This window comes from Bacillus rossius, chromosome 1 (assembly GCF_032445375.1).
Source record: "Bacillus rossius redtenbacheri isolate Brsri chromosome 1, Brsri_v3, whole genome shotgun sequence".
Lineage (NCBI taxonomy): Eukaryota > Metazoa > Arthropoda > Insecta > Phasmatodea > Bacillidae > Bacillus > Bacillus rossius.
Window position 1 is genome coordinate 272385021 of NC_086330.1, and position 72089 is coordinate 272457109.

The following is a 72089-nucleotide window of genomic DNA, read 5'->3' on the forward strand; positions in this document are numbered from 1 at the left end:
TCCGGATGTTCTGGCTCTGCTTCACATCGCCTTTTCCTTGCCTCTAAATATGAAACAAATGCACTGTCTATAGGATTTTGTTTATCTGTTCTTTTGCTCTTCTTCTGAGCGGTACTCTGCTATGGTGGCGACATAAGATAAGCATAACTACTTCTGTCATTCGCATCACATTCATCTTCAGACTGGGATAATGGCTCGCCATTGTCGAATGCGCTTGCCAAATTACCCGACTGCCTGCAATCACATAAAAATAATTTAATTGAATCAGCAAGGAAGATATACACTGTTTAAAGATAATTTCAGTTGTTTGACGGAAAATAGATGGTAAAAATATATCTAGAAGTGTCCGTTAATTTACATAAGGCAATTAGTTCCACTTATGGAAGATCGCATATTTTTGAGACTTCTTTAGAATGCAGATGCACAATGTTGAATGTTCGCATACTTAATTGTTTTTACGCGGGTTTATATATGTATAACTACTAATGGAACAACATTTCATTTTAATGCATTGAAAAAGTAGGACCCCATGAATTAAAGGAAAATTTCCGTAAAATTATCCGTCAATTAACAGTTATTTCGAACAGTATATTTTTATTTAAAAGGTCACAGGTTTCTTTGTACATGCTAACCTTCTTGACTTCGTGAAAGGTGCCAGGAACGACATATACTCCGACAAATAATATGGCTTTTTAGGTTTTGAAGCGGAACCACTAGCTTCTGTTTGTCTCAGGTGTCTGGCCCAGCAGTTTCGGGAGTTCCTCCATTTTTCTTTACAAATGTTCACTGCGAGAGAAATCAAATTAAAACATGGAAAAAATGTTTTTACAGAAATTAAAAACATAGATAATAGTTGCATATATATTTATAAATAGTTACGATGTTATTAACTATTATAGCTGACTCAACAATGTACTCTTTTCATCTCAAACCTGGTTTAGCAAAAAATATTTAGTTTATTTTGATCATAAATGCAATTTTATTTATTTATGTATAGAAAATGAACTTCAATATTAATTGTTTGTATGGGCTGTCATTCTTACAAGGTTTTATTTATAATTAAACAAATGAATGAAGTTACTCACCATTGAAACCAATTTATGTAGAAATTTCTCGCCAAGCTTTGTCCAATTCATCCTTATTAGAGTGACCTGCCATTGAATAATCATATATAACTGAAAAATTTTCCACCGCCTGCACAAGTTTAATTACTTCTTCTTCGCTCATCTTTACCTCCTGTGCCTTCCAAATCGCTACAACGTCTGAAGAACGACGTAAGGAATAGGATCCAGCCGTGTCTCTTCAAGTGTGTCTGAAACATGAAGCTGACGTCAGCGTCATGCTTCATCCCGGTGTGCGGTGATTTCTGTAATTCCATATATTTGCATTGCGTTCCTTTCCTTGCGTCACGTTTCAGACACGCTTGTCTTGACTCTTCCGTGACTTGACGCGTCCGGTGTGCGGCCTGCCTAACTGTGCATCAGATTCATGCCGTTCTGCGGAACACTCCCATGTTAGACTTTATCCCACGGTATTAATTATAGTCTTAGTTTCAGCTATCAGCCACGTGTTTTTCCTACCTATGCCAAGGGCGTGCTAGGTGCGGGGATAGCCGCCACGTATAATTTTGTAATTCCAGTTTTTCACCTATGTCAATTATAATTAGCTAATCAGAGTCATTCATTTGTTTCGCCGTCCGGCGCATCCTTATTCGCCGCCTCCAGACGCGTCACGCGCCTTCATCTCCACTACTACTACTCTCAGGATAGCCTGCAACCCTCGGTGGGGTATTTTCCGGGGAATTCCGCAAACCGTGAAACGGTGCCACCATTCGAGGGCTGTGTGTGCGGAGATTAGAAGGTAGACGATGATAAAGCCAGTTACGTGATAGCGCCCTGTACCAGGTGACGTAATGTACCGTGTGATGTGCAAATAAATCCAGTTATATTTATGTGTTCTTTTAATCGTTACGGCGTCCTGGGTGGCCTAAACAGCCCGGGGAGTCCTTTGTCGACGCGTCCCTGCCTGCAGCCACGAGGCAAAGAACCCCGCCCTCGAGTCAAAATTCTAGCTTTCACAATTTAAATTCACTAATTCTAAGACAGGCAGCGGGGACGGCGTCACTATAAACTATCACAACAATAAAACCAAAAACAGAAAATATTGTACTTATACATTACTGTCGACACTAAACTACTTATGTGGTCCCTTTGCTGTATATTATCATGAATGTACCCTAAAATAACCATTTATTAGAGTTCTTGGTTAAAGTACACTTACTTACAAACAATTGAAGCACACATCGTGCAAATGATCACCACACATCCATTACTTGAATTTTGGGCACCATCTTCTTGTTGAGCGGTCTTTTTTTCGTCCACATTCACGACATCGTCCTCTGGAACCCTGTTTCGGATTTTCCGAAGGCTTTCTTGTTGAAGTCACACCCAGTAGAACACATGCACGTCGCCTCAATTCAATAGGCACTTGTGGCAATGCTGATCTGTACTGTATCTGAGGTTTGATCATTTCCCACGACAACCTCTGCAGAATCTCTGTTCTTCTCAATGATTTGCATTCCTTTCTATTTGCTCGATATATACACAATACATTGATGGCAGATATGTTCAGTAAATTGTAGAAAATTACCATGGGCCACCTGCGAGTGTTCCTAGAAACCATTTTTTTGAATGAGCTGGTCAAGGAGATCTACACCAACCTTTGTCATGTTGTAAAATGTTACTATCTGTGGTTTCATAGATGTTCCTGTCTCCTCATCAATTGAATCGGAGTGATGTAATGTGGATATCAATAGAACAGCTTTGTTTACTTTAGGGCAGTGCGAGACTAAGGTGCAGTCATGTTGGAAACCAAACAGGGAAGAGTGTTGTTTCCGTTCCTTGTTGGCTAAAAATTCCCCGGGAATTTCTTTCTTGTTCTTTCTAAGTGTACCCACATAGGTAAGACCCTTGTCTGCTAGCAGGTTTTCAGCCAGAGGTATACTGCTAAACCAATTGTCACCAGTAATATTCCGGCGAGTCCCACTAACTGGTTCCACTAGTCTCATAACCACATCTGTAGGAGAGTTGCTCTGCTTATAAGGGCCGTGTGGTTTGTTTCCTGCGGTAGGTTTCTAAATTACATGTATAGGCTGTTTTAGCACATACCAAAGCAAAAGTTTTGATACCATATTTTGATGGCTTGTTTGGGAGATATTGTCTGAATTGACATCTACCGCGAAAAGCAAGCAGCTGCTCATCGACAGTCACATATTCACTTGGAATGAAATGTGCTGAGAAATTGTGAACAATGGTTTCAAAAATTTCTCTCACTGGAGCTAGTTTGTCGATTATTTTTCGAGTCTCTCTATCTTGAATGTCATCAAAACATAAGCATCTAAGAATGAATCTGTATCTCTTCTCACTCATTGTCAAATAACAGGATTCTAATCCATTCCCTTTGGAATTGTCCCACAGCATGCTAGCATTTTCCCTTGAACTTCTCAGAGTTCTAATAAGATACAGCAGTCCAAAAAGTGCCCTAATTTCTGTTTCATCGGTACATCTTGCATCTCTATCCCTTTGAAAATTACTTCTCAAGTGATTGATGTATATATTTGTACAACTTACTACAATCTTATAAACTTTAGAGTCCAGGAACAGATCCAATAACTTATCTTCTGAAACTATTTTTGATGCATGTTTTTTCGGACCCGGAAGATGAATGATTATATTCTCTGACCTTGTCCTGACACTTTTCTTAGGACACGATTTACACCATTTATTTATCTCATCCTTTCCCACATAATACGAATTTTGTGACTCACCCTCGCAGATCTCAACTTCATCTGCTGATTGCTCCGACTCAGTATCATGTTCACTCTCAGTTACATGGTCTTCTTCATTAGAATCACATTCTTCAGGGTCAACAATGTCTGAAGTATCATCTTCCACTTCCTCTGCAAGCCACTTCATCCAAACATTAGGATCAGAAGAAGTTTCTACTCTTAGTTTCTTTGGTGCATCCATCATTAAAAAAAATCAAACATTGTGTTAGAAAAAATATAAATAGATGGTTTATTGTGGTACACATTTATATTGAAGTTAAACTTAAGCACTACGTATAAATGAAAAGAAAGAAAAACAATGCAATAAAAAAATTCACTTACCAAATCCACTGTTGCATGCACAGGCGTGTGGGGGACAGGTGTCAACCAGCACACATTCACGTCTTGTCAGCACATGATTATAAGCCCAACTGCCAAGCAACCTCTAGAATCCACACTTCTAGGAAGGTACTGGGAAGGGGAAGGTCCAGAAAAAAAATAACAGGAAGTGCATGCCAGCAAAGTTGGCTGGGTGACACCTGTCAACCACGCGCCCACTCCAGGGTTAAAGGACTACCTGATGTTTGTGATACACTTTTAAAGCAAAACTTCCACGCTGAAGTAAATAATGTAGTATCGAAACTTCAAAGTGGTATAAAGATCAGATTCTCCAGTTATGAAAATAGTAATACTCGGGCAGTTTGTACTATTTTAGATCCCCGGCTAAAAATTTATGGGTTTTCACAAGAAGCGGCAGTTGAAAATGCAAAGAAGATTGTTACCAACATACTGGTACAGAATAAAATTGAAAAACAAAATGTGGACAATACATAAACAAATATTCAGCAAAGTGATGGGCCGGTGAATGAATTTTCCATCTGGGTGTCATTTGACAAAACTGTGTCAGCAGTGAGACCAACAGGTACACCATCTTCAAAAGCACTTATTGAAATGCGACGCTATCTTTAAGAGCCAGTTATTACAAGAAACTGTAACCCTTGGTTGTGGTGGCGTGAAAATCAATTTGTCTGCCCAAACTTGGCAGTTATCGTAAAAGAAAAATTTTGTATTCCAGCGACAAGTGTGCCTTGTTAAAGACTGTTTTCGAAAGCTGGATATCTTTTACAAGATCGTTGTATGCGCCTTTCCACAAGAAGAGTAAGCGAAATTATGTTCATAAACAAAAATATTAGTGTGTTAAGCAACAATTATTTGTGCTACTTGTTGCTTGTTAGTTTATTTGTATTAATTGCAAATTTGTACCTAGTATTTGAAATATTATATTTTAATTTATGTATGTGTATATCTAAATGTGCAATATATGTGTTGTTTTATGTTTTGCAGATTAAAACAAAGCAATGTTTGTAAAGTAGGTAGATATTTTAGAAATAATTTATTCAAATATATAAGTTCCGACATGGAATTGAAAGAATCATGACCTTAATTTAACTAAAAACTTGTTTAACTTTGACATTATTTGTTTGTAATTCATAATTGAAATTTATTAATAATTATAGTGTAACATAATCTCCTAATAGTTGTATATTTTTATATATGTGACATACAACATGTAATCATTGATAAACCAAATTAGTTCATAGTTTATCGAAATTATTAACTATGCATTTTTACTAATGAATTAAATATCTTCTATGTTATTTATAAATATTTTTAAATAAAATATTTTTATTAAAAATCAACCTTAATCATCACATTTTTTAATAATACTCAACACACGAAAACTGGGCAATATCCTAATTCACCGAATTAACAGTGATTGTTTGGCTTTTTTTTTTATTTTTTTTTTTTTTCAGTTTGGACAATAACATTTAGTCCAGATTCACAAATGATTTTGAACAGAGTAATTGGACACACCAGTGTCGCATACCTCGCCGAGAAAGTACTCGTGTGGCACGTGTCGCTGCTGCTTTATGTCACCATTAATTTCCCGGCGCCGTTACTCTTAGCGACCCGCGACCTACGCCGCAGCGACTCGCACCGCAGTGACACGCACCGCAGTGACACGCCCGCAGCGACTCGCGCCAGTGACACGCTCTGCAGCGACATGTGACCCGTGGCATGGCGACATGCCAACCGCGCCGATACTCTTAGGCGGGTTACACACATATGCATCTCGCACGGTGCGACTAGCACTTTTGATGCCAGTAGCACTGTGCGAGATGCATGCAGGCTGCATGGTCGTGGCACGTGCTAGTGGCAAGGTGAGAGAGGTGGGGACGTTCTGGCGCTCAGTTCATTGGAAAATGTCGTTGTCGTCGTCGGATGATGAAATGCTGCTGTTACTTACCGTCATTAGAAGAAGACGACGTCGAAGAATAAATATTCAACGTGAATATTGGGTACACCCTTATTGGCGCGAAAATGTTGAAAGTAGCCAATACATAATCAGTAAACAGCTCTTGGAACACCCAGAAAAGTTCCAGAAATTGTACCGCATGAATCCAGACACATATATAAAATTATGTGAACTTCTGAGAGACCATTGTGACATAAAGAATAGTAGATGGCGTGATTCTGTCGGTGTTGAGGAACGACTCTCTATTTTATTAAGGCATGTAGTATATGAAAGAATACATTAGAGTTTTTGCAATATATGATATATAGGAATGTTAAACGCCTATCGCTAAGTATTAACATTATACGTAATGGAATCAGCTGATTATTTTAGCGATAGTATTAATAAGAGTCTGTTTCTTTAGTTATTTAAGCAAAACCATTTTAGTGAATTTCACAACAATAAACAAAACTTAACTCAATGAATAATTGTGATTTGTACAGTAATAAATTGAATGTACAATTAACAATGGTGAATCCATTTCATTTAAAACGTTGTAAATAGAGTTAATTGGTAGGCCTACGGTAGTCCCATGTCAAGTAGGAAGCAGTAGCTCCATCTGCATCCGAAGCATCGTAAACTTGCATGTTGTTGAAGTTCTGAGAAGAGGTCATGGGAAATTCATTTGACATCGTTACTGGAACTGGTGGTGTGGTCGCGGAACGGTTGAAGTTTCTAGGAGAGTTCATAGATGCACTGGGAATATTTCCTCCAACCCTTTCTAATGGTGTATTTGCTGAAGATGAGCGGCTTGATGATGCAAGATCTTCTTCTACCAGCTCATCTATAAGATCCAACACTTTACGTTTAAACCGTCTTTTGGTTGGAGGTGTAAAACCCTTTATGTCCGGTAAAATACTTTTGAAGAAGTCGACGTCGGCTGATGATGTATCTTTTCTTTCATACCTGGTTGATTTCTTGTCTAAGTATGTGGAGACAGCCTTCTCTAATGAGTCTTCTTTTTTTTGTGCTTTTCTTAACTTCGAGCTCCGCCATGCTGATAAAGACGAGGAAGGCGTAGTTGAAGGATGGGTTTGTGAAGAATTACCCGTAGAAAATGTTGTTGTGGCCGTTTCAGTAGGCTGGTTCTGTTGTTCCTCAACATCGTCCCCTAACTCTTCTATCCCATCTTCTGTTTCCTCCTGTTGAGATAATTTACTTAAGCCGAGGTTCCCCGACTGAGATTTAGACTTGGTTTAGGGTCGTAAATATTGCAACTGGTCCCACAAGTAGTAAGGTTTCTTCGCTCCGCTTCCAGTATCGCTCATACTCTTCAAGTACCTTGTGAATCCACCACGGATGTTTTTCCATCGCAATCTGCATTCCGCCTCTGAAAAAATAATAACACCTATAGACATTTTAACCCTATAATATTTAACTCAAAACTTTAGAGTAGCTACATTGAAATTTTCTCAGATTTTGTAGTAGCAGCAGCAGAAGTCTTTTTGCTCCTCAATACCTTTTCATACTCAGAAAAATAATTGCTAAAAGTTACTTTATATGTTTGTATTTTCAGGTATTTATCTACGGGTTTGACCTTTACTGCGCTGGCCTACGAATTTTACCGTGGAGTGTGAACTGTAAGCGAAATTGTGGAACACATTGCTGAGTGTTTGTGGGAGACTCTTCAAACAGACTATATGCCAATGCCATCAAAAAAGATTGGAAAGTGATAAGTGACAGGTTCTACCAACAATGGAATATCCCGAATTGTTTGGGAAGCATAGACGGGAAACATGTGCGTTTGAAGTGCCCGCAGAACTCTGGATCGGCTTATTACAATTATCATGGATTTTTCTCCTTGGTATTGTTGGCCTGCGTTGATGCGAACTCCCTGTTCACATGGATAAGTGTTGGAGATTATGGTAGGAACAGCGACGGAAGAGTAATACAATATAGTGGCTTCCTCCAAGCTATAGAGAGTTATGATCTGCGTATCCCGGATCCGAAGCCATTACCAAACACTACAGACCCACCATTCCCTTACTTTTTCATCGGAGACCAAGGTTTTCCTTTAAAAGAGTTTCTATTTCGGCCGTACCCAAGAAAAGGAGACAATGATGTTTAGAGGGCATTTAACTATCGGTTGTCCCGTGCAAGAAAGAGTGTAGAATGTGCATTCGGAATGTTGGCACAAGTTTCGAATTTTCTTGGGCCAAATAGAATGTGAGCCAACAAAAGCAATTAAAATAGTAAAATATGCATGCGTTTTGCACAATTTCATCAAAGTTCATGATGGGAGGATCGGCAAACCTCAGTACGAGAATGAAGTTGGAGAAGCATACAACAACTTGACACCACTACAACAAACTCGCCCAATAGGACAGTCGTCTCGTGCCAAGGACCTTCGTACCATGCTGAGTGATTATTTTACAAGACCAGAAAACGCGTTGCCTTTTCAAAATATGTATAACTTTGTATGGATTTGTTATTTTAAAGAAGAAAATAACAAACAGCTTTCATTATGTAATAAATTATTCCTTATCTAATCTCATCAAATCTATATTACAAACATTCGAATCAGTTTTCCTAGTTTTTTCTATCGTTATATTGCCTAATTTAAAAATCTAAATATGTGGGGGCAAATCTTAAAATAAAAAAGCCTTATCAATTACAAAGTTTCCATGTATTGTATTACTAATAAAGTTGTTGATAGCGTGGTATGTAATTTATCATTAATAATAATTATTATCTACGTACCTTATTATAATAAAATATATAAATATCACTAACCTGAAGCATTGAACTTCGATGCAAGAAGACTCCATGCCTTGTCCTGCTCATTTCTGTTACTGTATTCTTTCAACTTAAAATTATACAGTATTAGAGTCTCCTCCACAGCTAACACAAATTAAATATTTGTTTTTTCATCCTCCGGAAAAGGCATTTCTAATTATTACAACAAACTATTCACACAATTTTATTCACTATTTAATTTCAAATTACTAATAACAAACTCAAGCTATTCAAAAAGTGACTTTCCGCACTTGTCAACGCAGTACACGTGGGAACGAGAGCGTCAGGGCTGTCTGCGATTGGCCATGCGACTTGGAAATGTGTTATGCGCATGCGCCAACTCAAGACGCACGCTGCATGCAGCGCAAAAACACCGACCGATCGGTTCCTGTGGTGCTGCACGCTGCATGCGACTAGCACTCGAGCTGCACGATGCCAGTAGTACTGTGCCAGTCGCATATGTGTGTAAGCTCCACGTGATTAACACAGGTTATTCTTCGAGCTGCATGCTAGTAGCAAGAAAAATGCTAGTCGCACCGTGCGAGATGCATATATGTGTAACCCGCCTTAAGCTCATCGCACACTACAGCGCGCCGCGCCGCGCAGCCTTGCGGAAATATCCGATGGTTCTGGAGGGGGTCGCACACTACAGATGCCGTTTTCTTATTCCGCGCGCTCAGTTCCTTCAGTGGTGACCTACAGTACAGGAGTACCGAGGGGCTAGTTTTGCTTCCGTTTAATTGTGTTGTTGGTTTTCAGGTTTAGTTTACTATTTACTTTAAAAGTCATGAGCATTTCTGAGGAGGAATATATGTTTATATATTGTTTACTGGAATCGGAAGAGGAAGAGAAGAGACAGAGGATGATGTAGGTTCACCCGATTAACGAGAAGAGAGAAATATACGGGGAATTCCACCACCTGTTTTCCGATTTACTTAAAGATAAGCGGAAGTTTTTCCAATACTTTCGAATGTCTTCGGAAAAATTCTATGAGCTTCTTGATATGCTTAGACCTGTGATAGAGAAACAAAACACTACATTTAGACGAACGGTATTACCCGAAGAAAGACTGGCTGTTTGTTTGAGGTAAGTTTTAATATAATTCTTGCCTAGGCTTAACTCTTCTTCCTGCTAATCGCCCACTCCACTTGTCTACTCTAGCCTATTATTTTCCACATTTCGCACCTGCCTCCATATCCTGCCTTTTACTACAAGTAAACAACCAACAAAAGTGTTTAGAAATTTATTTAATGATACTAAAGCCTTCAAAAAGGGACTTATCAATATATTTCGTATAGTTTATATTTCAGCCTATAGTTTGTAAAATAGGTCCTTAGCGAGCTCTACACAGCACACTTGGGCTCTACGCTAGCACCTGTTACCAAAATTGTGCATGTTCAGATATAAAATAAAATAACACTGTAATAAAAAAAATACAGTAATAATGCAATAAAAGTACTTAGTTTTTGAATAATAGTAATATGTAGGAGATGCCACTTCAGTATAGTTTAATTGATTAATTTAATGAACACTTAAAGTTAAAAAATATCACCAACTTCTTCAAAGATAGTACACATGGTCCACAAAGGATATTTCACAAGTCCTGGTTGATATTGTTATCGTCATAATCCACAGGTGACATTTGGAACGTAGATGCTGCTGGGCTTGAGATGTTAGATGAAGAAAAATTTCTTGATCCAGGAGAAATTTGGTTTGCTGAACATTGTGCCTCTTCTTGAGTTCTCTCATAATCTCAAATCTGAAGAAAGGATGTTGAATTTTGCTGGGGAATATCAAATAGTTGTGTTTGAGAAGCGGGTGGCACAGAAATTGATGACGTAGCTGGGCGTTGCCGAGGATAGTCAATGTTTTGTAGTGGAGCGGATGGCCGAGTAATTGCTTCCAGCTCTGCAGCATGAATAATATTTGAAATTTTAGACTCTACTCTAATTTGTATTTCCTTTGAAAGAGTCCTTACAGTTTCTTCAACTCCTTGGAAGTATTTGGTTAAATGATCCGCATGAGGCACGCCTGCTTGAATAGGCATGCTATTTGCTTGTTGTTTTTTGAAATTGACATATTCTTGAAATACAGCAGCTGTAGGGGTCATAGTTTTAGGTTTCTTCCAGCCGACATAAGCTGATCCCCCATTAGTAGGTATTTTATTTAATGATTTGGGACTTCGCTTCTCACTATTTGTGGCCTGCTCAGATTCCTTGATAATTTAATGTTGGTCCAGGCCAACGGCTGATCCCACATCTTCAGTAGACACACTTCCTTCAGTTTCTGAACTTTTTGCATTATTCTCATTTGGAGTATCACTCATTTGTTCTTGAGACTTCTCTTCCCTCGCAATTACCGTTTCTTCGTCAGAAATGTTACTTTACTGTTCTCTTTGAATATTAACAAATGACCTTTCGAATTACATCTGTAATTCCAAATGCCAGGGTTTTATTTTTTTGTGTGCTTGGCCAGATTTGGTTTCCCTTTTCTTCAGAGCCTTTCTATAGCATTCCCGCAATGATTTCCACTTCTGCTTGCATTGTTCAGCTGCAAATAAAAAAAAATTCTGATAACAAGTAATACATTTTACAGCATGCAACCAAAATAAAAATGTTGTTTCTTACAATTCATTGTTTTATAATAAATGTATACATAATTCTAAGTCAGCTATACGGAGGATCATAACAAGTGGGCACCCTTAACAAATTTGCCTACTCTGTTCACCCCATTCACCAACTTTACAAACTAAATAGTTATAACATTCCGATCCATATTTGTAGATCAATTTTTTTGGTAATATTATAAATGGTTAGTTAATAAGTAAATAAATTTTCAGAGTCAGTTCAATATTCTAATTGAAAACATTGTTTTCAGGTTCCTCTCTACTGGTGACACCTTTAGAACGATTGCATTTAGCTATTGGCTAGGTGAGACAACTGTAAGAAAAATTGTATACGAGGTATGTAAGGCCATGTGGTCTTCTATGCAACCTCATTTTATGTCTGAACCAGACAAAGTTATGTGGGAAAAAATTGAATAAGAATTCAGAACGAGATGGAATTTTCCCAACTGTATTGGAGCTATGGTTGGCAAGCATGTTCTTCTTGACAAACCACCCAATAGTGGATCTCTGTTCTACAACTATAAAAAAAACATTCTCAATTGTGTTCTTGCTCTGGTTGATGCTCATTATAAGTTTGTGTTAGTGGATGTTGGAGGTTTTTACGCTATTTTACGTAAGAGTCACGGAACTCGCCTAAGCGTGGAAAACATTAAAATAAAGTACAACCCAGTGATACATGAAGTTAATAATCGCCGAATGTATGATCTCACTGTGTTCATTCTATACATCAACATACAATATGGCCGTTACGAAATAAAACACCATGCTTTAATACCAAAAATTACATGTTAATAAAAAGTTACAGTTATGAATAGACATTATTAAATTAATTTAAAGTTATTGCGCAAACCAAACAATGTGATTTGAAAAAATCAATAATATTAACAAAATGCTATAGCAGTGTATGCGACAGATACACACATAGCTGTCACGAACACAATTGAGCGGAATGTAGATAACAAAAATACTTCTTACTCGCCATTCATAGAAATTAAAACGCCAGCAAAAAACAATAAACAATAAATTAATCAAAAATAACCCGCAACAATAGAACACGATTCATCTCGAGAAAAGACTCGCTTATTGAGACAGCAAGATGCAGAGAGTAAAATTCTAAACAAAATTAAGAGAAATAGAGAAAATTCATTACAATATAGGCTTTCATGTAAATAGAAAATAATAACATACTTTACAAAACAAACGTGGAAACAAAAGATTGAAACTCCATAACCACAAATTAATAATCTAAACAAGACCACCATAACAGCGAGATAACAACCATAATACGTTTTAAAATAGTGAAGTGGTCGGTGCGCGTCATTTGAACTTCGCGCCGCGCGGCGGACTTCGGCGCTCCTTCCCTTCCTACTTTCCCCCCCCTCTCTGCGTCTAGTGCTGTGTATGACTTCCCCTCGTGAGGTGTCCGCGCATGCGCGTGGCGCCCTCTTTCTTACTTAAAACTAGGTGTATTGCCTTGAAGGCTCTTCTTGTTCGTTAGCACTCAGTCGGTGCTGGTCGTGCGGTGCTGAATTAAGCATGTAGTCAGTTAATTGCTTTAGAGAGAGAGTGTGACAGCGGGGAGAATGCACGTAAGTGTTTTGTAAGGTGGTGACCCTTACAGTCATGTAATCGGTACTTGGTAATAGCTGTACTATAAATTCTTATTTCGGCCGTCACCTTCTAAATTCTATTTGGCATTTTTTTTTTACCTTGCTCGTTTTTGTATTAATACCACGTATAGTTTGTTTGACGTTTCTCCCCGTCATGTCTTCACTCTTGTTTTTACGTAATGTATTTAATCTATTAATTTGTGAGTTTTCTTTTTTATATCATGCCTTATCATGCTTTACAGTAAGCTTTATACCGCCTAGTGTAGGTCAGGCCGCGGACGCCTGCTTGTTCATTTAACGTTTTTTTGTATTCTCTAATGAGGCATTTGTCTGTGTTAACGACATTCATTATCCCTGTGTGTAAGCGTTATATTAATTGTAAAACTTCTATCCATCAAGTATCTATCAAGTTTCTATCATGTTTCTATCAAGTATTTAATCCTAAAGAAAACTTAGATATGCGTTCACGTATTCTGCCGTGACATTTGTACCGCTGCTTTTTCTTGCTATCAGTATTAATAAATACTCAGTATTACTTTTGTATGTGAAAGAATGATGAATTTGTACAAGGATTTACGTGAGGCTTTTGCCCAGGATTAAACGAAATGTATTAATTTCATTACGTGCTAATTTAACCTTTGCATCCATCCTTGGCTATAATTTATTAGATTACCATTTTGAACACTGTTTACTCAGCTTAATCATTTTTAGTATTTTTATGGATAGTGTTACACGCAGTTGAAGGTTCACGTGAATGTACTTCACCTGTTGACACTTTCCTATGAAGCTCATGGAAGCCTTCAACTGCGCTACTCTGCTTTGTTATGCTGAGCACTAAAGTGTTTGTTTTTCTCTTTTGTCTTGCATGCACCATGGGGTCACCGGTCACGGGATGGGTGTATCGTCTGCGCCGTGACGAGCTGGTTCAAATCCTCTCCGAGGAGGGCGTTTCCTTCGAGGAGGGCGCTACTGTTGCTGTTTTGAGGAGCCTACTCGTCCAGCATGTTCGTAACTCCTGGGAGTCGGCGGATGAGGTACCGTCTCGGCAGTTCCCACCCCCTTCTGGCCCCGCCTTGAACTCTAAATTTAATTCAAAAATATTTTTTTCCAACCTCAAGCTTCTTCCTCGGCTTGATAGCTGCGAGCCACGAGCTGTTTTGGATTTTTTAAGTGCGGCATCACGTCTTGAAGGGCTGAAATTAGTTAGTGAGGCAGAATTGTTAAAGGCCCTGCTGAGTCTCTGTGGAGCCGCATTTCTGCAATTACTTACTGACGCAATTACTCAGAATCTTTCTTTTGCTCAGTTCAAGAGCTCAGTTTTGCAATTTGCCTGTCCTCCACGTGTACTTGAGAGCTGTAAACGGGACTTAGTATTTAGGTTTCAATTGCCTAACGAGCCCACTCTTCAGTTTATTAATTCCGTGGCCAATTATGCCGCCGTTCTTAATTTAAACCTCACAGAAACTGAGTTAGTACAAACTATATTAGGGAATGTCTCTCCGCTTGTGCTTCAACATAGCGCCATGCTTAGTCCTCCCACAACTTTGAATGCTTTACGCAAGTGGAGCTCTGAAGTGGAGAATCGCTTGCTCGCAGTTAGAAAATATAAGGAGGAATTCCCCATTTCATCTACATCGCGGTTTTATAAGCCCAAAAACTTAGAATTTCAGCCTGCTGTGAATGTTTATTCTCAGTCCGCTCGTGCTACGCGCGTGCCGCAGCTCGTTGATTGTGCGGTTAGTGTAACCGAGCCCCTTGTCGGCTCCGGCCGCGCTACCGACAGGCGCCCCCCTCCCACTAATGCGCCCGGCCTTAAGGCCAGCCGGTCTAGGTGTGCCAACTGCGGGAAGTTCGGTCACGCGGTGTCTGAGTGCACGCAGCCCGCTGTGAGCCGCGATTTACGCAAATGCTTTAGGTGCAACCGCGCAGGGCACTATAGGGATCAGTGTCCGGGAAACGGGCCCCGATCGGGCGTATGAGCGGTCGCCGCGATCGTCGTCAGAGAAAAGCCGCCTTTCGTAAATTTTACAATTTTGTTCATGTTAATTTGTTTAGTGATATTGTTCCGGCTTTAGTGGATTCCGGAGCCACTCGTTCTTTGTTGAGTGCTGATTTTTTTGATTCCTTATGTAATAAATTTCCTGCATTGCAGAGCCGTGTGACTACGTGCCCTGACGTCATTATTTGTGTAGCTAACGGAGAAGTAGTACGCGCTAACATGACAGTTGAGCTTCACATTAAAATTGCCGGATTTTCCTGGAACTGGCATTTTTACGTTATTCCTGGTTTGTGTCATTCACTTATCCTTGGTCTGGATTTTCTGGGGAAAACTCGTTGTTTGATTGACGTGGCTAGTCAGCATCTTGTTTTTGGCTTTCACCCTTCATTAAAAATTAAATTAATTCCGCAGAATGCCGCCCCTGAAGTCATGTCTTGTCCTGACATGAGTGATGTGACCTTCAGAGACTCTCTGATTTCGGACGTTTTCAGTCGTTATCCTGACGTAATAAACAGTCGTATAGGTAGGTGTGATGTATTGCCCTACAAGTTTTATTTAAAGGATCGCACGCCTGTTAAGGCCAAAGGCCACAGAGTATCACCCCCTAAACTACAAAAAATGAAGATCATTGTCGATCGCCTCATGGAAGCTGGGGTCATTGCCCCATCTATTTCTGATTTTAGCTCGCCTACTTTTCTAGTTCCTAAAAAGGAGGCTGGAGAATTTCGCTTGGTTCACAACTTCAAATCTCTAAATGATAAGGTCATTCAGGACTCTTACGAATTACCAACGGTAGAGAGCGCTCTACAACACCTAGGAGAGGCAGCCATTTTTTCCGTCATCGATTTGAACGCCAGTTTCCATCAAATCCTCTTGCATCCTGATTGCCGTAAATACACCGCATTTTCTACCCCTTGGGGACAATTTCAGTTCAATAGGGTGCCCATGGGAGTTTCATTTGGTAGTCAGGCCATGAGCCGCGTGCTGGACCATATTCTTTCTGATTTAAAGTATACATTTGTCTTTAATTATATTGATGATATTTATTATTGTTTATAGCGCTAGCTTAGAAGAGCACAAACAACATCTAACTCAGGTGTTTGACCGTCTTCGAGCGGCTGGGTTAACTGTTAATCCTGACAAACTTCGTTTGGCCCAGGACCATGTTAAGTTCCTTGGTTACATTATTTCTAAGGGAAAGCTCATTATGGACCCTGACAAGGTTTTACCCATAGTTAATTTTCCGCCCCCTAAAAACGTCAAGGGAATTCAGAGATTCCTAGGCATGACAGGTTACTATGCACGCTTTATACCGGACTATGCTGCGGTCTGTGGTCCGTTGAATAAGCTGCGCAAGAAAAACATAGCCTTTGAATGGGGTGACGCACAACAGAAAGCCTTTGATAATCTTAAGGCCCTTGTCTCTTCTCCTCCCGTTTTGATCCTTCCGGATTTTCAGCGTAGGTTCGCACTTAAGGTCGATGCGTCTAGCATTGCTCTAGGAGCCGTCCTGGGTCACCTCGAAAATGATAGATTACGTCCCATAGCTTATGCTAGCCGATCGTTGACAGACGGAGAAAGGCGTCTCGGCGTGTATGAGGAGGCGCTTGCATGCTTGTTCGGCGTTGAGAAGTTCGCCTCGTACCTGGACTGTCAGGAATTTGACCTGTACACTGACAATCAGGCACTTAGCTGGTTATTTAACCACCCTAACCAGCTAGGAAAATTAGGGCGCTGGGTGTTACGGCTGTCCCGTTTTAACTTTAAGCTACACCATCTTAAGGGTAGTGACAATGTGGTCGCGGACACGTCACGGATGTTTACCCCTGAGGAGTTTGACACCAGTGCCTTGCCAGTATCCTGTTCTGAGCCAATTAGTGCCGCGGTATGCAAGGTCTTCCCAGAGTCTTTTCTTAGTATCCGTGATTGTCAGAAGGATGACCCGCTGTGCGTTCACATACGCAGGGATTTGCATCATGGCACTGTTACGCCCTACGTAGAGGAACAAGGTGTAATTTATTACACAGGGAAGTCAGGCAAGCAGAGGAAGGCAGTGGTCCCTGCCTCCCTTCGTCCGATGGTTCTTAAGTACTTTCATGACTCATTGTTGGGTGCTCACTTGGGTATCGAAAAAATGTTCCGCCGCATCAGCGCGCATCTGGCTTGGCCCGAACTACGAGCAGACGTGCGTCACCACGTGAGGTCCTGTGTTGACTGTCAGGTTTCTAAACCCCCGCAATGTGCCAAGGTTGGCCTGTATTGTGCAGATCCCCCAGTTGCTCCATGGCACGTTCTGCATATGGATATTTTTGGGCCCCTTACACGCTCCAAAAAGGGAAATATTTGCATTCTAGTGGTTCTGGATATCTTTTCCAAATTTGTGTTGTTACTCCCCTTAAAAAATATGAAGGCGATTAGTATTGTTAAAGCCTTAAGAGAGCAAGTGTGGAAATATTTTGGTGCTCCTGCTATGATAACCTGTGATAATGCCCGTTACTTCCGGTCTGTATTATTTAAGGATATGTGTTTTGAATGGGCTATTAAACCCATTTACAGTAGTCCCTATTGCCCCCAGGGTAATCAGTCTGAACGTGTAAACAAGGTGTTTAAAGCCACTCTTACTGCTTATTACAGGGATGATCAGTCATTGTGGGACAGTGACCTTGAATTCATCAACGTGGCGTTTAATTCTGCTGTCCATATGGCGACAGGGTTTCCCCCTTCCATTCCCTTCATGGGCCGTGAGTTGACCCATCCCTTGCTTAACTCCTGGGGACTGCCGCCTCTGGAACTCGCCTCTGACAGTGATTCCCTGGAGGCCATGCTTGACGATGTGAGTTGTAATCTTAAGAGGGCCCGCGAGGCTGTAGCCGCCTCTTATAATGCTACGCGGAGACCACATGGTTTTGTTGTTAATGACTTGGTTCTCTTAAAGAATTTTAAATTGCCAAAACTGGCTGATAATGTTAATTCAAAATTGATTTCTGCTTTTGTTGGGCCATTCGTGATTGATAAATTTTTGGGAGACAACACGGTCCTATTGCGTAAAACTTCTGGTTCTAGAAAATATAAAAAGGCCCATGTGGGTCAATTAAAGAAATTTCATCAATAACTATTTTTTTTTCTTTTTTTTAGACTTAGTTTTTTTGTTGTTGTTTGGCTGTTCGTGTTTCCTTCTCTTTCTTTTTTTCCTTTCCTCCCACCGATGCTCCCGCCACGCCCAGAAGAGGACTTCGCGCCGCAGCGCACCCGACGCTCCTCGCCCTGCCCGAGATACCGTGACCGCAGCCGCCCGCCGGGTTCGTCGTGTCTGTAAGGTCACTTGCTTACTGGGACGTTGGTCGCCGTCACGTCACCGATGAGGAGCGGTGGCATGGAGTCGCCGCCGTCTCCTGCCCGTGAGGGGCCGTGACGCGTGCGTAGACTGACTCTTCTGCAGCGGCCGCTTCGGATGGCCCTGCCTGCCAGGCGCCGAGCGTGGGCAGGCGGTGGGGACGCCCGCCGTTCTTGCCCTGGGTTCGCGCTGGGTGAAGGCATGCTGTTCCTGCTACTCTGGGATGACGAAGATGCTGTTCGATATTGAATTTATTAGGGACGTCCCGTACTCTAAACTTTCTCTTCAACGCTGAAGAGTCTTTATTTCAGTGGAAACGCTGAAGAGTCTTTATTTCAGTGGAAACGCTGAAGAGTCTTTATTTCAGTGGAAACGCTGAAGAGTCTTTATTTCAGTGGAAACGCTGAAGACTCTTTATTTCAGTGGATACACTGAGAATCCATACTAGGTGTCCTACACGGAAAATTATGCCAGTCATGAACTCACTTCAAGAAATTGTTATTTAGAAACATTGTTTGTTATTGTATACACATAGAAATGTGTTGAACTCACTTCAAGAAATTGTTATTTAGAAACATTGTTTGTTATTGTATACACATAGAAATGTGTTGAACTCACTTCAAGAAATTGTTATTTAGAAACATTGTTTGTTATTGTATACACATAGAAATGTGTTGAACTCACTTCAAGAAATCGTCAGTTAGATACACTTTTGTTATTGTACACACATAGAATTAATTGTGTTGATTTGACATTTGAGTTACTTCAAGAGTGTTGTGATCGGACCTGCTGTTCCAGCTCGTGTCCTTGTGACTTGGTTGGCGAGGCTCGCGGTTGCGTTCGTCAAGGGTGGGGGAGTTGAAGTGGTCGGTGCGCGTCATTTGAACTTCGCGCCGCGCGGCGGACTTCGGCGCTCCTTCCCTTCCTACTTTCCCCCCCCTCTCTGCGTCTAGTGCTGTGTATGACTTCCCCTCGTGAGGTGTCCGCGCATGCGCGTGGCGCCCTCTTTCTTACTTAAAACTAGGTGTATTGCTTTGAAGGCTCTTCTTGTTCGTTAGCACTCAGTCGGTGCTGAATTAAGCATGTAGTCAGTTAATTGCTTTAGAGAGAGAGTGTGACAGCGGGGAGAATGCACGTAAGTGTTTTGTAAGGTGGTGACCCTTACAGTCATGTAATCGGTACTTGGTAATAGCTGTACTATAAATTCTTATTTCGGCCGTCACCTTCTAAATTCTATTTGGCATTTTTTTTTTACCTTGCTCGTTTTTGTATTAATACCACGTATAGTTTGTTTGACGTTTCTCCCCGTCATGTCTTCACTCTGGTTTTTACGTAATGTATTTAATGTATTAATTTGTGAGTTTTCTTTTTTATATCATGCCTTATCATGCTTTACAGTAAGCTTTATACCGCCTAGTGTAGGTCAGGCCGCGGTCGCCTGCTTGTTCATTTGTTTTTTTTTGTATTCTCTAATGAGGCATTTGTCTGTGTTAACGACATTCATTATCCCTGTGTGTAAGCGTTATATTAATTGTAAAACTTCTATCCATCAAGTATCTATCAAGTTTCTATCATGTTTCTATCAAGTATTTAATCCTAAAGAAAACTTAGATATGCGTTCACGTATTCTGCCGTGACATTTATACCGCTGCTTTTTCTTGCTATCAGTATATAAAATACTCAGTATTACTTTTGTATGTGAAAGAATGATGAATTTGTACAAGTATTTACGTGAGGCTTTTGCCCAGGATTAAACGAAATGTATTAATTTCATTACGTGCTAATTTAACCTTTGCATCCATCCTTGGCTATAATTTATTAGATTACCCTTTTGAACACTGTTTACTTAGCTTAATCATTTTTAGTATTTTTAAGGATGGTGTTACACGCAGTTGAAGGTTCACGTGAATGTACTTCACCTGTTGACACTTTCCTATGAAGCTCATGGAAGCCTTCAATAGTGTTAATGGAAAAGAATGCAACCCTAAAATATAAGCAACCAAAAACCATTGCAGACCTGCCAACTCTCGCGATTTTGGTGTGAGGCTCACGATTTTAAGGTCCATCTCACGCCCTCTCGCCAAAATAGTTTCTCCTCACGATTTTTTGGGGCCCCAAGATTTTGTTTGTAAAAGTTACAAAACAAGTTTTACGAAAGCTTACAGTAATGAGTTTCCATCAATACTCGAGTCACGTAAAGGAAGAAATTTTCGTTTTGTAGCATGTGCCGTGCTGATTTTTCTATCTCGCATAGTGGAAGAGGAGACATTGTGAAACATGTCGCTACAAAAAAACACAATTAACACGTGAAGTGTATTGCTTCCAATAAAAAAATTAATTTGGCTGTGAACAGTGATAATAGTGTTACACGAGCAGAATGTTATTTTACATCTTTTTTAGTTGCGGCCCTGCATGATCACTACACGACAGCGCTAAATTATGTTCAACTAAATTAAATCTTCATCCTATAATTTGTTGAAATAAATTTTGAAGCAGAGACCATGTAAAATATGTACAGGTATGTCACTTAAATTTAAAGATTCTCATGTGTTGTATTTTATTTCTAACTTGTATTTATGGACCTGAAAATTTTTATCGAGGACCTCATGATTTTTTAATTTTGAATGTTGGCAGGTCTGCCATTGAGATCAGACAACTCTAAAACAAGCCAAACATAATCGCAAGAAAGGTAAAAAAAAAAAAATAAATAATAATTCAGTAACACATTGAGGAAATAAATAATGCAGACATGTAAGGACGAAAGCGCCTATTCCCTAAAAAAAAAAAAAAAAACCAGTGTAGTGTTACTACGACACGACCATGTTATGCTATACCTGATGGGACCCAAAAGTAAATAAACACTTCGTTTATTCACAAACACAAGAATGCATGAATGGCAAATGACAGTTGTCAACACACGAGTGAAAAGTAAATACCTTGGTTTCTAACACTACCTTGCCCTGTTTGCCATGAATTAAAAATATAAATATGGAGACTGACCCGCAGTACAAAAAAACAATAACAATGAGTGATTTTTCAAGAGATTTTAATAATAGTAAGAAAATGAATGCAAACCATAAACATCACATTGGAATTACATTTAAACTGGCAGGTTCTGACTATTGCAAAAGTTCTCTGAGTGTCTACAGGCACAATGTTGTCGTCGACTGGTCAACTAGTCCCTGAAATGATACTATTTTGCCGGCTACTTAGGGTTCGGTAGGCCGCGTGGCCGAGGGACTTAGTCTCCAGAATTAAAATTAGCACAACTCGAATGAAGTTTCCTGGTTCTTTATGCACAGTAAAATGAACACTTTACATGGGGCTGCCGCGTTTCCGCCTGTGACTATTTCTATAGGGCGAAGCCCGGTTCTGCGCACTTATATTGTACTGAAAAATACGGGACGTCCCGCCCGTGATGAGTATTACCCACGCTGCAAAGACTTGTATTCGCTATGGCTTGCGTGCAATAAGATGACTGTCTGACTGTACGACACAATGTCCAGGAGGAAACATAAAACACAGTACAAGCGACGGCGAATGTCCAGTCTACAAAAATACTCAGCGACTCACAAAACTTAAGAGAAGAACATAACGTCGACCCAGAGGCCACCCTAGCTCCTGCAGGCCGTTATGGCGCGTCACCGCATTCTTCTGTGCGCAGCGTGTGCGGGAGCCAGTGGTGCCACCTTCAATAAACCAGTGTCCCTCCGACGTAGTTTTTTATGTATATTTTCTTTTCTTTCAGCAGGACATAATTTTTATTGTAAAAACTATAATATCGTCCATCATGTATAATTTAAATTAGAAGGGTAAATAACATGTATTTTATTATGCACGGGGTGAACAAGTCGCGGGTTCCCGTCCACGAGGACGTGAGGTGCTGCACGAGACGCGCGCGGGGAGGGGGGTCGGCGCGAGGAGAGTCGGCAGTCGTGTCTGGAGAACCGCGGTGCAGAGACGTGACGGCCGCGAGCTCTCGCGAAGACGAGTGAAACGGGTGAGCATAGAGACCTCCGGGCTTAACCAGAGTGACGTGGGGAATAGATCAGCAACAGTTTTCGAGTCGTGTCAGGCAGTTCGGAACTATGGAGATTAGTATGTCAACTATTGCCAAGGGGTCGCCTTATTGTAGATAGTTTAGTTTTTTTTTATTAGCGTTTCTTAATTTTTCTTTCCCTCTCGTATGTATGTATATATATATCTTTATTCGCTTGTATAGTCGTGAATTGCCTAGGATAAAATAGTACCTTCGTGTCATGGACGAGACCTCGCCATATTAATGGGACAATTCAGAAACTGTGTCTGCAGGTAGTGCTTGCCTGAAGTCGCTATAGGACAGGAAATCAAAGCCCTGCCGGTTTGGGACAAACGCCATGGGTTAGCGCCGCGACGCCGGCACCTACTACTTCCCACATAGGCGGCCGTGTAAGGGGAGATTCTCGTGTAGTCAGGCCTCGCCTAAGAACGGTCGTAGGCGGGAACTGCGATAGCCCCGTGCCAGTGCAAATAGTAGCCAATAAAAAGAGTGAGTGCCACGAAACCCTATGTAGTTTCATTATTAGCCGGCTAGATCCTCTTAACTGCCACGCGGCCCGAAACCCACCCCCAACTGAGCTAGCCCAAGAACCTTCACAACCAATAAGGGGATCAGCTCGCGCGACGACAAGTGGCGCCCAACTAGGTGGCAACGCATTTTCAAACTTTCAAATTTTCAAAACTTTCAAATTTTTCAAAACTTTCAAATTTTTCAAAACTTTCAAATTTTTCAAAACTTTCAAACTTTCGAAATTTTGTCTCAAAGGGCGTAATTTGGCAAAGAGTGCGGGTTGCCAAGAACACGGACAAAGTGGGCGGAAAGAACATCACGGACATTATACGGACTGGAGTAGCGTGCGACGTAGCGCGAGTTGCGTCACGCGAACGGCGCGGGAGCTGCCTGGCGCGGCGGAGCGGCGGAAGCAGGCGGAAGGAGCGGCGCGGGAAAGAGATAAGGAGACGCATCCACGCCGGGATCAGGTTCACGCGGGAGAGAGATAAGGCGGCGCGACCCACGCCGGGCTCGAATTCGCGCGGTATCGCGCTGCGTATAATCGCGTGCCGAGAGGCGAGTTCGCCGACCGAGCCGAGAAGGATCGGATAACCAAGTGAAGCCGTGTGACGACCGGAAAAATGGAGGGACCGGATGAGACAAAGGCGAGGGTGACGGACACGTGTGTGGGGTGTGGACTTCCGTTCAGGGGGAAACACGGACGGGACCTTTCGTGCGAATGCCCATGGGGACTAGCGGACGTGAAGAGTAGCGGGGAGAGTAATGACAGACAATGGGGGAGTCATTTACCGGGTCACCGCGACGAGGGCGTTAGAGAGCCCATAGGTCATGGTCATCCGAGTACAGTGATGCGAGTGGTCGAGGTGGCTAGCCCATTACCGGAGTTTGCGGGAGAACCGCACGAAGATCCGAGTGCGTTTGTAGCCGCGTGTGTGGACAGGCTTAGGGGAGTGCCACGAAGGGACTGGGTGACGAGAGTGTGTGGCCAGTTACGGGGCCGGGCGGCGAAATGGTGGACGGACACGGGGGACTATATATCCGAGTGGGGAGAATTCGAGCGAGCACTAGAGAGGTGGTTCAATGGACCACTGGCACAAGCCGAGTGTCAGCGACAACTTTACAGTGTACCACAGGCCACAGGGGAGAGCGCCGAATCATTTATCTATAGGAAGGTGCGGTTGCACCGGCGAGTGGGGCCGGAGAGAACAGTGAGCGAGGTCATGCCCGTAATATGCGAACAGTTGTTGCCGTCGCTACGCCTTTTTCTGCGACGGGCTGTGGACCTAGAGGTATCCGAGTTCGTGGAGCTGGCCCGGGAGACTGATATGGACTTGGCAGCAAGTAGGAGGGAACTCTGGGCAAGAGAGTCACGACGGGAGCCGAGGATGACACCAGTGATGTCACAAGAGACTGTGGCACCCGAGGACGCAATGACATTGGTCCGATACAGGGGCGGGACCACACCACAAGGGCAGAGGACGACAGGGGGACCCACGCGGGGGACCAGAACACGGTCAGAGGAGCGGAGTACGAATTAGCGGACGAGTGACAACCGTTTACCCAGGTGTCAGTATTGCCGCAGCCCGGAGTATCACTGGCACGCGGAGTGTCCAACCAAGGCGGAGTTGTGGAGGAAGATGGAAAGGGAAGGACGCCATCCGGGAAACAGACAATAGGGGGCAGGGACAGAGTCAGCCACTGCCTCCTAGATACGAACCCGGACAACATGACAGAAAAGACCTCACCGAGCCCGAGGATGAGTCAGCCCAACGACGCCCGCCATGACACCAGCCACATGGACAAGAGGAACACAGGGACGTCGCCCGCCAAAAGTGACAGCCCCACTGGGCAGCTCGGAAGAGACACGAGGGACCACGGGAACCGCAGCACGGACGTCACAGCAGACAGGGGAGCCAGTAGCAGTCCAACAGCAGGGGACAGGTCACCACCAGAGGAGCAGGGGGCTCCTCCAGCACAGCTGGGACAGCTGGGCGCGGACCAGGCGGCGCTGCTCGGGGTGCCAGTGCTCCTGAACGGCCGTCCCGTCCACGCGTTGGTGGACACGGCGGCGACCCACTCCTTTGTCGCCGCCCACCTGGTGCCGGACGAGGACTTGTAGCCACACGAGGACGAGGTGCAACTGGCAATGGAGGGGACAAGCGCGTCCACATCTGGACGCGCACAGGTAACCATCGGTGTTCGTGACTTATCCAGTCGGACTAGCGCCTTGGTGATGCGTGGACTGCGGGAGGAGTTGATCCTGGGCCTGCCTTGGCTGGTCCAGGAGGACGCTGCCATTGACATCAAGGACAGTAAGTTGCACGTGGACCGTCAGGGGCGCCGAACGCTGTACGGCGTGGGCCGGGCGGGCCCTGTTCCTCCCTCACCACAGATCCAGCTGGCAGACCTCATTCACGACGTGCCACCAAATTACACAGGGTTGTTCGAGGGCGTGTTGTCACAGCAACCGTTAGTGTTCGCGGCCACAGACATGCTGCGGCGGACAACGGTGACGGAACATGCCATCCCTACAAAGCCACACAGTCCCATATACGTAAAGCCGCGTGAGTTTGGACTCAAAGACCGTCAGGTAGTGCAGGAACAAATAACCGAAATGCTCCGGAATGGAGTAATAGAAGCTAGTGAATCTCCGTACAATAGCCAAATCGTCATGGCTAAGAAGAAGGACGGGACCTTGAGGTTCTGTGTGAACTTCAAACCCGTGAACTCTGTCACCATACCTGCCCCACCACCACTGATAAACATTGCAGACGCATTGGCAGGCTTGGGGGACGCCCGTATATTTACGTCACTTGATCTAAGGTCCGGGTATTGGCAAGTCCCCGTCAGGCAGGAAGACCGTCCTAAGACCGCGTTTACGGCCCCGGACGGACGCAGGTTTCAGTTCCGAGCCATGCCGTTCGGGCTGATGGACGCCCCCTCGACGTTCCAGACCATGATGGTCCGCGTCCTGGATGGGTTCATGGTCGACTTCGTCACGGCCTATCTGGACGACGTGATTGTCTGGTCACGGACGTGGGAGGACCATGCGCATCACCTGGCATTGGTCCTCGAACGGCTGGCCAGACACGGGCTGACCTGCGCCCCGCACAAGTGCCATATCGGGGCAACGGAGATCAGATTTCTGGGGCATGTCGTCAGTGAGAAGGGGTGCCGCCCTCTCCCGGAGCACCTGGACCTGATCGCGTCCAAGGCTGCAAAGACTCATGGGGCTCCTGAACTGGCTGCGGTCCTTCATACTGGACTTCGCAGCGGTGACGGCCCCCATGACGGACTTGCTATCCCCCAAAACAAAATACAGGTGGACCGCGGAGGCTGACCGCGCCCTGGCTGCTGTCAAGCGCTTGTTCAAGGACAGTCACACCCTCGCACTGCTGGTGCCGGGCGAACCCCTGTACCTACAAACGGACGCGAGTCAAGTAGGTATGGGGGCCGTGTTGTACCAGGTCGGACCCAATGGCGAGCGACGCGTGATGGAGTATTCCAGCGCCAAATTCGGGCCGGCCGCCCGGAACTACAATGTGAATGAACAGGAGTGCTTGGCAGTGGTGTGGGCTGTCAAGCGGTACCAACACCATCTGGAAGGGCGGGAGTTTACTCTTAGGATGGACAATCAGTGCTTAAAATGGTTGAACTCGATGCAAGGGAGGAAGAGTAAATTTACCCGGTGGGCTGTGACCCTCCAAAACTTTGCATTCACAGTGGAACACGTGCCAGGGAGGACTAACCAACTTGCCGATGAACTGTCACGACATCCTAACCCAGAGAACATCTTTGAGGACGAGGGCACGTGGGACGATCTGCTTCCTCCGTCAGGGCGGGCACCCGTCACGGGAGACCAGGTGGGGCCCGCGGCATTGTACGCGGTAACACAGGAGGAACCAGTCACTGAACCCGAGGCAGTGGATACTCTCTCCCAGCTGATTAGCGCTGTGCAGCAGGTTCAGCGGGGGGACGACGTCTCGAAGGCCGCCGTGGAGGCGTGCGGGAACCAGGTGGTACCGGACCAGCGCTGCGTGGACGGGGTCCTGCAGACGCGGGTGCCGGGAGGTGGGGACGCTTGGTGGACTCACGCCCCGAAGGGGGCCCGCGCGGCCATACTGGGTTATTTCCATGACCACCAGCTAGCCGGCCACCCCGGGGCCGAACAAACCGCGGAGGCAATCAGGGTCTCCTTCCACTGGCCCGGCATGGGACACGATGTCCGGGAATACGTCCGACGCTGCCACACTTGACAGCAGCGCAAGGCCCGGAGGACAGACGGCGAGGAGCAACAGCGACCTCGCCGCCCGCAACACCCATTCCACACACTAGCTCTAGATATCATGGGGCCCTATCCCCGCAGCAGCAAAGGCAAGCGCTTCCTTGTAGTACTAACAGACCTGTTCACCAGATGGGTCGAGGCCTATCCGGTCTCCAACGTCCGGTCGGGAACGTTGATAGCGCTGATCGACGGAGAGGTAGCCCCTCGCTTCGGGTACCCAGCGGTGCTCCTATCGGACAACGGATGTCAGTTCACGGGAGCCCGCTGGAAACAGGCCTGCAGAAGGTGGGGGGTGAGCCACCACACGACGCCGACGTATCACCCGAGGGCCAACCCAACCGAGAGATAAAGGCTCAGCTCCGTCTCCGGTTGGGAGAGTACCATTCAAAATGGGATACCCATTTGCCGAACCTCTTATACTGTCTGAGGCGTCGTACGAGTGCCGCCACGGGCTACTCGCTGGCAGAGCTGGTCATGGGGCGGAACCTGGCGCTGCCAGGGAATGCCGGGTAGAGGCGGCAGCCACAGAAGCCGGGTGGGGCGAATGTCTCAATACCGAGCTGACCAGAATGCAGGAGAGGGCTAGGCGGAGACAGGAGGCCTATCTACAGCAGACGACACCACAGTCCACTAGACCTCCCCCTACTCTGAACCCCGGGGACCAAGTGTATGTCCGACAGCATCCTCTGTCGTCAAGGGCAAAGAACTTTTGTGCAGGTCTAGCCCCGAAATGGGCGGGCCCCAGGACCGTTCTGTGACAGGCGGGGGCCACATCGTACTTAATACGTACACCAAGCGGGAGGCCCGCAAAAATTCACAGAGACCAACTGCGCCTAGCCACGGGGGAGAGACAAGCTCCAAGGGACACGGACAGGGGAGAGGGACCTGCCTCTACACCAGTCACCGACGCAAACCAAGCCAGCCGTGACATGGATGGAAGGTGGGACGAGGACATGGCGGGACAGAAAGAACGAGGAGACGTGACAGAGACGCGACCGGCAGCCGACACAGGAGCAGCCATGAAAGGAACGGAGACAGGAGGGGCAGAAGAGAGCGTAATGGAACCAGCCAGGACATTTGGGGAATCAGACGAAATGACCGCCGACACAAACGTGATCCAGTTCATCACGGAACCGGACACGGAAGGGGAGGACGAGGAGGGGAAAGACCCAGACACCCCTCTCTATCCCCTCAATACGAGTCTGACGGACTCGTCGTTCTTTATGACCGTCACCGAACCAGACTCAGAGACAGAACGGGGGGACACAGAGGGGATGGAGGAAGAACTGATGGGGGTCCTGACAGGTGAACCAGGATCTTCGGGGTGGTCTGCCATCCCAACCACGAGGATGGGGGGAAAGGGCAGGACATTAGACCCCAACCGTTCACTCAGCCCCTCACTTTTTAGAAGCGAATCTGGGGAAAACTCCCGACCTAGGAGGATACGGCGGGTACCCACCTACTTACGGGAATTTCAGTGCAATAACCTACCAAAGGCAAGCCACCACACGAACACAGGATCCCGACTCAGTGTCATGAGTTTACTGCCACCCTTCGCGAGACACCCGCACACGATACACACCAGAGGCCAAGACACTCCCTACCCTCCCGTCTCCACGATCAACGAGTGCAACGGCAGATGCGACTAAGAGACATTGACGCGCATAATGGCCTTGTGGGAGGGGGGGGCATTTGACGTCGACCTAGAGGCCACCCTAGCTCCTGCAGGCCGTTATGGCGCGTCACCGCATTCTTCTGTGCGCGGGCGTGTGCGGGAGCCAGTGGTGCCACCTTCAATAAACCAGTGTCCCTCCGACGTAGTTTTTTATGTATATTTTCTTTTCTTTCAGCAGGACATAATTTTTATTGTAAAAACTATAATATCGTCCATCATGTATAATTTAAATTAGAAGGGTAAATAACATGTATTTTATTATGCACGGGGTGAACAAGTCGCGGGTTCCCGTCCACGAGGACGTGAGGTGCTGCACGAGACGCGCGCGGGGAGGGGGGTCGGCGCGAGGAGAGTCGGCAGTCGTGTCTGGAGAACCGCGGTGCAGAGACGTGACGGCCGCGAGCTCTCGCGAAGACGAGTGAAACGGGTGAGCATAGAGACCTCCGGGCTTAACCAGAGTGACGTGGGGAATAGATCAGCAACAGTTTTCGAGTCGTGTCAGGCAGTTCGGAACTATGGAGATTAGTATGTCAACTATTGCCAAGGGGTCGCCTTATTGTAGATAGTTTAGTTTTTTTTTATTAGCGTTTCTTAATTTTTCTTTCCCTCTCGTATGTATGTATATATATATATCTTTATTCGCTTGTATAGTCGTGCATTGCCTAGGATAAAATAGTACCTTCGTGTCATGGACGAGACCTCGCCATATTAATGGGACAATTCAGAAACTGTGTCCGCAGGTAGTGCTTGCCTGAAGTCGCTATAGGACAGGAAATCAAAGCCCTGCCGGTTTGGGACAAACGCCATGGGTTAGCGCCGCGACGCCGGCACCTACTACTTCCCACATAGGCGGCCGTGTAAGGGAAGATTCTCGTGTAGTCAGGCCTCACCTAAGAATGGTCGTAGGCGGGAACTGCGATAGCCCCGTGCCAGTGCAAATAGTAGCCAATAAAAAGAGTGAGTGCCACGAAACCCTATGTAGTTTCATTATTAGCCGGCTAGATCCTCTTAACTGCCACGCGGCCCGAAACCCACCCCCAACTGAGCTAGCCCAAGAACCTACACAACCAATAAGGGGATCAGCTCGCGCGACGACAAGTGGCGCCCAACTAGGTGGCAACGCATTTTCAAACTTTCAAATTTTCAAAACTTTCAACGACTGCTCTCCTCCCCCGCCTGGCGCACCCGAGCGCCCGCGTCTCTCCCATCTCCGCGAGCCCGTGGAATGCGCTGATTGGTCACAGGCGGAAGCCACGGCCTTGGCGCCGGGTGAACAGATAAAAGCATATAATACATAAAACTTCAAATGGAGAAATATTTAAAATAAAGTTAAAACAAAATACTTACATTAAATTTAAAAATAAAACATATATAATAAAAATAGATGTCAAATCCTGTCAAGAAACAAAATGTCGCACAGCACAATCGGCACACACGCAACACAGGGCAGGAGAAAGCGTTGGCGTGGCATAACAGGCTGTGAGAGCTGGGTCGACACTTGGGCCGACACTTGGGTCGACGTCAAATGCCCCCCCCCCCCTCCCACGAGAATGTTATGCTCGCCATTGTCTCTCATTTATTCACACGCCACTGCACTGGGGGATGAAGGAAACAAGTGTGCACCCTCATTAGGGAGGGGTGTAGTATGTTGGTTCTACACGAAGTAGGGTAGCCAGTGCTGTATGCTAAACCGGGGTGTCGTGTCCTCTTGCCGTGACACCGACATTTGGTAGCACTCGTAATACCCCAAGTATGCGGGGGCTCTCCGTGTCCGTGTGGGGTGAAAGCCCGTCATCGGAGCAACTCCAGCCGGTGGGGAAGGGGTAGCCTTGGGGGTGGATGGAAAAATTTCGCCCGTCTCCTGGCTCGGGGAGGCGGGAACCTCCCGCTGTATGGGGGTTGTCGGCTCATCTGTCTCTAATTCCTGTATCTCCTCCCAGTGTTCCCCTTCATTCGACCAGTCCATATGCCTCGCATTCCGTCGCCTTCGCTGTGGGTAGCATCTCTCCTCCGTCTCTTCCCCCTCAGAGTCAGGTTCTGTAACTGTCATAGAGAATGTGGAGTCTGTCAGACTGATTTCCAATGGCCAGCGTGGGGCCCATGTCTTCTCCCTCGTCTCCTCTTCTTAAGAGTCCGGTTCCCTAACTGTCACCAAGAATTTAGCGTCTGCAAGGCTCATGTTCAAAGGCCAGAGTGGGGCCCGTGTTTCCCCCTCTGTGTCGTTCCCCTTCGAGACTGGTGTGGTGACAAACCCGGGGAACATCGAGTACATCCCCGTGGAGTCTGTGCTCTCGCACGTCGTGTCCTCGTCAGTCTCGTTCCTCTCGTGTCCAATTCCGTGCATGCCCCGGGCACTGTCTGTCCCCTCGTTGCGTCTGTCCTGCGCGTGGCCGGTGGGGTCGGGTTCTGGAGTGACTCCCACTCCTTCGTGACCGTAGGGGCTTGCTCCCCCATGTCAGGGCTTTGTCTGTGTCCCCGTCCTGCTCTGGGGGTGTGTCTCTCTGCGTCACGTTGTTCCGATCTGGCTGCGCACGTGTCGGCGCGCTGGGGTGAGGCGTGATTGTGACACGCCAGGTTCCTGCAGTCGGGTGGTGCTTGTTTGGAGTGGTAGGAGAAGTGGTCTGTCCCACCCCTGTGTTTGGTGCTCGCGGCAGTGGTGTCTCCCCGGCGACCATACGCAGGTCGTCCAGGTGTATTTTTGCCGGTCGGCCACTTTGTGTCTGTACCAGGTAGGACGTGGGCCCCTACTGGCGGATGACCCGTCGATGTCCTTGCCATTTGGGGCCAGTCCGGCATGAAATTTCTTGGCCTTGGAGGACAGTGGGTGTTGGTGGACGTACACCAGGTCCCCTGGACATAGTATGTTCGGGGGCCTGCTAGACTGCGGTGTGTGTTGCTGCAGATACCTCTCCTGGTTCGCCCTGGCCTGTTCCCTGACAGCTTTCAGCTTCTCCCGAAGCTCCTCTCCCCACTCTCCCTCTGTCGCTGCCGATGCTACCCGGTACTCTCCCGGGAGGGCCAGGTGCCCCTGCACCAGCTCCGTGGGAGAGTACCCAGTGACAGCACTGGTTTGTCGTCGTAGACAGTAGAGTAAGTTCGGAATGTGTATGTCCCATTTGCTGTGGTCGTCACCCAACCAGAGGCGAAGCTGCACTTTGATTTCCTGATTTTGCCTCTCGGTCGGGTTCGTCCTGGGGTGGTATGTGGGGGTGGTGTGATGCTTTTCACACCCCACTTCCCACACACCGCCTCCCACCTGTGACCTCGAAACTGACATTCGTTGTCATTGAGCAGTACCTCCGGATACCCAAAACGAGGAAACACTTCCCTTCCAGCAATGACACCAAGGTGCCGGACCTAACATTTGAGGTGGGGTAAACCTCCACCCACCTGGTAAACAAGTCTGTCACCACTACTAAAAAATGTTTCCCTCTGGAGGTCCTGGGGTAAGGTCCCATTATATCCAGGGCAATAGTCTGGAAAGCTTTTTGGGGCTGGTGGGGGTGCTGGGGCCCCTCCCCCTCCATCCTCCTTACCTTCTGCTGTTGACAGGTGTGGCACTGCCTGACGTAGTTCCTGACATCGCCTGTCACTCTGGGCCAATAGAACGTCTGTCTCAAGGCCTCCAGAGTCTGTTCGGCCCCGGGATGTCCTGCGAGTGTATGGTCGTGGAAAAAACGTAAAACCTCAGCCCCCCCCCCCCTTGCTGGTACCTGGGTACACCACCTTTCCATGTTGCCTGGCACCCGGGTCTGTAGCACCCCTTCCAGACAGCGCTGAAACGGCATGACGCGCTCACCGCACTCCGCCACTGCTGCCTGCGTATCTGCGTCACCCAGCTGAGCCTGACAAACTGTCTGAAAGAGGGCGCCCAGCGTGTCTGCAGGACTCGGTTCGGGCGAGGGCTCTGGCTGTGTCACTGTCAAGAGGGTAGCTGGCTCGGGGACCACCTTGTCTGCCCGCTTGTGGCCCTCTGGAGGCACCAGGTCCTCCCAGCTACCCTCGTCCTCATACTCTGTGTGTGGGTCGGGGTGCCAGGACAGCTCATCAGCCAATTGGTTGGCTTTCCCCGGCACATGCTCTACGTGAAAGTCATAGTTTTGCCAATGCCATGGCCCACCTGGTCAACTTTGACTTCCTCCCCTGCATTGTGTCGAGCCACTTTAGGCACTGACTGTCTGTGCGTAATGTGAAGGATCTCCCCTCCAGATGGTGCCTGTAGCGGCCTACCGCCCACACCCCGGCACTCTTGTTCATTTACATCATACCGGCGTGCAGCTGGGCCGAATTTTGCAGCTGGGCCGAATTTTGCGCTCGCGTATTCAATGACCTGTCGCTCGCCATCGGGTCCCAGCTGGTACAGGACGGCCCCCATACTGACCTGACTTGTGTCTGTCTGCAAGTACAGGGGCCTGTCCGGTCGCATTCGAGCCAGTGTATGACACTCCCTGAACAGGCGCTTGACCGTGTTCAGAGCGTGGTCGGCCTCCGCCGTAACTTAGTCTTGGGTGATAACAAGTCTGTCATAGGGGCTGTGACTGAGGCAAAATCTGGAATGAAAGTCCTTAACCAGTTAAGCAGGCCTAGCAGTCGCTGCAGCTGCTTCCTTGTTCGGGGGGCTTGTTTCGTGGCGATCATGTCAAGATGCTCCGGGAGAGGCCTGCACCCCTCTGTGTTGACCAGGTGTCCCAAGAACTGGAGCTCCACCGCCCCCAGGTGGCACTTGCGCGGCGCACAGGTTAGCCCATTCCTCGCCAGCCGCTCGAGGACCATGGCAAGAAACAAAACGTCGCACAGCACAATCGGCGCACACACAACACGCGGGCAGAAGAAGGCGTTGGCGTGGCATAACGGGCTGTGAGATCTGGGTCGACACTTGGGTCGACGTCAAAGTGACTAGCAAAATTTTATTTAAAATTCAGGACATTATGCTGGGCACCCGGCTCGACAATAGTCCAATTCAAAACTCAGTCTCTATTTTATATCTCCAGCATAATACACAGATGCCATCTACACATTTGATAAGGGGGGGGGGGCTCTTGGCTAAAACTCTGTCGGTAGGCTATTTCTATCCCCCGGACGACTGGGGGAACCGCGGACAGTTACTCCTAACTTGCACAGTCTCTTCCATAAAACGTCTCGTAGCGAGAATCACCATGTAAGATGAGGGGCAGTTTGCAGTCCAACAATGCGCTGGCGCCGACTCAGGCGACCACACCTTACCTTGCGAATGCTGCGCTGGCTCAGCAGTCTCCAGTCTGTGTGACGGCTGTCCCAAGGAGTGTGCTGAGATGCACCACACACTTTAAGTCACCAGGGCACTCACACGAGGCGTAAGTTCCGGCACGCGCACCGTTATTCCCGAACCGCAGATGCGTTGGCAAATTCGATAAATACCGTTCCAGTTCAGCTATCAGTATCGATAACACTGAAAGTTCAACGTAATTGTCGCGATACCGCAGCCCGGAATCGCGGGTAGCGAAACTTCCCACATGGAGCGCCCCGAGCTCGGGATCTGCACAGTGGACTGACTCCCATAGAAAACGCCGGACAGCTTTTTTATACATCCGCCGGGCGTCATTAATGGCCTCTCCTATTGGCCCGTTTTGAAGTAATAATCAAATCAATTTCGTAACGGGAGTTTTGTAGTTCATAATGTCCAAAATGCGTAAAATGTAAAGTGAATATAAGTTCCACGGTAATTTTAATACTTTAAATAAATATCAACATTGACAACCTGGCGGCGGGTGGCGGGAAAGATGGCGGCCTGGCACTGGTGCGCATGCGCCATCACTCTATCACTTCAAATGCCGCCTCCCAGCACCGTCCGAATGTTTACAAACACCGCGGACCATTGTTGCCTAGGCCCCCTCAAACACCGTTTATATGTCCTTAAATATGCCCTACTGACCATTTATACATATGTGGGTTGTGTATCGGTACACATTTGTCGCTTCCTGTTGCAATTGAAACTTACGGTCCACTGTTGCACCAAGGAAGTTTTAAGTTTCAACAGCATCATACACAGTTCCACACAACACTTATCTGAGAGAAGGTGGAAAAATCGCTGAAAACCAGTAGCCCAGGAAGAACACGACGAACAAAAGCAAAGGATGGCAGCGACCTCCATCGGGGTTTAAATGACGGTATGACAGTGGCGACAGCTCCTGATGGACACTGAAGGGGGGGGGGGGGGGGAGGACTGCCCTCTGCTGCTGCAAGCTGCTACTCGATACACTACAAAATCCAGTAGCAGGACATGTCGACCAATGTTCACCGAACTCCAGGATAGATTCACTCCAAGTTCATGACGAAGGTCCCATTTAATATTCACTCGCTTACTCTTCTGTTCTTAATGTCCTAGTCACATTAAGCCTTTTCCTAATTTGCCAGTAATAAGAAAGAGAAGAAGAAAAAAAATAGCCTTTCTCTGAACATGGTCGTGTATAGACAAACAAATGGATGCATCAAGATTAACCACAGTCATCCAAATTATTAATGAAACTGAGTACAGATCATACATCTGTTAAATCAGTTCTTACAAGAAAACATTGCTAGATATAACTTTACCTGCCTACAGTTTCCATCTCAAATCATAACTTTACTGTATTAATCTCTCATCACTAATTTAACCCTTATCTAAAGTTTACATAATATAACCCACAAATAAAACTGACTGCTACCCTAGACTTTAATTACAAACACAAAATACCTGTGTATTGACTTCAAGTGAATGAAATGTCAAGGGGAGTCACATGACAACGAAACAAATATTCGCGCTCCCGCAAACACAAACATAAAGAGGGGACGGGGAAGGAGAGAAAAAAATGAAATTCCTCCGTCCTACTTCTCCATGGCGAAAGCCAGCCCGTGCGCGGAAAGGGGGAGGGGAGAACCATCCCACCTCTCCTCGCGCGGCGACCAGCTGAGGCTAACCACCTCCCAGACATGCCGGCCACAGCTCGGCACGTAATTCACTACCGGGTTAAACGGAGGTCACTACACAGAGAGAAACACAAGGAAAAAAACACGAACGAAGCCGGGCTGGAACAATAAAAAAATATAGGCAACAAACTGAAGTACAGCACAACAAAAGAAAGAAAATATTAGAAGGGGTAACACATGCTAGCTGCACATAGCACTTACACAGAGACTAATATCAGGTAGACACAACACTTTATTACACACGATGTTGATGCTTGCTGGCGTTGAAAGTGCGCTTTTTTACCTCACTTTTATAAAAAAAACTCAAGCAGCCATTTTATCGCATTTTTATTTTCTTTCTTCACCTTCCTTACACGTCGATACACTCGTGACTCGCAGGTTAGACCCTAACACACTACTCACAGGCGGTTAAACAGCTCCTGCGCTGTAAGTAGACACGCAGCGGGAGTGGAATTACATGTCACTCAACTCGCTACAACACGACGGGCACACACGCCACGGTCGTTCAACGTGTCAAAAACCCATCTACACGATACTAAAAGGCGGGAACATATGGCCTTCGCACTTAACACACACACACTAAGGAAATGCACTAACACCATTTAAAGATGGTCCTTGCAGTTAAGCTACCCCAGCAACTGGCTTCTTGTAAGCTCTCAGTTGTGTTAAGTTGTATCTCCCGACGACTTCTCCGGTGTCGATGAAGGATAGAGTGTAGCAATTCTCGTTTGTCACATGAGTGACACAAAACGGTCCAGCATAAAGAAGGCAGAGCTTCTTGGTAATAAATTCCCACTTCTTACTCACTGGTGCTGTTTTCCGTAGTACAAGGTCGCCTACCTGAAAGCCTGCGGGTTGTGATGCCGGCTTCAGGCGCTGTCTCGCGGCCGCTTCAGACATCAGCTTCGCTCGTACAAATTCATGCAGTTCCTCGCAGCTCGGTAAATCGTTCTGTTTCGGTAAACTGTCGACGTTCGGGAGGTAGGTAGGGTCAATTATCTCGGACCGTGCCCGGCAGAGGACTTCATAGGGGGTTAAGCCTGTCGATGAGTGTGCGGTATGGTTCAGGACACATTCTGCGTATGGTAGCATATTGCACCATGATTGTTGCTCTTCCTATAACTAAGGCAGAAATAGTTGCCATCACCATCCCCTGTATGCCTTAATTCTTAATTCTACCCCTCTGCCGGTAATGTGGGTCGCGGTCCGGGGCACATCATCTCAACCGTTTCTAGTTTACCAGGTTATCCTGTATAGGCAGGCCCTGCTGCGCAGGATGTCCCACGTCCATTGTTGCCGACCAGCCTTGGCCTTGACCAGCGTTGTAGGTCTGGGTCCGAATGACTTCAGCAGCTGGGTTGAGTGGCTCGTTGCGGGCAAAGTAACCCTGCTCTGATGACGTTCCTCCCTGTTGCGCCGTGACTTATTGTTGCGCGCTGCCATCACTTGAGACGCGCTGCAGCAGAGCACTCCGAGCGGTGTCCTTTTGCAGTCTAGTCTTCCCCTGCGTCCGTGCGTTTATAGTTTCCGCCAGGCCGTGCTCGCATGACCTTTACCTACACCGGTCGTCCCGCTGTTGCTGTCGCGCGCTGCAGCTGTCCTCTCCGTCGCTGTTATACGTGGCCTGTGAGGACCACCAGCTAGTTTTCCATTTGCCGCCTCTACTGCGGCGCTGACGGCCACCCTGTTGTTCTCCATCGTCCGGCCTGCGTTGTCCGTAGCCTGCGTCACTTTCACAGCGCAAAATGTTGACGGGTACCTGGCGGCTGCCCTTTTGCCGATCACGCTGCTGCCAATAATTATTGACCGGCTGCTGCTTCGGCGCGAATGGCGTCCTTGTCTGTGCTGTCCTGTGCTGGCTGGGGCTTGGCCAGTCTTTCCAGTCGATCTAGCAACAGCAATTGCTCTCGGCAATCGGCGACTTCACAATAAGTCCGGCGATCCAGCTGTTTCTGGTAATGTAATAGCAGTTGTTCCGTGACAGTGGCGTAAAATTCTTCGTCGCTCATAAAGAGGGTCAGATATCACGTCTTCTCATATATCTGAGATATGAGAGATTCCAGTGATGAGCCTCGCTTGGGATGGTAGCGCTCTGAGTGCAGCTGCGCTCTTAGGGTGCCTTGGATCCGCAGATTCCAAAATTGTTGAATAAACAGCTCAGGGAACTGCCCGAAGGATGTTGTGGTAGGGATGATAACCTCCCACCAATAATTGGCATGGGACTTCAGTGCGGTGCTGAGACATTTTACCTTGTCCGCATCCGTCAGTCCGAATGTCCGTGAATACTCGTCCAATTTATTAAGGAAGCGTATTGGGTTCTCCCCAACCTTGCCGGAGAAACTGGGCATCGCCTCCGACCAGTGCCTAGCCGGGTGGTGAAGTAGCGCCGCTGAGTTCAACAATGGTGTGCTGAGTGGCGCGCTTGCCGGCGCTGACGCAGAGTCCGGTGCAGTAGGCTTAGTCGTTCCGCTAATTCCCGCAGCCGGCTCTGGGTTACTGCTGCTTTAGGTGACATTGGCACCAAGGTTAGCCAGGCACTGCTCTAATTCCTGGAGTGGGCGATCAGATGCATTGATTATGGCCGAGTCCCGCGACGCAGCTGGTCGATCTTGTACTTGCACGGCGCCGCTGGTCAACACATCAACTCTACTGTGCAATGTCGCAGCCGATCCTTCAATTACTTACAGGTGCGACGCGATCATTGTCTCCTCTCGGAGAACTGCATAGTTTGCCAGGCAGCGATGCTGTAAGTCCTGCCGCTCCTGCGCTGCAGACTCAATGCGGCCCTCAACAATGTCCAGCTCCTTAGTGACGTCATCCAGGCGCGACGTGACGCCAACGACCTCATTCTCGACGTAACTAATACTTGTAGTAACTCCATACAGACGGACGCCCATGTCCGTAATGGCCGTGTCCAACCGTGTGGTGATGTCCACGACGTCCGTCCTAATTCGGTTGATACTGTCCGTGACACTGACGAAAACGGCTTTGAGACATGCGGAAACCACGTCCAGACTTCCACCCATGGCAGTGTCCAGCCGTGCACCAATGTCCGTCATGGCAGTGTTCAGACGCTCGCTGACATTTTTATAAATGTCCGTGGTAGCTGCGTCCAGACGCGTATTCATATCCATCAGGGCCCTGTCAAGAGGGGTACTGACACTAACATCGAAATCAGCCACAACACTGACCAGAAGTCCGTTGAAATCGGTACGGACAGCACTTATGTCGATCGCCAGCCTCATGAGTAGCTGTTCGATCCTGTCCATCCCCATAGACTTCGGCTCTGAACCACTGCTCGGCCTGTCTCTAGACACATAGGTGGCCGACAACACATTGTGTACTACTCCGTCAGAGTACACACTGGTGGGTACATATAATGGTTGCACACCCAACAGAATGGCGGGGGTCTCGGCCTCGGGACTCGAACCCAGCGTAGACCTGCCTACAGCCACGTCCACCATGTGAAATTCAGCACTGGCTTCCGCCGTACCCATCACACTAATCAGTGAACACTCATCTACAGAAGGAGCTGTGTCCATTTCACTCTCTTGAGACGAGTTGTCACCCTGCCCCTGATGATCCTGCTCCTGCCCCAGTCGCTTACGGACCTCACACAGTGGTTGCTGACGAGACATAGTACTGGCAGGAAACTGTCACAACCAAACTAATCCGTGTCCCGGTCACCTCTACTCGTGCCCCACTTGGCGCGCAAGAATATGTAGTGTTACTACGACACGACCATGTTATGCTATACCTGATGTCTCGTCGTGAGTTTTAATAGCAAGAAAGACTGGACAGAATCAAGCCAAAATTTATACAATCCACCGCGGATTATGTTAACATAATTCCAACTAAATGAAAATACGAATACATAACACCTAAAATAATTTATTTCCAAATATGTTGAAGACATTAAATTACACAAACATAATAAAATAAGAATATAAATATTTGAACTAAAAATAAAATTGGCCATTCAGTGTTAGAAAATTCTGTAAACAATACACACTAAGTGTAATTTACATTTAATTAATCATAAGAATTATAAAAACTTTATTAAGTAAACAAACTTTATGAAATAGTTTTTTTCATATTGATATTCACCTTTTTTGCATTTGCGGAAGCTATTTACAACGGAGTATTTAATCATATAAATTTTTGTTACTAGTATATATTAAATTCTATTTATTTACACTACTCTTGGTGATAACCAGGCGAAAATTTACACATACAATGTTTGAAACAAAAAAAAACTTTTTACCAAAATACACTTCAATGCAATTAAGGTAAGTTGGTGTAACTGGGCCCATGGGGTAACTGGGCCCATGGGGTAACTGGGCCATCCCCTCCCAGATTTTCCCTGCACATATAAGAGGGAAATTGAACTCTGTTGTGGCAACACTGGTAAGCAGAAGTATACAAAACAACAGCCATTTGGTCTCCAGCTTGATTGAAGAATGTTTTATGGCTGCTAATGTTTTTTGTATTTGTGAGCGCAAAACATGTCTCTACAAAGGTGAATTCAAAAATTTTTGGTAAGTATTTTTTTATCTCTTGAAAATCGAATGTAAGAAATTTTAGCTCAGTTAATGTCAAAATAACATTCCGTGTAGTGTTTTAACCTATCGTGCATTTTATAGGTCTGTGGAGTGTTATGACCCAGTTGCCCCATCATATTTAGTGATTTGGGGTAACTGGGCCATACATTCAGGGAAACTGGGTCCATGTATGGCCCAGTTACCCCACACTGAACCACTTATGCTTATATTAAATAAGTTGCTACTAACCTAACCTAATATAAGTAACTTTACTATTTATGTTATTTTAATAAGTTGCAATTAAGTTAATCAAGATGAAGGCCTGTTTAGGTAGAATTTTGTTGGAGAAATTTATTATTTTAAAGCTTTTAAAAATTAAAAAAAAAAGAGTTTTTTCTTTCAACTCATCCAAGTACTACCGGAGAACAACCAAGGGTGCAGACCAAGAAAATTCATACTCCCGAGAGGTTTTAGAGTTGGCGCTTGCAGATGTGAGGAATGGAAACCGCACACAAAGAGAAGCAGCGACATTTCATGGCATTCCAAGAAGTACACTGCGTCACTACATCCATGGTTCGAGAGGTTCAGGGTCTATTTCGAGAGATGGGTTTGGGGGTGGTGGAAAACTTTCAATTCCAGATGTGTATGAGGTTCAACTTGCAGATTGCCTAAGAGTGTTAGAAAAATGGGGATTTGGACTGTCAAGAGATGAAGTCATGGACATGGTGCAATCATTTGTTCAACAAAACAACATAAAAACCAGATTTAAAGAGGGTAGGCCAGGTCCGGATTGGTTCATTGCTTTTAAGAAAAGGCATAACCTATCAATAAAAAAACCACAAGGAGTAGAATATGTCCGCATGTCTCAAGAAAACCCATTTGTAATCAATGGATTGTTTGATTTGCTTCAGAAAACAATTGAAGAGAATGTTTTGATCAACAAACCACACTTGATATTTAACTGCGATGAAACAGGGTTTGGACACGACCCAAGCAAAACCAAAGTTGTAGGTGGCAAAGGTGTAAAGTGCACTAGAACAATAAGCTCTGCTGGGCGTGAAAATACCACTGTTCTTGCATGTTGTTCTGCTGCAGGAGACAAGCTTCCTCTCCTTTGTGTCTTCAAAGGGAAGAATGTAATGGAAAGCTGGATTGACACAAACTCTGATGCCCGTACTGGTTATGCAGCTTCAAAAAGTGGGTGGATGGATGGAGAGATTTTTTTAAACTGGTTTAAAAAAGTGTTTCTGCCCAACATACCAGAAGAACGGCCTGTACTTCTTATCCTTGATGGGCACACGAGCCGAAACGTTGACGAGTCCAGAAGCGGGGCAGAGGACGCCATCAGTGTCGCTTGGTGCAGGGAATCCGCGAGTCTCAACCACCCAGGCCTAGGTGGGACTCCAGCGGAACCCGCCGTAGACCGAAGTGCCGAGGCAGGCAATCCAGAGCGGCAATCATCGTAGATGAGGGATCACCTCTGATGGGCTCTGGAGCATCCGAGCGCTCACAGGAGCGCGAAGGCATTCAAACTGGAGACTGCAGGCGCTCAACAGGGCACCTCAACAGGGGGCCTGCATCCGGGCGCCGTGAAGGAGCCATGCCATCAGGCAAGAAGTCGAAGCGAAGATTGCTCTCAGGGGGACACGTCCCGGCGGGGGGAGGCGAAGACGATGACGACGACCCGAAGAGACGTCTCTCCTCGAGGCGAAGAAGCAGGCTGGTGAAGATCGTAGAGATGCGGGGCCAGCAGAGCGAGGGTAGGGGAGAAGAGGATGGCGCGCCAAACTAAAAAGGGAGAAAAAAAATGGGAGAGCCGCAACAGCAAACACAACGAACAAACAACACTAAAACTTAATAATAAAACAGTTATCTAAACGCAAGCCTAATAAACACTCTCAAGTAACAATAGCAAAATACTTTAACTCACAAAGGCCTTGACTTGACTCACATGAGCCTTCTTAAACTTATGTTTAAACTTACATGACTTAAGTAACAAGGTATTAGCGGCCAAAATTCTATGCACACTATAAGGTCCTTCATAGGGAGGCAAGAGTTTCACATTTAATTTACTGGCCAAAGAAGGGAGGGTGAAGCTGCGACAGAGAACAAGGTCTCCGACTTTGTAACCATGAGGGGATCTGGATTTGTTATAAGATTCAGCGACAGCCTGACGGGCCTTACGTAAATTGCAAGCTACCGAGTCGAGCACACTGTCAAGGCCCGAGGCATCGAGGGCGGAGTCGAGAGGGGGAAGGCCCCACTGGTTAAGTAAGGGATGAGTGAGCTCACGCCCAAGGAAGGGAAGAGAGGGAGGAAATCCAGAGGAGGAATGAGTAGCAGAGTTCAAACCCACGTTAATATAATCCAAATCGGAATCCCAAAGAGTTTGGTCAGAACGATAGAAGGATATAAGGATGCTCTTCAAAACCTTATTTACTCGTTCGACCATGTTACCCTGAGGAAAGTAAGCAGAGCTATAGATGGGTTTCACAGCCCATTCAAAAAGAAAATCACTGTAAACAGAAGATCTGAAATAAGGAGCATTGTCAGAAACCATGATACAAGGGGGACCAAATAATTTAAACACCTGTTCTCTAAGAACTCTAACGATCGTAGCAGCCTTCATGTTTTTGAGAGGAAGGAGAATGACAAATTTCGAAAAAATGTCCAGAACCACTAGTAAACAGATATTTCCCTTTTTGGACCGGGTAAGAGGCCCAAATATGTCGATATGTAAAGCGTGCCAAGGAGCAACAGGAGGATCGGCGGCATAGAGCCCTACCTTGGAGTTGTGAGGGGGCTTTGATACTTGACAGTCTACACAAGAGCGAACATAGCTACGAACATCGCTCAGTAACTCGGGCCAGAATAAATGCGCGGAAATCCTGCGCTGGGTTTTCTCAATACCCAAATGGCCACCGAGAAGTGAAGAATGAAAATAAGCCAATACCATGGCCCTTAAGGCGGCTGGAACGACTGCCTTGCGAGCTCTACCTGAAGTTCCAGTAAAGTAAAGTAAACCCTGTTCTTCAATATAAGGCACAGGCCTTTTGTGATGAAGATCTCTACGAATCTCCTGGCAAAAAGGGTCATTGCTCTGACATTCTCTAATATTCAAGTATGACTCTGGAAAAATTTTACAAACAGAGAGGAATTCAGTTCTCTCAGAATAGTCCTCATCAACAGGCTCAAACTCATCAGTACAAAACATACGGGAAAGAGAATCAGCAATAATGTTTTCTCTACCTGGTATGTGATGAATGGAAAATCGGAACCGCGACAACCGAAGGATCCAGCGACCCAACTTACCCAGCTGGTGTGGGTGGTTAAATAGCCAACTAAGGGCTTGGTTGTCGGTAAATAGGTCAAACTCGTTAGCATCCAAATAATTTTCGAATTTTTCAAGAGCAAAGAGGCACCCAAGGGCCTCCTTCTCGTACACACCCAGGCGCTGCTCAGATTCCGAAAGAGAACGGCTTGCAAAGGCGATGGGTCTGATCTTACCCTCTTCCAAATGACCTAAAACTGCTCCAAGGGCGATAGAAGAGGCGTCAACCTGAACTGCGAAGCGTCTACTGAAATCGGGTAAAATAAGAACTGGAGGAGAAGCCATACAAGTCTTCAAGGCCTGGAAAGATTTTTCTTGTTCAGGACCCCACTCAAAAGCTACATTCTTTTTTCGAAGGTGATTTAAAGGAGCACTTAGAGAAGCAAAATTATGAATAAATCTGGAAAAGTAACCCAGCATGCCTAAAAAACGCTGAACTCCCTTAATGTTGATAGGCTTAGGAAACTGTACAATGGGTGCAATTTTATCTGGATCCATGAGGAGGGTTCCCTGAGAAATGACATAGCCAAGGAATTTTACTGACGTTTTTGCCAAAATGACCTTATTAGGGTTAACAGTCAGATGAGCAGCTCGTAAACGAGTAAGAACTTCTGTTAAGTGGGCAATGTGATCGTCAAGAGTATCGCTATACACAATAATATCATCGACATAATTAAACACAAATTTATACTTAAGGTCCTTTAGTACATGGTCCAAAACACGACTCATGGCCTGACTGCCAAAATTAACCCCCATGGGTATGCGATTAAATTCAAAATGGCCAAACGGGGTGGAAAAGGCGGTATATTTGCGACAAGAAGGATCCAGGAGGCATTGATGGAAGCTTTGATTTAAATCAATAATTGAAAACACCTTGGCCTTGCCTAAGTGCTGCAAGGCACTTTCTACAGTAGGGAGGGGATAAACATCCTCCATGGCTATTTTACGATTCAAGGGAATGTAGTTGTGAACCATTCGCCAATTAACCCCATCCTTCTTACGCACTAGGAAGGTGGGAGTGCTAAAATCAGAAGTGGAAGGAGAAATAACGCCAGCAGACAAGAGCTTATCTACGATATCATGCATGGCCTGAAGTTTAAGAGCGGAAACCTTGTGATATTTACTGCGAACCGGAGTTTCATCCTTCAAGTAAAACTTGTAGGGCAAGATGTCGCAGCGTCCGATTTTAGGAGAAATGACATCGGAAAATCTATGCACAAGGTTGGCAACGGCTTGCTTCTGTAGAGAGTCGTTACTATCACGACATTCAAAAATGACAGGCTTAGAAGAGTCAAAGTTAAAGGGATTTTGACAGTAGGTGCGAATCCAAAAGAAAGCTCATGAAGACCAAAATTTAAAACTGCTTTAGTCTTGCCCAAAAAATCTAAACCCAAAATAAATTCAGGGTGTAAATCAGAAATGACAGCGAATTTCCAGTTCCAGGAAAAATGTTTAATCTTTAAATGTAAAGTGACTGACTTGTTAGATCGAATGCATTCACCATTTGCAACACAAATATTAACTGGATCATTGCAATACACATGTGAAGCAATACTAGGAAACATTTTAATTAAATTCTGCAAAAAACCTTCGCTAATAACCGAATGGGTGGCGCCAGTGTCAACTAGAGCCGGAAAAGAATGCTCCTGAATATGAATTGGAAGAAAATGCAAATAGACTGGCACAGAGGATTTTTTAACAAACCGACAGAAACGACATCTCTTACGTCCCATCAGACAGAGTTTCCCGGACACTTAGCCCGGTAATGCCCTGTTCCCTTACAGGAAAAACATTTCCGGTCATTGTGCGGTATGAATGGCTGACCGCAGTCTTTAGAAATATGTCCAAATATGCAACAGTTTGCACAGCGAGTGCGTACATTTCTTTGATCGCACTGTACATGACCTGTGGCTTTAAGAGCGGAGGCGGCAGCAAGGTGGGCGAGAGCACTTACACGAGGCGAAGAGAATGCGCCCGCTGCCGGCGCGCTAATGCGTTCAGTGTTGTGTGACTGAGTGTGTTGCCGGAATGCACCCCGACTAGGATTTGAGGGGCGATAAGAATGACATGCCTTATCATTTGCCTCTGAGCGAAATGTGGGTAACGAGCGAACCTCGCACTTACAGTCGCGAGGTTGCCACTTACTATCAGTGTCACGACGTGATGGAAATTCCGTCTCGTATTTAGAGACGGCTAACAAACGAGCCTCTATTTCACTACCCCAGGCTCGTAAAGAATCAAGGGTGGAAGGAGGAGTTAACATGCTAGCAAGACTGAGAACACGAGGGGCAAAGTTACCTAAGACAAGCTGAACTAATTCCGCCTCGGGGGTATCAAGTTCCAACACATCCGCGTACGAAAGTACCGAATCAATGTACTGAGTCACCGACTCATCGGGGCGCTGAAAGTGAAAGACTAAGTCTCTCTTGCAGGCGTCCAACACCCGGGGGGGGGGGGGGGGGGCAAACTCCCCTCAGCACAGATAACTTAAATGTGTGAAAATCCGACTTTTGCACAATAGCCTCTCAGTTAGCCTATTCACAAATATACCAGAACACTTAGTTAAGAGCGCCTTCATAAACGCCTCAGAAGGAACCAGGTTCAACTTAATGAGGCGCTCAGCCTCATGAAAAAATTCAAGAACACGCTTAGGCTCACTGCTGTCAAGAGCGGGCATACACTTCAAAGAGGAAAAGAACAACTTTTGAGAAAAGGAATGAGTGGGAGCAGGACTTACTTCCAGTGAGGCTTCCACCTCGCCCCTTACAGGTGTGACATCACTGCTGTCACGCATAAACCGAACGAGTCTGGCACGCAAGGTCGTGACAGTGTCGCCCGACTCGGCAGGCAGTTGATTTTCTTCACAGTACCGGACAAGTTCATCCCGGTGCAGCTGATAGATCCATGTGACTCCAGGGCGGCTCATGGTAACAGAGAACAAACAACAAAGTAACAACTGCCGAAGCAGAGTAGCGCAGACGTTGAAGCTGGGTGTAAGTGGGATCGATGTAACTTCAACTGGTTAAGTGGGAACCAATGGTGTACCATTCCAGTATGATACAACAGCAGTTGTAAAAATGTTGTTATATTAGAAAAAACATGAAAGTAGAAAAAAAATATATTTTATTCATTAAACAAAAATGATAAGGTACAAATAGATATAACAAATGTGCAGGCAACACCCATTAATCGTTGTGGTTTTTACAAACATGAGTATAAAACAGATGCTTGAAAAAAGAGCATCATGAACAATTTGCGCAATGAAATATGCGCCTGACGTAACACGTATTTAAGTCCTGTGCATAAGGAAAATTCTCTTAATTAATGTACATTTAAAAGACCTTAGCAGGCAGACAAAAATCATATAAAAGTCTCACGCAGAGCAAATTCGTTATCAAACAATTAAGTATAAATATTAAGGCTTTAAATTATGCATTACGTTTACACGCAACATAAGTTTTCATGGCAAATTTAAATGGGAATCGCGAACCCCAGCTAAAGACAAAAATATTACGACAGGGAGGAAGCCCAATGCGCAAAACAAATAATCAAGCAAACACTCATGTAAATTAAGGTCGGTGGTAAATGGAGCATCCAACAAAATTAGGTACAAGACCCATCTAGACCACTCTATCAAGAGCAGAAGGCTCGTAAGAAAGAAGTTAAACTTGAGCAAACAGACCATTAATGCCCGCGGAAATTACAAGGCAGAGATCCATAGTGGATTTAGAGCGAAGCTTCTAACATAACTAATCAACCATGAGCATGAGTAGTGCGGCCTCCTCCCAGCGGACTGCCTACGAGCGAGAGTGACTGAAGACAGTGCCGGCCTAAGCAAACTCGCGGCCTTATATACAGACGAGCTGTCTTTCGAGAACAATAGAGAAAAGCGGCGGAGGGGAAGGTTCGAGAAACGAGGAGAAGGGAAGACGGGAAGCCTCGGGAAAGGAGGGGAAGTGCGGAGGGGAAGGCTGGGGCAAGGTGGAGAGGGGGAAAGGATGGAGGGGAAGGGAGCGCTCTGCTAGCCCGGGAGGCGGCAACTGCTGCAATGTAAGTCTCCCTATGATTTTAAAGGCAGTGGAACATCAGGTAGTGCTCGTAAAATTGCCACCTCACACGACACACGTCACTCAGCCCATGGATGTTGGAGTATTCAAAGGTTTGAAATCAAATTGGGATAAGAAGCTGACCAAGTGGCAGAGACAAAATCCTAGGAAAAAAATTCCTAAACAGGAATTTGTAAATATTTTGACATCTACATTTTATGATGTTAACAAACAGAATATCACAAATGCCTTTAAAGCATCTGGAATTTATGATGAAGAGACAGGGGGCCCAAACAGGCAAGAAGCAATAAAAAGTGCAAATTCAAACCTTGTGAAGTACAGGCTTACAACAAAGCACAGCTCAAAAAGGTTGCAGATGCCAACGAAATTCATGATGACCAGACAGATGCCGACAAGATCCCTGATGCCCACACGGATACGGAACACACTCCTTATGACTCGGCTGATGTTGGAAAGACTCCTGATGCCCAGGCAGATGCCGACAAGATTACTGATACAGACAACAGTACTCATGACCACCCTGATGCAGACAAGACTCCTGATGGCCAGGCAGGTGCCAACAATATGCCTAATGCTCATAGAGTATCTGACAGGAGCTCTGATGTTGAGATGCCCAACAATGTAAATGTAAAACGAAGTTTTGAAGACATCATTGTCGAAATTTTCCACAAAAACAAAACTCGAGAAGAGTCTGGCAAGGAATCTGTCAAGCCAAAAAGGAAAAAAGTAAGCTCGGGAGCTGAAATTATGACTGCATCTGAGTACATAGAAAAAAGACAGGAAGAAAAGAGATCGGAAGATTTGGCTTTACAGCAAAAAAAAATACAAAAATAGAAGAAAAGCTCCTTAAACAAAAGAATAATATTGTGAAGAAAAAACTCAAAGACAAACTGGAAAGTAAAAACAAAAAGGGAAGCAGCAAATTGAAGATGCAATGCGAGGAAAAAAATCAGAAAAAGAAAAGAAAGATTGTATCTAAGCCACTGACTTCACTAGATTTAGAAAACCCATTACCTTCAACTTCTGGCCTCTGTAAGTTTAAAAAGGCGAGACCTTCAAGTGTGAATTCAGACTCTGATGATGATGGCTCATCAGGTATGAGCATTGCGGACTGTGAATCAGACAAAGTTGTGCCCGGTATCTCTGTTATCAAAGATGACTATGTTATTGTATTGTATAATGGTATAAAATATCCTGGACAAGTTGTAGATTTAGATAGAGACCAAGTGCAAATAAAACACATGAAGAGTGCTGGTTTAACTTACTGGCGATGGCCAGAAGAGGAGGACATTTTGTGGTATGAAGAAGAAGATATTTTAAGATTGATTAGACCCCCAATCCCTATGAACAAACGTGGAATTTTTAGTGTTCCTGAGTTAAAAGGTTGTTTATTTGAGTATGAGTAAGTTTACTTATTTTACATTATATTTTTTAACTGTTTTTGTATTAATTTATAACTGATGTTCACAAAAATCAGTCTTGCAACATTGGTAATTGCTTTGAAAAATTATTTCTAAATGGGGGTAAATTTTTATTTTTATTTGTACATTTGCAAGCATTGGACCCAGTTACCCAGTCACAGATTCTGTAGTTTCTTATAAGAAATAGACTTGGGTGGTCCACTTACCCCCATTATCAGGGTAACTGGGCCCACCTGTATTTAAAAATTATATAAAATATTTATATATATATTAAATATAATAAAAATAAATATCACAGCTTAATCAGACTTCCTAAGAATTACTAACATATGTGTCATACATGGATTTTTGAAAACTATACATTTTAGTAAAATTATAATGTGTTAAAAGTATAGTATATGAAAAAAGTTGAAAATCTATGGCCCAGTTACCCCAACTTACCTTATAATAAATCAGGTTAACATTTTACAATGAAAAACCAGTTGTTTTGCAGACATCCCGAGGCAACAAGTGAAGCCTAGTTAGTTGGCAAAATGTTGCGATAGAACAAGCATGTTCGCTTGTAGGGGAAGGGGGGGCAAGATGGAAAGGTTAACATATTAATGTAAATAAAAAACACATTTAAGATACCACAAAAAAAGTTTTTTATGTTTACGAGTAATATGATACATTTACTACCTAAATACATGTTATGGAATTAATTTGTATCCAATGTGTAAATGAAAAAGAAATTTTTAAAAAGATGTGCGTTGTTTCCATCTTGCCCTCATAAAGGGGGCACAATGGAAAGCCAATCAGGGCAAGATGGAAATGAATAATAGTTACGTAGGTAATATCTATCCTCCAGTAAACTATATATCACAAACATTTTAAATGTATTAGACTAAAACATTTCACTTTCCCAGTTTTCACATTATGTTAGTTTTGACTAAGTACTACGACAAAAGTCACAAACATAGAAGCCAGTTTTTTTAATTAAAATCTGTACAGTTTTCATGAGCCCATTGCTGGCATATGTTACATTGAACCCACATTTCCTTATGTTTACTGTCATTATAGGGTTCATTGCAAATAAGGCATGACACTCTTTCATCTGGAATTGGATTATCGATAGGTGGCTTTGGAAAAGTGATAGGCCTAGGCCAATGTAGGTCTTGATTTGACTTTCTCTTCTTTCGTAGGCCTATTCCTGATGAAGAAGCACTTGTTTCAGACAATATACTCCTCTTCACAGTTTTAGGACTGCTTTGCTTTTGTAGCAATTCATTCTTGAATGGGGAGCTTGTAAGAATTTCAGATTTCTGACAGCAACGACGTCGTCGTGATCTTGCAGCTCTATTTGCTTTAGGGATTGGCAAAATGTCTTTTGGAGATACATTGAAAGTAGTTGACACACTACTACTCTCAGTATTTTGATCATATGAACTTTGTGAAACATCATCCCTACCATTATCTGGATAAGGCCTAGGAATGCGAACCTTATTAGGTTTAGAGGAAATGTCACATACGACTAAAGGTTCATTGACATTATTTGAAGAAGCAGCAGGTGCATTATAAGAACAGGAAGGGAGCACAGGTAAAGAAGTAGTCTCATAAGATTTGGTAGATCCAGCTGAGTAAGACAACCTGGTAGAGATAGCAGAATCCTCATTGGAAATGATGGGAGAAACAATGTGTGACCCACTGGGATAATCTCTTTGAGTCGTTGGATTCTCATTGGAAAAATTGACAAGATGAGTAGGAGCTGCAGTGGGTCTAGATGCCAATGAAGGGTCTTGAGGTTCAATGTCAACTGCAGAATGAGCAGTTGCCACATTGACCAAAACTGCAGAGTGTTCAGATGCCAAGAATGGGTCTTGAGGTTCAAAGTGAACTGCAGAAGGAGCAAAGTCTATTTCTGAGAAGACATGTTTGTTGATAGGCCATATCCCACATTTTTTAAATCCTGATGTGGCAGAACTCATAGTTGCACTATTCTTAAAGGCTTTATTTACTAGATTAGGTATGTCATATTGGTTGATGCTGCGGCCTGGATGATTCTTCTGGAACGTATCTACAGCCCTTTCAAATGTGTCTTTGAAAGACTTGAAAACGGTAACATCCAATGACTGGAGCTTATGCGTTGTATGGGGAGGCACAGAGACCATTATGACTCCCTTTTCATGGGCCCATTCATTGGAGTGTAAATTTAGGTGAGCTGCATGATTATCAAGAATTAAAAGGCAAGGATGCTCAAGAGTCGGCCTCACACAGTCCACAAAAAACTTCAACCACTCGTGAAAGATGCTTGCATTTATCCAGCCAGAATCTGTGCACCAAGCAGCACTGCCAGTTGGTCCTCCATCTAAGATTCTTTCTGGTACCCTTTTTCTCTTTCCGAATATGAAACATGGTGGTAGAAAATTTCCTGCTGCGTTGCAACAACCTATAACTGTAGTCAGTTCTCCTTTTTCAGCAGTACTAACCACTCCAACTTGTCTCTTTCCCTTGGTGGAAATCACTTTAGGGGGTCTGCTTGAAGATGTCTTCACACCGGTTTCGTCCATGTTGTATATGTCCAGTGGTCGGTTAACAAAGCCATGTTTCTCATAAACACCCCATAAATTGCCATAAAACCTATCAACCATTTCTCTGTTGAACCCTGCACACCGAGCTATGCTCGTAGATTCTGGAGTTCTATAGGACAACTCAGGATGCCTTTTCATAAATCCTTCGAGCCAAGCTCTACCAGCTTTCCCATTTTGAAAGAGGTTGGGAATGTTGTTCTTCAGAGCCAGCAAAAATGCTTACTCTTGAAGAGATTCTCTGGTTAAGCCATAATACATCATATCCATCTCTTTTGCATGTCTCACTATTTCCTGTTCCATATCAGGAGAGAATACCTGCTTGAATCGTCCAAGTACTTTATTTGATGTACCAGTCTGTAAATGTCTGTGTAAAGTACCAAGTGGGACACCATATCGTCTGGAAGCTTCTGCTATGCTTGATCGTTTGGCTTCTTCCATTGATTGCCGCATATCATCTTCAGTCCAGCTTCCCCTATTGCTTTTCTTTTTGTAGTGATGCACCATCTGGAAAAAGACAAAATAAATTAGAACACTAACTTGTCCAGTAGTTACAAAGTCGATAGGTACGTAAATAACTTAGTAATTTGGTTTGGACATAAAACATCTAGCTTCTCAGCCATAGGCAGAAATCAGGAACATTAGCTGTCATCTTAAGTATTTAATTTTAATGTCACATTTTATACTTTTAACATCAACCCAGAATTTGCAGCAATGTTTTAAAACATACATATTACTTTTCTTTAAATTGCGTGAGACTTGTAAGGATAAAAATACCCTTAAAACTATTGTTAATAACAATCCAAGATGGCGACAGATGCTTCCCTATCAGTGTGTTCTGAAAAATAATGTTGCGCAAAAGAGAGGGCAAGATGGAAAGCTTTCCATGTTGCCCCCAAAACAACATTTCCATCTTGCCCTCATAAACTAAAATTACACCTTTGCACTTAACCTGTGATCTATGCATTGTTTAGCAGGACAAAATCTCAGATGTATTATTATTAATTAAAAGAAATATTATAACTGTAAATATGTTGAACGTTTTAAATGAAGTATTGTTAAAAACAAATGTGTAAACACAATTTATTACTTACCACGAAAGCTTAGATGTTGACATGCCCGAAAAACAATTTGTGCCTGTGATGTCAGTGTTGCCACTACAACATTTAATTTTAAGTTTCCCTTCTGAAAATGGTAATATCTTTGTAGTAACAAAATAAAATGAGTGTCATCTGGTGTAGGAAAAGAGAAAATATGATTTTCCATCTTACCCCCTATTTCCATCTTGCCCCCTGTTCCCCTACTATGTGTTACTTACTACCTGCAGGTACCAGTCCGTGAGTACCTACTATTGGTTCTGTTTTTTTAAGATGCAATAAAAAATTACCATAGAAATATGATGCACAAATTGCAGAAGTAACACACTTTTGTTACAAGTATTTTGGTAATAATAATAAAATTGCAATAATATCCAGTTGCTCTGACACATGGTAGTAGTATCTTTAAACATATTTGAAAGGTAAATATTTGTACATTGCTATTATTAGACGACATTTTGTGACTACAATGAATGTCATTGCAAATCAATACCCTATTATAGATTTAAAAAAATAAGATAATGCAACTCAATATAACCTACATGCATGCAGTACAATGACTTTTGTATTCATTGATGGTACAATGTCAAAAGTTATTCATATTAATTTTTGATGATTCACTCATGTCTTATGCAAATCGGGTGCATTGGTTTTGACATTAGACAGGAGAAAACAGTGTATCAATACTATATAGAGGCATTGAATCATAACACATCACAAAAATGTTTTTTGGCATAAATAAACATTAGTAACACTTAATTCCATCATTACAGTAATGATATTTTTTTTAAAAAATAACATTACAATTTATTATAAATCACTTATCCTAATATGTAATAGGGCTTGACTATAACATAATCTTAAGCAATAATTTCTAAGAAAATTCATTTGAAAATTGGCCTATCACGTGACAAAATTCTCCAATTACAAAAAAAAAATAATAATTTGATACTCGCAAACCAGAAATGGCTAGCTACCTACCTACCTACAGCTACAATATTTAAGCAATGTGATAATATTAATGTTAAAACAAGTTGCAAATCAAGTACCTAATTTGTTGTTACAATAAATTAAGAAACGGTAGCATAATTGAAAAGTACGCTGGATAACACTTACCTAACTACACATAAAAGCAATAAATAATAAATGTGTCAAACATTACAATAAAAAACCTCATATTTTCTACACATTACACTTTTTCTTGTAGCTTAAAATTATTTATGTGTTAATAATAATTGTGTTGATTACTGTTCTTTACACGCAGCTTCAACACAAAATTAATAAAGTAGCCAGGTGATGAAGCCAAGCCTTGGTATGGCCAGGCGATGAAGCCAAGCCTTGGTATGGCCAGGCGATGAAGCCAAGCCTTGGTATGGCCAGGCGATGAAGCCAAGCCTTGGTATGGCCAGGCGATGGAGCCAAGCCTTGGTATGGCCAGGCGATGGAGCCAAGCCTTGGTATGGCCAGGCGATGAAGCCAAGCCTTGGTATGGCCAGGCGATGGAGCCAAGCCTTGGTATGGCCAGGCGATGGAGCCAAGCCTTGGTATGGCCAGGCGATGGAGCCAAGCCTTGGTATGGCCAGGCGATGAAGCCAAGCAAGCTTTTGTATGGGATATATTGTCTGACACAGAGCTATTTGGCTTGACATCTTTTAAACTTTTCATGTCTTTGGAAAGCATATTTTTGAATGGCATCACTGTTGTTAGTGGGCTTTTCCTTGCCACACAATATTCTGTTTACTGCATGGCACCAATGAAGATGAGTCCTTTTGATTATTCTTGTGAACATTTCCAATAGTTCATCTTCATGCTCCCCGTGTGGTGTACGGGTTAGAATATCACCACAGCCGACCCGTGCTTGTTGTAAGAGGCGACCACAGGGATGCGTACGGGACCTGTAATTTGTCCAGACTCCCACATCATACTTCTTTTTTCTTCTTCTCTCACTCTCCCTTTTCATCCCACCAGGTCCCGTCATACCTTCCTATTCGGCATCGTCTCAGGCCAGGGCGATGTATTCCTTCCTAATGAGGGTTTATCCTCAAAACTGAGTGCTGCCTCCAACTTGTGTGACCATACGTGGTGCCTTTGCCAGTGACGGTTTAGTGAACCCTTCTTACTGTCCCAGCAGGCAAGTTTAGGTGCGGAGCCCATATCCATGCACATGTACACTGGTGTCGCCCTGGCAGGGGGGTATGTGAGGCCGACTTGCCCGCACAGCCATACCCGCTGGGACGACGTGTTACCGCTGTGCAGGGGAGGCCGGTGTAATCAACCACAAGTCCCCTGAAATGACACCTCGGGTGACCTCTTAGTGGGGTGCCTGGGAGATTTTCCCAGATAGGGGAATAAAACCAGCCTCGCCCAGGATGTACAACTGGTCCCTGGTTTGCCCCAGTGCACATACTCATGTGCTACTGGGTCAGTGATTCACAGTGAATAGCGGTGAAGGGTAGCTGCTCCTATGTACAGCTTAGGCCTGTGGGAGTTTGGTCCCCCTCCCAACGGCACAAACCTTGGGGTATTCTAACTGCTAGCTGCTTTTATTTCTCCCCCTGAATGGCAGGCTGACGCCGACGGTCCTATTAGGGAGGACTTTTACCATGGCTTCCAAAAGCACTCAGGGTGGCACCCTTAACAGCCAAACTAAGAGACCGCGTAACAACGACTCAAGCGACACATCGGACATTGAAACGGGCAGGTCCACCTCCACCGTCAACTTACCCACACCTCGTTTTCTCGTGCTCAGGGGTCTTGAGGGGTACACCTTACAAAAGGTGTCACCTTTTGAACTCAAGAGAGTTATTGATAGTGCCACTGGTGGACCTGTCAAGTATTGTAGGAAGATTAAAGACTGAAAGGACATACTCCTGGAAACGTCTTATGCCGCCCAGTCGTGTGGACTGATGGTCATGAAGCTGTTCTGCGGGGCGACCACACGGTTCCTTGTTGAGGTTAAGCCCCACACATCCCTGAATACGTGCAAGGGCATCATATGGTGTACTGACCTTGTGGCCGTCAGGGCCACATTTAACCTTGTAATTTAATTTTGCGTTATTGAGGTTACTGGCTTTTAGTTTTATATAGTTATATTTTACGTATTTTTACGTTTTCATTTTTTATTTGATGTTAATTCATCTCTTTAAATAATGGTTGTGACTGTTAATATTTTATTTTAAGCTAAGCGATTTATTTTGTAACTATGGATTGGTAGTTACGTGATATCGATTGTGTTTCGCACGAGTTCCACTTGGTGCGCTCCCGGCGGTTTGGCGATGATGTCACCGATGCGGCCGGCCGGGAGTGGGAGGTATCAGCTGGAAGCGAGGACGATTGACGGGACTCGTGGTGAGAACGCAGCATGTGACGGCGCGGACTGAAGAGCCCGGCGGCAGCGGGTGGTTATGGGCAGGGTCAGCATGGAGACACCACGCAGGATGACAGGGCAAGGGATTGCCCGACGATGCACACTTTGAACAAGGTAAAAAGAGGCGGCCGCATTGAATTTTTCCCTCGTGGTGATAAACTAACTGTTGTGAAGATCGTAATTTGATTTTATGCCCATGCTGAACTTTTCTAGTTTGGACGGAACTTTTGCCCCCTTTTTGTGAGAAGAGGCCCATGTTTTTAATGTCACACATTGGTGATGTGATGACGTGTTTTTGTTAACGGTCGCCCGTTTGCCCGTTTTGTGGAACACGAAAGTTTATTGTTAAAATAATTCGGCGTTTTGGAAAATTGTAGCAACGTTTTGAGACATTGGCATAATCAGCGTATTTTCAATTGGACTTTACTAATTGTAATAACTTTCTGCAGTATTATAGAGTGTATGCGAGGGAGTTTTGCCGCACGCACGGACTGATGTTAGTGCGTAATTTATTCATTTTTATGGAACAGTATGTCGGCGAGGCATTAGACTCTCTAGTTTATTGAAGGTCAGCGAGCCGGCGGACGTCTAGAATGTTAACATAATGGCAAGCTTGTAGTGACAAATTATTTCAAGGAAGAGAACAATTAATGAGAACTGAGAAATACGTTTAATTCATGTTTTGTATTAGAACATTTTATGTACAATTTTATATAGAATTTTATATATATATTTTTTTTATAATTGGTATTAAGGTAGGCCATCTTGCATTTAACTTTTTTTGTGGCCACACCTCACGACCTTCGTTGTGATCATTTAATTATTAGTAAGGCCGTTGTTAATATTTATATACATATATATATGTTGTCATCGTTATTTATATTTTTATAATATTTAATTTGTAATGATTATTTTTGAGAATGGGTTAAGAGACTGCCATTATTATCGCCTTTTTTTGTAACATGTATTGTTATATATAGTAAATGCTAATTTTTGAAAATTATCTTTTTTTAATAGTAATTACCCCTGGGCATTGGTATGGGGAATTTTTTATAGTGTAGCCTTTCATACCTTTTCATAATTTTTGGAATTTCCCTTCGCGCCCAGAGTGAGTCGGGGACACAACCCCTCTTCCAAGTTAGGAGGAAGAAGGTCATTGATGTACCTGAGAGTGAGCTTATGCAATAACTGCAATCCCAGTATGTTGTCCATGTGCGCTGTGTACATAAGAAAGTTAATGGCATCCAGACTCCTACCGCAACACTGATTGTTACATTTGGTATCCGTGATCTCCCTGCTACTTTAAAGGTTGGTTATTTGAATGTCCGGGTTAAGCTGTTTATTCCCTCTCCGCTTCGCTGCTACAACTGCCAACAATACGGTCACTCTTCTGCTAACTACAAGAAACCTGCAGTATGCCCGAAGTGCTCTGATTCACAGCATTCTCCTAACTCACCTCAATGCACGCAACCGCTGCGGTGTGCCAACTGCAATCTGGGACACCCAGTGTGGTCCAAGGAGTGCCCTGTCTTCCAAGAATAACAGGGCATCCAGAAGTTGCGTGTTGAAGACAAGATCTTCGGCGATGCTAGGAGAAGGTATCAGTCACTTAACGGTGGACCTAAGCCATCCGTGCCTTATAGCAAGCTTGTGGCCTCCTGCCCACCTATGAGAGATGCGGGTACACAGACTGCTGACGTGGCGACCCAGACTGATGCGCCTCTGCCTCCACCTAGCCTTCAGCAAGCTCCGACGACTCGAACCGTGTCCGTTAGCACACAGTGTGGTCCCACTCCCAAACAGCTAATGCCACCTGCTAAGGCACATTCTGATAGTCATCCATACACCTGTAGGAAGTCTCACAATTCGCCTTCCTCCACCCCTTCCCGTACCTGTGCAGGTGAATGGGAGGCGACTCGGCGCTCGCCATCCCACCAACCCACCCCTCCTGTCACTAACTGACGGGATGATGGTTATGGATGACAGCACCCTTGAGGATTACGACAACGATCAGAGCGTATACAAACCAGTGTTGCACAGACATAGGGGAAAAGTGAAAGGAAAATAAGTTACCGCCCACCTCCCCCTCTTTTTGATGACTATTCTCCAGTGGAATTGCAGGGGGTACTTCTGCAATCTAACTGAACTGCAAATTTAAACTCGCGCGCTCCCGTGCTTACTTGCTTGCGAGAGACCCACTTCTGTCCCACTGATTCCCCCTCTATAAGGGGGCACACGTTTTACCGCACGGACCACGTGCAGGTGGGCCACGTGTGTGGTGGCATGTGTATTATTGCCCGGGACTCCATCTTTCACGAGGCTATTACACTCCATTCGACTCTTCAAGCGGTGGCAGTTCGCTGCTACCTTGGTATTTTCGTGACAGTATGCTGCTTATATATACCTCCCGCTTACAGCTTCCATCGTTCGGATCTCGTGGGTCTTCTCTCACAGTTACCACCACCATTTGTTGTCGGCGATTTTAATGCCCACAATGAACTGTGGGGCTCCTCGCGTAGAGACAGCAGAGGCCAAATAATCGAGAGGATCCTCACCAGTATCAACCTAGTCCAGTTAAACACCGATTCTGCCACTCACTTTACCTCCCATACTGGCTCTTTTTCCTGCATATATCTTTCTTTCTGTAGCCCTGCACTCATCACCCATTTTGTGTGGTCGTTCCACAATGACCTCTGTGGTAGTGATCACTACCCGATCCTTTTGGATACCTCGATGAGGCAGCCCCCACAGCTTCCGTCTCGAGTGATTAAGAGGGCAGATTGGGGAAAATTCTGGGACAACCTCCACGTACCCACCACCTTCCACTCTGACGTGGACATGGCTGTGGAGCAGTTTAATACCATGTTGGTATCAGTGGGAGAAGTGTCCATTCCTCGATCTTCGCCTATTGGTCGGCGTCGCACACCCTGGTGGAACGACCAGTGTCGTGATCCCATTCGTGCCCGGCGATGTGCACTCCGATGGTTTACGGCTCGACCAACACAACAACACCTGGAAGTATTCCGCATCTGTAGGGCCCGAGCCTGACGTACCATCCGAGAGAGCCGTCGAAACTCCTGGCAGGAATATATCTCGCAGCTTACTGTGTATTCCTCCAGCCAACAAATATGGGCTACTATTCGGAAGTTGTATGGACGTAATTGTAACACCCATGTTCCCTATCTCCGAATCAATGGTATCCTAGTACATACATGAAAGAATTTCGCGGAACCCCTCTTAGCCTAATGGCCCTACCGGGGTGTTAAATGTATTGCGTTTAGTATTTATATTGTTAATTTGCTTATTGAAATCATAATATCTGCCATAAAAAAAAGAAGTTATAGTATTTATATGTATACAGATGTTATATTTATTGTATCGGCTTGGAAATCCCCTGAGGTCCCATCTGGGTGAGTGTCTGAAGGACAATTCATCCAGATCGGAAGGCGGTATTTGGCCCGATCATCTGGAAACTAGATGGTCGGTTTCCACGGGGAACCACTGGGAGGCTACCGCCTGGTGACCAGCCCCTCAAACGTGGCAGTGACTGATTTTATGTTAATGATCAGCCGCTGTCACAGTTACATCAACAGTTAAAATTATTGGTCTTACATAATCTTTTAAGAAATATAAATTCTGATTATAACTTTAACTACACTGACATTACACAACAACACACAACAAACTAAAACTTTAAAATGTCTATTAAAATCTTGTAGCATATAAATAGTTAATAATATAGATTTAACAATTATCTATTATTGTTGTACAATATGGTACTAATTATGAAATCTGACAATGCTAATAATACGCAACAATACACAACAAGCACTAACACTTTAAAAAGAAAACCTATTGAAATATTAAAACATGTATAAAATAGTTAGTATAAAATTGACAATTATGTATTGTTGATGTAACTTTACTCATATAACAATGTAGTATTATAAGTTGTAAAACATAAATCCTTATAAAATAATTAATTTATACCACTAATTGGAAAGTATGTAACTAATCATCCAGATCGTCATTTAGGGTTTTAACTATAGTATATACCGTTATCATAAATCTATTTATAAGCGGAAAAATTTCTTCATCATAAAATTCCTTGTTCTGTAGGGGCCATTGTTCATAGTGTTCTTGTAGCTTGTCAGTCAATTCTTTTCTTTCTTCCTGAAATAATGTACAGTGAAATAGGAGATGTTAAGTATCTTGAACACCCGCATTACACTGGCATGTATCATCCTCTATCTTGTTTAAGTAGTTTTTTAAGTAATATCGAAGCTGGCCGTGTCCAGTAATAAGGGAGATAATGGAGTTATTAACATTTACTTTTGTATTATACCAATGTGTGAAGTTTGTTATATAGTTTTTTATATTATAATTGCCATCTTTCACTTGTAACTCATTTATCCATTCTGAGATACTTTTTTTTTCTAAAAATATCTTGAATTGTTTCTTAGAGAGTAAGTGATCTTCGTCTATGTAGTACCAGATTTTTTCATTTATTGCTCTTGCTTTATATGTTTCTATTTCTTGATTTAGATTCTGACTCAAATTATATATTAAATTTCTATTTTTGATTAATTTGTCTATGGGTATTAGTTTTAATATGGTTATTATAGCATCGTATGATATCGTTGAACAGAGGTTATGTGTTAGGATCAGTACTCTTCTTTGGGCTGCTCTTAAAGTTCTTATAATATGTGTGTTTTCCAGTCTATTGTTAAATACTGAGGACGCGTATTGTAGTACGTTGTTAAAGAAGACTTTATATATTATATTTTTATATTTTAGATTATAGTTCTTGATCATCCAAACTTTTTGTTTAAGTTGTAGAAAAATTTGTCTTGCTTTATCGGTTATATATTTGATGTGTGGTAGGAAATTTAATTTATTGTCTATCATAAGTCCCAGGTATATATGTGTTTTTACAAATTTAATACTATTGCCATTATATTTGATTGTTGGTGGCCGTTTTTATAGGTCTCCTTTAACCTGTAATGCATAGGTCTTCTTAGTGGAAATCACTAAATCATGTTCGGTCATCCATGTATAAACTTGGGAAAGCGTGGTATCTGATTTTTGTTCAAGGTCATTTCTTGTATTACCGGATATGATTAAGGCTAAATCATCAGCAAAAGCAATTGCTGGTATTAGTGGATTGGTTATTCCTTCCTTTAAAAAGTTGTCCAGAACAATATTCCAAAATATCGGGCCCAGGACTGATCCTTGTGGGCAACCTCTGTTCATAACTCTTTGTAGATAAAGTTTACCTATTTTTAATTGTATATATCTATCTTCCATGTAGTTCCAGAGTAGTTTTTTAAGTTGAGTCGATATGTTGATTTTGTTCAGTCCCATTTTAATGTGCTTCCATTTAAGTGTTGAAAAGGCATTAGCTATGTCCAGAAAAATTATTGTAATATATTTGTCTTGTTTTTCATTAATAATCTGAAGTAGTTTATTAGCTGCATTTTCTGTAGATAATTTTGGGCGAAAACCGAATTGATTTCCATGAGAGTAGTCCTGAATTGTTCTGTTCATTCTGATTAGTATGAGTCTCTCTAATATTTTACCTAGTACAGGCAGTTAACAGATTGGACGATAAGAAGAGGGTTCTATTTTTGGTTTGTTATTGCCTTTATATTTATATTATAACCAAATCTGCGTATTTCCAGTTCTTTGGGAATTTACCCTCATGCAAGCATTTGTTCATTATATGTAAAATTATATGGCTGGTGTTAATATAAATCTTTTTTAAGACTTCTGTTGTAATACTATCTGGGCCAGGTGCTTTATTATTTTTACAATGTTTTATTGTCTTCCATAGTTCATGTTCTGTAAAATTTTCTTCGATTTCTATTTCGCCAGGATGTATGGGAATATCGGTATTATCGTCTTCAAGTGGTAATAAATAGTCCATTAATTTTGTGTATGTTTCTTGGATACCATTTGTTGTTATGTTATTAATCTTAAGTTGATGTATTGGTTCTTTCCTCTTCATTTTATTTCTGGCAATCTTTTCAGGTATATTCCATATGTTTCCCTTTATTTGACTTCCAATGAATTCTTGCCATTTTGTGTAAGTATAATGTAATATTGCTTGCTTATATTGTTTTCTATAATCTTTATATTCCTTTTTATATTCTTCTTTAGTGATACATTGACAGCAATGTCTATATTTCCTGTTATTTTTTAATAATATTGATTTCATTTTGTTAAGGTCCTCATTCCACCACCAAACTTTTCCTTTTTTTCTTCTATGAAAAGATGGTTTTTGCGAACATACTGTGATAATTTTTTCCTGGAAGTCGTTAATGATGTCATCGATATTATCATCCATGGTATGTATGTTATAATCTAGTTCTTCTTGAATTCTCTCCCAATTTTGGACCCTCCGATGAAGTCTTTTTTCCTGGATTATTATCTCTTCCTCATTATTAATTTACCATTTAATTATACTATGATCACTTATACTCTCTTCAACATGCCAGTTGTTTATATTTTCTTTTATATTTTTAGTTGTAATAGTAATATCTATATTATCTTCTCCATGGATACTGTTATAAGTATATATTTCACCTTCTCTGTTCTGGACGTATAAATCTTGTTAATTAATTAAATGTGTCAACTGTTCTCCTCTGTCATCTGTTGATTTAGAATACCATAAATTAGATTTTGCATTGAAATCGCCAGCTATAATAATCGGAGTTTTATTACTATTTATAATCAGTTGTTTTATGATATCCAGTAAATGATCAATATCTTCGTTGGGTGGAAAGTATATGTTAACTATAAGCGTTTCAGTATTAATAAGAGCTTTAATTGCCACTATTGTTCCTATTTGATAGTTCAATAGTTGAATTATTTGTATATCTTTATGTGTTATAATTACTACTGATTTTTTTCCAAGAATCTCCGGTTGTGTAACTATCCACTTATGAACCATGTTTACGAATTTACCATTATGTAGATATGGTTCCTGTAATAATGCTATTTGTATGTTTTCTGTTATTATTTTATTGATTATGTCCAAGGTAACTGCTCTTGACCTTTGAAGGTTAGCTTGAAGGAATCGTATATTGTTTGTGTCATTGAAACTATTGTCCATAATTAGTATTGTTTTTTAGCCTGTCCTTTGCAAGGAGAAAGCTAGGGAATTTTAGGTCAGAAGCCATGTGGTTGCATTCGTTGTCTTTCTTCTTAGTTCTTACACAGTTTGCACATTTATTCCTTGTAGATTCACATGTCTTAAAATGATGACCTTCCTTTGAGCATTTTGCACATATCTGAATATTATTCCGGCACCGTTTTCCAAGTGGCCATATCTTTGGCACTTAGTGCACCTCATAACTGATATGAATTCTTTTACCACATAAGATTCATAGTCGCAAAATAGTCTTCCTTTATCCATAATACGGTGGTAAATTTCAGGTGTGACCTCAAAGATTACGTTCTTTTTGTGTTCTTTATGCTTTGTCTGGAAGACTATTTTGCAATTTTTTTTATATTCATCCTCTGCCATCTCATCATAAAAATTTTGATGATAAATTTGGTCATGGATTTCTTCAATGGTCTCCTCTTCTGGTAATTGATATATAATGATCTTCGGGTTGCGTTTTTCCAGTAATTTAAAATTTACGACTGCTGATGGTTCTTTCAAAATTTCTTGGATCTTTTGTGCTTGTGTCATGTTCGGAAATTCTACAATAACTGCCTGTGTACTTGTTTTATTTATTCTATTAATCTGAATCTTGTGTTGGGTTTTAAAGTTCTGACAAATTTATGTTTAGTTGCCTCACTACTACCAGATGAAGACTTTTCTTTGGGTTCAACTATTGCTTTTACAATTGTATTCTTTGATTTGGTATTTGTTATTAGTGTTGTGTTTGTTTGTAAAGTGTCAGCATAAGATAGTCTGGTTGGTTGTAGTTTATTTTCAGTTAATAACTCGATTTGTCTATTTAGTTTGGCGATTTCCATTTCTTGGTCTATTATTATACCTCTCATTCGTGAGAAAATCTCTAATATTACCTTCTTCGTTGTTTCATTCATTTTCTGATCTGTTTTTGTTGAAGCCAGAATCTCGAGTATAGTATCATGATTTTGTGTAATCTTTTCACTCGCTGTCATCTTTGATTGTCCCTTATCTGGTGCTAGTTTCGTTCTTTTGTCTTCTTTTCCTTTAGTGGATTCAGTACTGTCATGGTCAGCTCTTGTTCTCTTCTTGCTGGTAATTGAAGTTTCCATCGACTCTGAGGTTTGCGGAGTCTGTGGCGTTTGTGCCCATGAACTAGTACTAGGTGGTGTTCTCTTCATTTTATTTCCCCTCGCAAACGGTGTAGATTCTGCCATTACACACTATTACACTAGCGCTAGCTCGTAGTACTATGGATAAGTACTCAATCGTATAAGCACATGGGTGGGTCCCCTAATACAATTATATTTTACTAATAGTTCGAATCGTTTCCTAAAATAATTTTATTAATATTAAAATATAATACAGACTTAGGTGTGTGTCTCTATGAGTTTTCGGTTAAACTAGTCTTGATGTATCTTCTATAAATATATAATAATAGTAAAACACATCAGTGGTTTTTACTATAGATATTTTTACCTCCAAACTCTTAAAATACCTATATCTCCAAAAGTATCAGTCTGAGATCAGGATCAGGATGAAATGGACATCGCTAATCAGCTCGGCCATGCTTTTGTCGCAGTTTCGAGTAGCGCACGGTACACCCCTGCATTTCAAACGCTTACAGCTCTTCGCTAGGGTACTGTGGTTGACTTTGGTCCCCCCAGAGGAGAATATTACAACCTACCATTCACACTTACCGAACTGGAGAAGTAATTGTCACACTTCAAGCAGTCATCGGCCGGCCCAGACGGTGTACACTACGCGATGTTAAGTAATCTCTCAGCGGAAGGGAAAGCTGCTGTCTTAGGACTATATAACCGCATCTGGGTGTCTCGGACTTTCCCCTCCAACTGTGGTAAATCACTTTTGGTGCCCATTTTAAAACCAGGGAAAGATAAAGGCGAGGAGGCGTCTAGCTACCGCCCCATTTTCCTTACCAGGTGCATCTGAAAGACCATGGAGAGAATGGTTAACTCCCTCCTCGTCTACTACCTTGAGTCATGGCGGCTCCTCTCACCGCTTCAGTGTGGCTTTCGGCGTAACCGATCCTCTGTTGACCATCTTGTCGCCTTGGAATCTGTGGTGCAGGACTCGTTCCTCCATGGACAGCACGTCCTTGCAGTGTTTTTTGATCTGGAAAAGGCCAATGACACGACCTGGCGGTTTGGAATCCTCCAGCAGATGCATTACTGGGGCTTCCGGGGCTATCTTCCCTTTTTTATCTCTAACTTTATGTGCAACCGATTTTTTCAGGTTTGTAATGGTACTACCATCTACCGGCCGTTCGTACAGGAGAACGGTGTTCCGTAGGGCAGCGAACTTAGCGTTACCCTCTTTGCAGTGGCCATCAACAGTATCACCTCAGCTGTTCGACTCCCGGTGCAATGTGCGCTGTACGTCGACGACCTGGCCATCTTCTGTCGCTCCGCTACATTCGCCATGGCTGAATGCTAGATACAGCTTGCAGTATGGCGGCTAGAGGGCTGGATGGTATCCAACGGGTACAGGTTTTCTACATCAAAGACCCAAGTGCTGCACTTCTCCTGGAAGCGCTCTATCTCTCCTTCTCTGGAGGTTCGACTGTATGACTTAGTGTTACCGGTCTCTAATACGGTTAAATTTATGGGTCTGATTTTTGACCAGAAATTGACCTGGTTGCCTCACCTTAATGATCATAAAGCTCGTTGTTTGAAGGATCTCGACCTCCTCAAACTGGTAAGTAGTCGGGACTGGGGTGCGGATAGGGTTACTCTCCTTCGACTCTACCGCACATTAATACAGAGTAAACTGGATTACGGTTGTGTGGCATACTCCTCGGCGCGGCCGTCTACCTTGAAGCAGTTGGCGAGTGTCCACCATGCTGGTATCCGCATCGCCACCGGTGCATTTCCTACCAGCCCGGTCGTTAGTATGTGTGCGGAAGCTGGTGAACCTCCACTGCAGTATAGGCGAGACCTACTGCTTTTGTCGTGTATGGAGTGCGCGTCTGTCCCGACCCAACTCACCATCTTTACAACTAATTTCTGCGTCCACCTTCTGTACAGCTGTACGCATCGAAGCCTCGGGCTGCCATGTCCGCGTGTATGAGATTCCAATCCGTTTGGGAACCCGCAGAGCTCCCGAGTGTTATGATGCTTTCCGTGCAACATGAACAAACCTGGTTGCAACGGGAGCCTCGGGTGCACCTTGTCTTGGCATGTTGGGCGAAGCCATGCACCAGGGCCGTAGCCAGGATTTTGCGAAGGAGGGGGTCCAATTAATTTGTATGTCGCCTGGCTCTTTATAATAACATTTTAAAATTTAGAGTATCACATTAAGATGAATTGATAATTAATGAGATAAAAATTACTTAAATAAACAAATAACTCTTTAATTTGATTAAATATTTTTAATGTTTAAATATATTGTTCTTCATTCTTGTATCAAGTACAGACAAGTAATAAATACATAAGAACACATTAAGGTCCTTAAAAACATTAATCACACATGCAAGTTGTATTAAAAACAAATATTTACAGTAACAGCCTTCTATTTCCTTTACGTGCCATAACATTTAACACATCATCTGCTTTAAATGGTACAGGATAATGTATAGACATCAATGATAAGCCAGTTAATCTCTCTTTTGACATCTTATTCCTTAAGTAAGTTTTAATTCTTTTTAGTGATGAAAATGATCTCTCTGCTTCGCAGGTAGAGACCGGCAAAGATGCCAAAACACACAGTAAATAATGAATAGTTGGATAAAAGTTTTTGTCGCATGCATCTAAAATTGACATAATCTGAGATGGTGAGAGATCTCTCTCACTTGAACTCCATTTTTTACACCACAGAATATACTCTGCTTCAAATGCACTTTGTGAAATTCTGTGTTCATAATAAACTTTCAGTCTTTCCATAATTTCAGTTGTATGTTCCAGTTTACAGTTTTTTGGAAGCAGCATCTCAATGGCAGACAAGAACACTTTGTTTTGACTAAATCTCTGGTGTAGATTCACAATGAGTGAATCTACAGCAGGAATGAAGACTGATCTTCTATAGTACTCTTCGGGTGAATCATGTGGAATATTGTCCCTATTAGTTTGTTTTTTTGCCTGTCTTGGAATATCAATCTGAGACTCTAAAACGGTTTCAGCGATAGCTAATGATTTCTGGAAGATCTTGTGAAATTCACTTTTATCTTGTTCACCTGTGCGGAGGTCTTTGAGAACCTGTACAATGTCTTCACTGAACTTAACTGCTGAAGATAGTTCATGTTGAGGATTTTGGAGGTATGTTGAAAGTGGTAATGTCAGACTGAAAAGATATTCACAAACTAGCACTGACACTAAGAAGCTTCCTTTCTCCATAGCAGATAGAAGAGTTGAAGCGGTACTTGAAAATGACCGGTCCAGTTCTGAGAGATCTTGAAGACTTGGAACTATTGCAGGAAAAAGCTCAACAAATGTGTTAATAGAGATTTGACGCTCAACAAATCTTGTTTCACAGACTGCCAACAATCTATATTTCTTTGATTCTGGCAGAATATTGGCATTGTGCCTAAAGAACTTGGTTACTTCTTTTAAAACTCCAAGGCTGTTTGAGATCAATGGTACATTAAGTGATTCAGAGAGGACTAAATTCAGGCGATGACTTGAGCAATGGACATACATTGCTTTTGGATAGAGTTGGAGGATTCTTGTTTGAACACCTGTTTTACAACCACTCATTGTGGAAGCTCCATCATATCCTTGACCAATTAATTTGTCTAGGTCAATACCTAAACCATGGCATGACTCCAAAATTTTTGTAGTCACATTTTCTGCAGATAGATCTGTCAGTGGAAAAAAAGTTACAAAATCTTCCCTGAGAGATGGCTGGCCCTCAGTCATTACATATCTGATACACAGTGAGAACTGCTCTTGACCCGACACATCCAGTGTTTCATCCCCAATAATGGAGAAACATTCAGCATTGTTGATATTTTTTGCTAATCTTTCTTGAATAAGCTGGCCACAAATACCTATTATTTCATTTTGAATTTCTGGGCTGAAGTAGGACGAATTTCTGGAGCCATGAAGCATATGATTCTTCAGTTTTTCATCAATACTTGCTCGGTATCTAATTAGAGCCCTAAACTTTCCATCTTTTTTTTCGGGCTTTTCAAGAGTGATAGGACCACTGTCATCATCCCCTCGAAGAGGTAGCTCATTTTCACCACAAAAAATTATTGTTTCAATAATAGGTAGTATAGCAGCCCTATTCTCTTCTCGCTCTTTCATCCTCTTACTGCTTAAAATAGTTGCCACATCCTGAAGTTTCCCTGACATCACCTTAAGAAAGTTTTCGGCAGAAACTGTTGCTAACATGTGGTAATTAGTCTTTGAATGATTCTGAAACTTTTCCAATGCATCCTTCCATTTTCTAAAAGGTTGGCCTACTAATGAGGCATTTCGTACAGAAAAGTCATCATTCCCTACACAGTCTGATGCAAAAAGAACACAGTATTTACAATACGCTCCATCTTTTACCTTAGAATATGCTAGCCATCCCCATCTTTGAAGCCAACTGTGCTGGAATTTCAGATATTTATTTTTGAACTGAGTCGAAGGAAACTTGAATGATAATTCTGGGACAAAAAGTTCCTTTAATACATTGTGTAAATTTTCTACAGTGATTTTGATTACTGGTGCAGAAGAGTGAAAGATATCTTCAGAAATTACTCCTATATCAACTTTAGATAAACTTACTTGCATCGATGGATCTCTGTTGGTGTTGCTTTCTCCTTGTCCAAGAGGTGTGTGAGAGGAACTGCAGGAATAATGTTGATTTGCATCTTGTGTAATGTAGGTCCTATCTTGTTGAGACTCGACAATCTTGCTTGGTCCAGGTCCAGGAAGTGGTGGGTCGAGATGACAGCTGGCAATGTTCCGGGATTGTTCTTCGTTTTCATTAGACTGAAATTATCCATCAAAATTTTTAATATTTTTTGTGAAAAAATCCTAATTATACATTTCTTAGATTTTTAAAAATTTATAAATGACCAAAAAATTTTGTAAGACCTTATGTAGCCCTAAACCTAATATTTAAACATAGATATTTCTTAAAATAATAGTTACTCAGCATATTAAAAATACAGTTTTGGACAGTTCTTGGAAAGCAGTGCATCTACTATATATCCTTCCGCCGCTGTTTCTCTGTCAATAAAACAAAGCACTTTTGCATACAACTGAGTTTTTCGGTGAGATTATTTAAATACTATCACGATCGTGTTAGTGTAAATGGGCACCGGAAGCACCTATTTTATTTATTCATTTATTGGGGAGGGTAAGAGGATAAAACCATTAATTTTTTTCTCACTCTTAAAAGCCCAGAAACCATATGTTACAAAGTTTCGTTGAAGTAGAGCATATGGATGAAGAATTACTTTCTATAAATTATGACTTTAAAAACATGCAAAGTCCTTTTCATTCTGTCCTCTGTTTACTCTGTTTAAAGAGAAGGGGCTACAATAATTTACTATGAGAAAAGAAACACATTTATTCAAGGCCTAACCTAAAGTAAGAAAAGTGCTAATGTAACATAATTTATAACAATGATTGCAGTAAAGTTTAAGTAGGAATTGTACACATTTTTGTATAACGGTATACAAAACCTTAATTCTTGAAAGACTTTTCTACATGTATTAAACCATTTACAACCAATACACAGAAAAGTGTGTTTAGATTCAACAGTGTGAGATACTCATCCCGCGTGCTAAGCACTAATTTTATTCGTCATAGTGGGAAAATAATTTCTAAAAACTGAAATGATAACCACTTTTTTTTTCCTTTAATAATTTGGTCATTAACTAAGTTTCAAACACTTGTATTTTTTATTCTTCTACGATTGGGCCACAGTGTCTTCCATGCCATAAGAATATCAAAGCCAATAAACAGACCAAAAACAAACAAACAATAAAATCACATTCAACCGCGTCATGACTAAAATGGCTTTTAGCAAAGATAGCAACCATTGATCAAACGAGAGAAAATACATTAGATACAGAAATAAGTGAAATTTCCCAACCTCTAACTTTAGTGCACAAGTGTTCGTTATCAATTTAAAATTTTACTAAACTGTCTGCATATCAAAAATAAAGTCACTCGGTTCACTCTGTTGAAGCATGAAAGACGGACAAACAAACCAATAAACCCACAAACACACTTTCGGATTTATAACATGTGCATAGGTTTAACAAATAAAATAATATCTTATAACATCAAACTTACCTGAGGAGAGTCAGCTACTCTTTTTCTTTTCGTCCGCGTCACGAACTTGTCCATGTTAGACGTGTGATTGCGACTGACTGAGGAAATTTGCCCGTAGAAGTGCGTGAACTGATATCAAAAATAGATTATGTCGGAACCAAATACTGCTCTCTTTGAAATCCGAGATCGAGGAAAGTTGAGTAAAAAATGGGAAGATAGAGACTACCGGAGCCCAGTATGGACATCAATAATCCTTCACAAACACTATCTCTGTAGGTAACCTAAGCAAATCTTCTGTATTTTCTTCGGGTTTATCTTCTTTCTCGTGAACCGGGAAGGGGGGGGGGTCCGGACCCCCCGGACCCCTCCCCTGGCTACGTCCCTGAGTGCACACCCCCATTTGTTTATAGAGTGTTTTTTACTGAGGTAATATGCAATTCTTTCCGTGACTTTTATTGCGTGTATACAGATGGGTCCCACTCGGGGGGATCCGTAGGGTGTTTTTTTATTTGTGATCAGGGAAGGTATCTTTTTGGGCAGAGCTTTACGTTATTCTCAAAGCCCTGTGTTTTATTAATAGAGGCATCCACCGTAGGTGTCTGGTGTGCTCCGTCTCTATGAGTGCACTATCAGCACTCGGTCACGCTCGACTTCCCACCATATCATTTCTCTGATTCGGCAGAAACTGCGCGATGTGGAACACAGGGGTACTCGAGTAGAGTTCCTGTGGGTACCAGGGCATGTGGGCATACCTGGCAATGAAGATGCAGATCGAGTGGCAAAGGAGGCTTGCAAACTCCCACCTTGTGTCCTTTGTGTCCCTGTGTGCGATGCTTTGCTTGCTGCCCGAGCGTTCGTTTGGACTGCATGGCAGAGGGAATGGCAATCGCTACCCCTGACCAACAAGCTGCGTTCCATCTGCGATGTACCACGACGCCATTGCTTGGTCGATCGTCCTACCCGCAGGGAAGACACGATCATGACCCACCTCCGCATTGGACACACCAACCTCACTCACCGGCATCTGTTGGGTGGAGAGCCCCCGCCAGAGTGTGATACCTGCGCCACTTCCCTGACTGTACGCCACATTCTTCTGGAGTGTCCACAATATCACCGGGCCCGTGGTACTTTTGACTTCCTCACTACGCTTCGACAATTGCTTGGTGAAGGGAGTTCACCTGCGAGCGTTGTTCTCCCTTTTTTACGAACCGTGGGCCTTTTTAACGCATTGTGACGACTGTGTTTTTATCAGTATGTCAGGCTTTTTCTGTCTTGTTTATAATCAGTGGATACCTCGGTTTTTACTGTATCTTTGATTTTATCTGTTTTTATATATATTGTCAATTTCTCCACTGTTTGGACAGTTTTTATCCTTGTCTACCGT